We start from the raw sequence: 72,089 nt of genomic DNA, 5'->3' as shown, positions 1-72,089 counted from the left end.
AAGACAGATAATAATGGTTTTCTAGTGCATATTTGAATGTACTTGATATGCTATGTTAATGGCATTAGAAAATCTGAAATGATAAGCCAAGAAATAGGAAAGGAATGTCTGAATATTTAAATGTTAAAATAAAATAAGATACACAAAGAACTATTTTATATTATTATTTTTGTGGGGTTTTCTAATTTTTTTTCAATTAAATGAAGAAACAATTTTGGACATTTCTAAATTCAGATTTTCTCCCTCCCTACCCTTTGCTTGACCCTAGGTGGCGAATGGTCTGATATAGATTATATCTATGTTTTCATGTAATACATATTTCCATATTGTTCATGTCATGATAGAAGACACATATCACACATATAATAGAAATGTCTTGAAGGGAATATAGTGGAAGATGGCAAGCTTTGAGCTCCACTCAGATTCTCCCAATTCCCTTCTTTACCTATGGATAGCATTTTTATCAGGTGTCCCTTGTGGCTATCTTGAGACTTGCTTTGCTGGTAATAGATTAGTCCTTCAAGGTTGATCATTCTGTAATACTTCTGTTACCATATATATTGTTCTCCTGATTCTGCTCACTTCACTTTGCATCAGTGTTTATGTCTTTCCAGATTTTTCTGAACTCATCCTGTTCATCATTTTTTATGCTGCAAAAGTACTCCATTACAACCATATAACTCAACTTGTTCATCTGTTCTCCAAGTGATGGACAATCACTCAATTTCCAATTTTTTGCCACTAAAAAAAGAGCTGATAGAAAAACATCAGAGAAGTCCTTTTCCCGTTAAATTTGATTTCTTTGGGAAATAAATCCAGTAGTGCAGGGATTGGTAACGTATGGCTCTCAAGCTATATCTGGCTCTTTTGAGGGCCAGATATGGCTCTTTCTGCAGGAGCCATAAAGTCAATTTTTTTTTCAGGCACTGTTACAGAAGCGGTACTGTGAGCACTGTACGGCTCTCACGAAATTACATTTTTAAAAATGTGGCATTTATGGCTCTCACAGCCAAAAAGGTTGCTGACCCCTGCAGTAGTGGAATTGCTAGATCAAAGGGTATGCATAGTTTTGTGGCCCTTTGAGCCTTGTTCCATATTGTTTTCCAGAATGGTTGTATCAATTCACAGTTCCACCAACAGTGCATTAGTGTCCCAATCTTCCAAATATCCCCTCCAAAATTTATCATTTTCCTTTCTGATCACTTTAGCCAATCTGCTAAGGGTGACTTAGTATCTCAGAGTTGTTTTAATTTGCATTTCTCTAATCAATAGTGATTTGGAGCATTTTTATGACTATGAATAGTTTTAATTTCTTCCTCTGAAAACTCTCTGTTCATATCATTTGACCATTTTCAAACTGGGAATACTTTGCATTCTTATAAATTTGACTCAGTACTCTACATATTTGAGAAATGAGGCTTTTTTTTTAAGGACACTTACTATAAAACCTTTTTCCAAAATGTTGTTTGTCTTCTAATCTTGGTTGCACTGACAATTTGTACAAAACCTTTTTAATTTAATGTAAATCAAATGATCCATTTCATTTTTCATGTTTTGTCTTGTTTAGTCATACATTCTTTCCTTTTCATAAATCTGATAGGTAAACTTTTCCATGTTCCCCTAATTTGTTTATGGTATCATCCTTTATTTCTAGATCAAGTATTCCTTTTGACTTTATCCTGGTATATGCTGTGAGATATTGGTCCGTGCCTAATCTCTACCATAACTGCTTTCTAGTTTTCCCAGCAGTTTTTGTCAAATAGTGAGTTCTTCCCTTCAAAAGCTTGGATCTTTGGGTTTATCAAACATTAAACTGCTATGGACATTAACTGCCATGTGTTGATTACCTAATCTATTCTATCAATCCTCCACTCTATTTATTAGCCAGTAAATAATTGTTTGGATGATTACTGCTTCATAGTGCAGTTTGAGATCTAGTATAGCCAAGCTTTCTTCCTTCATATTTATTTTTTCATTAATTTCCTTGATATTCTTAGTCTTTTGTTTTTCCAAATAAATTTTGTTATTTTTCTAATTCTATGAAATAATTTTTGGGTAGTTTGATTGGTATGGCACTAAATAGGTAAATTAATTCAGCTAAGGGTTGTCATTTAACTATATTGGTTTGGCCTGTCCTTGAGCAATTAATGGGGTTTTTTCTAATTGTTTAGGTCTGGCTTTATTTGTATGAAGGGTTTTATGCGTTCATATAGTTGCTGGGTTTGTTTTGGTAGATATACCCCAAGTATTTTATATTGTCTACAGTTATTTTTAATGTAATTTACTTTTCTATCTCTTGCTGTTGGATTTTGTTGGTGGCAAGTTGAAATATCGATGATTTATGTGAGTTTGTTTTGTATCCTGTGACTTTGCTAAAGTTAATTATTTCTATTGGCTTTTTTTTTTTAACGATTACCTCAGATTTCTCTATGAATACCATCATATCATCTGCAAACACTGATAACTTTGGTTTTTTTCATTGCCTATTCTAATTCCTTCAATTTTTTTTCTGCTCTCATTGCTATAGTGAGCCTTTCTAGTATAATATTAATAATAGTAGTGATATTGGGCATCCTTGCTTTATACTTGATCTTCTTGAAAAGGCTTTTAGTTTATTCCCTTATGGATAATAATATTTGTCAGGGGTTTTAGATAGATACTATTTATCACTTTGAAGAAGGTTCCATTTATTTCAATAATTTCTAGTGTTTTTATAAGGAATAAGTGTTATATTTTGTCAACTGCTTTTTCCACACCTAGTGAAATAATCATGTGGTTTCTGTTTGTTATTGATATAGTCAAGTATGATAATGGTTTTTCTAATATTGAACCATCTCCATATTCCTGGTATAAAACCTACCTGATCATGGTGAATAATTCTTATGATATAATGTTGTAATCTCCTTGCTAGTATTTAAAATTTTTCTACCAATATTCATTAGGGAGATTGGTTTAAAGTTTTCTTTCCCTGTTTTACTTCTTCCTGGTTTAGGTATTGTTAAGAGAGTTTTTATTAATTTCTCCTTTTTTATATTTAAGAGGAAAAGGAGCAATAATATTTTTCAATAAGAGACTCCCTGCTGTGCAGTTTGGCAGTTAGAAACCCCCTGCTATGCCCCTTGGCAGTTGGTGCCAGTTAAAAGGGTGTGGCTGGATGTCATTTGTAAGTTGAAGACTGTTGGAGGAGGATTTTTGTCTCTGGGTCTCCTGGGGAGAGGTTGTACTGCTAGCAACTGCTAGCAACTCTGGCTGGAGACAGAGAACTGAATTAAGACCTTAATAGCCTTAATGATTATCAATTAACTTGGGTGGATAAGATAGAAAGATAGTGGTTATATTATCAGATAGAGAGAGTAGTGAGAGTAGGCAAGGGATTTGGCCTAGCAGAAGACACTGCACTTTGAAGCAAAGAGATGTAAGATTTTCTGGAAAATTTTAGTTAGGATTTGGGTCTTGGGTATAGTTATAATCTATTATAAGATTACTTTCACTTTCCTCCTTTCAATTTCCTATCCATATTTCCCAATAATAAACTAAGTGTTTTGCATTTAATAAACTGTGCACTGACTTTTGATAAAACTCCTGCCCCCCAAAATTTCACAGCCTGGCAAGCCAGCTAAGAGTTTGATTAATCTATTGATCTTCTGTTCTTTCCAATATTAGGGAAAGGATAAGAGTGTAATCATGGTGTTCAATATCATGGTATGGAATGTGAAGGAGGTAGTGCCTCATTACTTCAGAGAATTCCCAATATCTAGAACTTTCACTGAGATTTTACATCTCACAGTTTTGGATGGTCTCTGATTAATACCATTTATGGGGGTATTTGTTCTGTCAGGATTGTTTCTAAGATACTCTCTGTATCAAGTATTTAGTTTAATCCTTACTAAGAAAAGGAAACAACTGAAAGAGAGCTTAATGGAGACTAAAGTTGCATATATTAAGGATTGTATCTCTAAATTGACTAACACTGTTGCCCACCAAACTGAAACTATCTCCAAAGTTGAAGATAGTATCTCTCAATTGACTAAAACTATAAAGCAACAAAATAAAACTGTCTCTGAACAAAAAGAAATTATTGCTCAGCCTACTAAACCTACCTCTCCTGCTATTTCTAATTCTCCAACCAAAGCACCTAAAATTAAAAGCCAAAAGAAAGAAAATACAAACCCTAGCCTATTCCCTTTAAGGGAAGTACCAACTTTTAATCCTAAGAGACAGTAACTATTAGGCACTACAAACCATTTACCCCTCAGGATATGGAGGGATTTAAGTGCAGTGTTCCTTCTTTTGAGGATGAGCCCATAGTCATTATTAAAAAAAGCTTGAAACAATATGCAGGCTATTTGATCCAACCTGGATTGATGTTGAATATCTTCTAGATGAGTTACTAACTAAAAGGGAAAAGGATAAAATTTAATCTTTCCAATGAGGAGGAGGGTGCAACTCTCTGACCAGAGGTTGACCCTCATTGGGACTTTAATGATCCCCATGACTATGCAATATTACATTGAGCTAGGGAGGCAATACTTAATGCAATGGGACAATATTCAGATAGACCTGGTACCTGGACAAAGTTTGAAAAGCTTAAGCAAGAAATAAGAGAAAATCCTTAACAGTTCATGGACACACTTGGAAGGAAAATACATAGACATTGACTTTACAAGAGAAAGAGACATTAGACAATTAAGAAGGCAGTTTGTAATGAACTATTGCAGAGTAGTCAAGGACTATTTCAAAACCAGTTGCCCTAACTGGATGAATATGGACCTTGATGAATTAAGGAGAGTGGCAGTTTATGTTTATAATGGGCATGAAATGAAAGATGTCAATGAGAGTGATTTAGTGGATGCATTAAGAAAAGAGATAAAAAGCACTAAAGGGAAAAATTGAAAGGTTTGAAAAAGGTGATACTAATTTTTGGGTTAGCTATTGATCCTGTGCGAGAATATATAACCCAAAGAGAATATACAAACCAGAGGTCAATTTGGAAAAAATGGACACCTGATGATAAATTGTAGATGCTAGAATCAAATATTCACCAATTTTAGAAATAATGATGGGAACTTTAAGAATAATTATTCTAGAAACAATAGCTATTCTAGAAATAATAAGAAGAAGAGAAACATCTTCTGAAATAGCAATTTCAGAAATTATGGGAATAATAGAAACAGTACCCAAACTGAGGCAAATGATTTGTTACAATATAACCTCAATGGGGCATGTCCACATCTCCTCCTCTCTGAGAGGAATCTTAGAGAGTTGCACATGGTCCTTTATGAAGGTTTGCCAGAGGAGAAAGGACTCTGGAATCAAATAGTGAAACACTTGATTTTTCCAGACCAATATAAAATGTCACCAGTTATCCCAATCCATTCTTCCCTAGACAGCTATTAACCACATTGTAACATGGTTCTTTGCTCCAAATGATATCAAAAATGTTAACATTATTTATGTTTGTATTTAATAGTAATTTTGAGAGTTTTATTTCATGGTCTAGGAACTATAGGTGAAATGTAAAGACTCTTACAGGTGATACTGTTTATATAAAAAACTTTCAGTGGACAGAAGCAACTCAGCTGGTACAGGAAGGTCTATTCTAGATATGTGCCATTGAAAATGATTAGCTGCATACATCAAGGACAAGACTACAGATACAAATGGACACTGTTTTTAAGGACATTGAAATTCAAGAAGAAGACTACAAATGGACAATTGGACAATATTTACAAAAACATTGGATTACCACAAGGACTACTACAAATGGACATTATTTTAAGGATACTGAACTTTACAGGTAGGTTTCTCATACATAAAGGTTTGAAATGGAATGCAATGGGTAAGTGTATAATTTATGTTATATTATTATGTTATTTGCTATATATTATGTTATAGGATTTATTATTTCTATTTAGAAATAATTATAATAATAATACTTTTATGGGATTATAAAAAAGTTATAGATATAATACACTTTTATAGGAAAAAGTTCAAAGTAACTAAATGATAAGTAAATGGTAAAGTGTTACAACTGTTGATCGAGATCCGCCTTGGAGGGGGAATATATTAGATGTATGATATTAGAATATATATTTGTTGTATAAATGTATATATTGAGATTAGATCCACATCAGGGGGGAATATAGTAGATATATAAACTGCATATATAAGGTAAATATTAGATGTATATTAATTACATATATAAGGTTCTTTTTTATTTTTAGAGGTATATAATATGTATATAAGGTTCTTGTTTATTTTCTTGTTTAATTTTTTGTGTGTATAGTAATTGTAAAGTGTATAATAAGAATAGGTTTTATTTATGTGGAGTATAGTATGAATTTTGTGATTGTAATTTCTATAACTGTAAATATTTGGAATTGTATATTATTTGAGACTTGCATGATGCAAGAATTGTTTTGCTTTTTTCCTTTCTCTCTTTACTTCTCCCTATATAATATAGAGTATAAGATAGTTTTATTTGAAAGATCCATTGTGGAGACAGGTCTCCCATCGAATCTCAGGAAGATATGTTAAGAGAAGTTTTATTAATTTCTCCTTTTTCATATTTAAGAGGAAAAGGAGCAATAACATTTTTTTCAATAAGAGACTCCCTTGCTATGCCACTTGGGAGTTGGTGACAGAATGGTGTGGCCGAGTGTGGTTTGTAAGTTGAAGACTGTTGGAGGAGGATTTTTGTCTTTGAGTCTCCTGGGGAGATATTATACTGCTAGCAATCTCTCTAGCTGGAGACAGAGAACTGAATTAAGGTCTTAATAGTCTTATTATCAATTAACTTGGGTAGATAAGGTAGATAAATAGTGGTTATATTATCAGATAGAGTAGTGAGAGTAGGCGAGGGCTTCAGTCTAGCAGAAGATACTGTGCTCTGAGGCAGAGAGATGTAGGGTTTTCTAGAAAAATGTAGTTAGGACTGGGATCTTGGATATAGTTATAATCTATTATAAGATTACTTTCACTTTCCTCCTTCATATTTTCTATCCGTATTTCCTAATAATAAACTAAGTGTTTTGCATTTAATAAACTGCGCACTGGCTTTTGATGAACTTCTGCCCCCCCCAAATTTAATCCCTCACAGTATGCATACCATATTTATGTCATAAAAAGTTTGGAAGAATTCCCTCTTCCCCTATTCTTCTAAGTAGTTTATAGAGTATTGGAGGTAGTTGTTCTTTGAATGTTCATTAGAATTCATTTGATTCCATCTGGACCTGTGGCCTTTTTCATAGGGAGTTCTTTAATGGTTTATTCAATTTCTTTTTGTGTGATGGGGTTGTTTAAGTATTCTATTTAATCATTTGTTAAACTGGATAGTTTATATTTTTGTAAGTATTCATCTATTTTGTTGGCATATAGTTGGACAAAATAACTTCCAATAGGTGCTTTATTTCCTTCTTCACTGATTGTGATTATGACTATTTCATTTTTGATACTAGTAATTTGGTTTTCTTTTTTTAATCTTTTTTTAAATCTTTTTTTTCTTTTTTTAATCTTTTAATTAAACAAATCATTGGTTTTAAGCAAACCAATGATTTGTTTAATTTTTTAAAACCACCTTATCTCATTTATTAATTTAATGATTCTCCAACTTTCAATTTTAACCTCTCCCTTGATTTTCAGGATTTCCAATTTGACATTTAATTAAGGATTTTTAATTCATTTTTTCTAGACTTTTTAGTCGAGTGCCCAATTCATTGATCTGCTCTTTCTCTATTTTATTAATATAAGCATTTAGAGATATGAATTTCCCCCTATCACAGCTTTGGTTACATCTCATAATTTGTGATGTTGTCTCTTCATTGTCCTTTTCTTTAATGAAAGTGTTGATTCTTTCTATGATTTGTTCTTTGACTCATTTATTCTTTAGGATAAGATTTTAGTTCTCAATTAAGTTCTAGTCTTTCTTTCTACTACCTTTTGTTGAGTGTAGTTTTTCTAACGTAATGGTCTGAAAATTATGCATTTAATATTTCTACTTTTCTACATTTTTATGCTCTATTATGTGGTCAATTTTTGTGAAGGTGCCATATACTGCTGATATAAAGGTATAATTCCTTTCTATTCCCATTCAGTTTTCTTTAGAGGTTTATCATATCCAATTTTTCTAAAGTTCTATTTACCTTCTTAACTTCTTTTTGTTTATTTCTTGGTTAGATTTATCTACTTTTGAGAAGGGATGTTGAGGTCTCCCATAAGTAATATTTTACTATTTCTTCCTATAACTCATGTAACTTTTCTTTCTTGAATCTGAATGATATACCACTTAGTGCATATGTTTGATATTAATATTGTTTCATTGTCTATGGTGTCTTTTATCATTATCATAATTTCCTTCCTTTTCTCTTTTGATTAGATCAATTTTTACTCTTGCTCTATCTGAGATTGCTATTCCTGCTTTTTTTACTTTAACTAAAGCATAGTTATTTCTGTTCAAAATTCTCATTTTCACTCTGTGGGTGTGTATGTGTCCCCGTTTTAACTGTTTCTTGTCAAGAGCATATTGTGTGATTCTGGTTTTTAATCAACTCTGCTATCCTTTTCCATTTTGTGGGTAAATTCACCACATTCACAGTTATGATTAGTAATTGTGTTTCCCTCTATCTCATTTTCATCCTATTGACTCTTCACTCTCTCCTTTTAGCCATTCCCTGTTCACAGATGTTTTGTTTTCAATGACAACCTCCCCCAATCAACCCTCCTTTTTGTTCATCTCCATCACCTGCCCCCACCACCTTATTCTTCCTATCTTCCTACTTCTTTATAGAGTAATGTAGATTTCTATAGCTAATTGAGTATGGGTATTATTCAACTTTGAGTTAATTCTGAAGAGACTAGGGCTAAAGCATAGCCATATTCCCATCTTCTCTTCCGTAGTATTTGCCATTTATATACCTCTTAATGAGATATAGTTTATCCCTTCTGTCTTTCCTTTTCTCTTCCCCGCATGTGTTCCTCTTTCCCAGCCTCCCTTTTTTTTGGATATCAACCCATTATATTTAGCTTCTTTCCTTCTATGTATACACCTCATTGCTCTAATAATGATAAAGTTCTTGTTTAGGTATCTTCCATACCTTAAGAACCTTACCTTTCTCAAGTATCATAGATACCTTAATTATTTCAATTATTACCTTTTCAAGTATAAAAGTACACAATTCAATCTTATCAAAACCCTTAAGTTTTCACTTTACCTTTTTGTGTTTCTCTTGAGGATCAAATTTGCTCATCAAATTTTTTCAGCTCTGGTTTTTTGGTCAAGAAAGCCTGAAATTCCTTTTTTATTAAATGTCAAATTTTCCCTCCAGATTATGCTCAGATTTGCTGTAATTCTAGGTTATAGTCCTAGATACTTTACCTTTCAGAATATCATATTCTATGCCTCCTGGTCCTTTAATGGAGAAATGGCTAGGTTCTATGTAATCCTAACTGTGGCTCCTCAATATTTGAATTGTTTCCTTCTGGCAACTTGTAGTACTTTTCCTTTGTCCTGAAGTTTCTGGAATTTAGCTACAATGGTCCTGGGGTATTTTATTTTGGAGTCTTTCAAGTAGTGATCATTGGATTCTCTCAATTTCTACTTGTGCTGCTTGTTCAAGGATAGCAGGACAATTTTGTCTAATGATTTTTTGGTGTCCAGGATATTTTTTGAATTGTGACTTCCAAGTATTCTGATATTATAGAAAAATTATTAGTCAGGTGCAGGAAACTCAAACAGTACTTGGAATGAGGAAGGAAAGATCTTTATTACACACAGATCCAAAGGGTCTCCAACCCTGGGCCCCCAGCATTGAGGGAACAGGCACTTTATACTCTATATCTGGCCTTGCATCAGGATGGCTGGAACAGGGAGGAAGCTGGAAAGGGGTGATGGTGGGGGATGGCTATCTGTCATTCAGGCTGAGGAGAAGAGACTGACCTTGCACCTGGCTATCTGGAACAAGTAGGGAGTTGGAAAGGGGGGGGGGTGGCTATCTGTCCTTCAAGCTGAATTTCCTCATCATTCCCCCCTTTTGATGCTCCTTAAAACTTCAAGGTGCATCATCCTCAGTATTCAGTACTTTTATTCTTTTAAAGAGAAAAGGGTGGCCATAGTCTTCCAGGTGACTGTAATTTCTATGAACCATGTCAGGGTGCTGAAAATGCAAGGTCCAAGGAGGGCAAGGAGAAACAGGACAGTAATTGGAACCACGAGAGGCAGGAACCATACAACAAGGCTGCCCAGTTCCCAAAGCCCATTCCCAGGTGACTGGGCCTCTTGCTTTCTAGTGATATGATCCCTTAGCTCCTTAACCTTACCCTCTACTACACCAGCCTAATTGACATAATAGCAACCTTCCTCTCCTAGGATGAGACATGTGCTGCCCTTCTTGGTGGTGAAGACGTCTAAAGCCCTTCTATTTTGCAGGATTACTCTGGCCAGAGTTAACCTGACTTTGGAAGGTCAGAAGGGTATCATATGGAACCTATTCATATCTTGGGTGAGTTCCTGTGAAAGCTTGTGTAAGAAGTGGATGGAAGCAGAGATACCCCACATCCTTGTCCCCACTAAAATGGGGATGAGGAGGACTTGGTGGACCTGGTGAAGGGGTTCAATTTGTTGTTAGTATAATGTGGTGAGACCAGAATCTCAGTAGGCTGTCATATCAGGGAGGAGGAAGGAAATAGCACAAAGTCCTGTCCAATTAGATTCAAGGCATCAAAGCAGGATCACCACATAAATGACCCCTTCTAGGGTACAGGTCAAGTTCCCCTGCTTGTCCTTGGTGCTGTTGCAAACATCAGAGGAGACTGTGCCGAGAGAGAGAAAGAGATCCTGACCTATTAGAACTCAAGTCTCCCTCTCTCAACTACGAGGAAACCTCTCTAGCGACACCCCAGCAGGATTGGAGGCTCATAGGGAGGGTGAGGTTTCTCTCCCCTGGAAGGGAGTTAGCTCTCCAGGGACTAGATTCGTGATCCACTCATCAACTGACCAGGCTCTTTTCCTTCTAGAGTGGTGGACCCACAGGGTGACACCTGTAACTCTGAGAGAAATGGGAGGAACAAGAATAACAGTATGTGGACCCTATCCAAATAGATTGTAGTGGTTCACTTGTCCAATCTTTGAACCAGCCTTGGTCACCTGGCTGAAATGGGTGTACCGCATTCAGCAGGGGTCTGGGCTCTCACTCAAATGCTACCTGGTGGAAGCGGGCCATTGTCTTACTGAGTTGCACAAAGCAGGCTCATCCCTCATCCAAACACCTCCCCAAAAGGCTGTAATCCCTGGAGTGGGGTGCCCAGAGAGGAGCTCGTAAGGCGAATACCTCGAAGCCCTGAAGATGCAACAGACTCGGAGCACGGCTGCAGGCAGGAGATCTAGCCTGGCAGGTCCGTTTCCTGGCAGAATTTAGCGAGGGTGCCCTGAAGGGTCCCATTCGTACATTCTGCCTTTCCCGAACTCTAAAAAGTGTATAAACTGGGCATCGTTTCCACTCAATGCCTAGCCCTTTTGCTAGTCACTGCACCAGAGGCCATCATCACTCCCTATGGTGAGGGGCAGGCCGTAGCTAGGGAAAACTTCTCATAGCCATGCTCTGGTCACCTCTCCTGCCCTCTCAGTCCTAGTGAGAAACGCCTCCACCCAGCCAGTAAAGGCGCAGAGAAGGACTCCAAGGTAGGTTTTGACCTCAGTGAAGTCCACCATGGAGTCCTCAGGTGGGGCCATCCTGCAGGGCTGCACTCCTGCTGGGATTGTGGTCCCCATCCTGAGTTATTCTTGGCACGTCTGGCATTGCTGACTGGAGGCTGCGCAGAGAGCAGGTGGCCAGGCAACATGCCACTCCTGTAACACGGATTCCAAGGCAGTTCTTCCCAGATGAGTTGGAGTAGGTTGATTGTGGACAAGGGAGTCGACATCTGCCCTGGGCACAACCAGGAGTCCCTCCAGAAGGACCCAGAGACCGCAGTCATCTTTTTGTCCTCCCGCCTTCTCTGCCCAAGAATCCTCTTCCTTTGTATAGGTCAGCCCTCCTGGGGCTGAGTTCGGGGTCTGGCCAGCAACTGGGTCGCTGGTTTTTCTATTTTCTCTGCAGCAGCCCTAGCTGCCTCTTGGCCATGGAGTTTCCTTCGCTTCCTGAGTCTGTCCCCTTTTAGTGTCCCCGGCAATGCAGGGTGGCAACCTCTTTTGGTTTCCACACCACATACCCCGAAAACCTCATTCCCCTCTTTATGAAGCTGTTCTTGTCTGTAAAGAGAGTTCTGCCCAGGCTGCGGGCTGATCAGTTAGTTTGGAGTGGCTGGAGTAAACCTCCTCCATGACTTCCACAAAGTTGTGCTCAGGAGAACCAGGTTCTACTGGCAGGAAGGAGACTAGGTGGAGGCACCACCGAGTGAGGGATCTGACCAAGGGTCAGTTTATCGGCTTCCTTGACCAGGGTCACCTTGTGCTCCTGCCAAGTGACAGGTCTTTCCCTGGCAGAACTGTCTAGCTGTTGCCTGGGAACCAGCAGCCTTAATGATATTGCAGTCCTTCCAGTAAATAGGGCTCCTGGGATCATTACAACTGAAAATTCTGCCCCAGTGTCTACCATGAACATCACTGGTCAGCCCCCTACCTCCATCTCGAATGTGGGCTCCTGGGGGGCTGAGTTCCACAGAGCCTGGTCTGGCCAGGTCTGAGGACACTAGTGGGGAGTTCAAGCTGAAAGGCATTCCTCTGGGGCTGGACTGGTTTTCCTGGCCGCTGTGATTTCTTTTGATTCAGATATTCATTCTTCCACTGCTGTTTCCTTGAAGTAGGCACATTGATCCTTAGCTAGGGGCACCCTCTAGCTGCCACTGGAGTTATTCCCTATCTTCCAAGGGGACCCAGTGTGTGGGGCCATGTTGGGCTTCCAAGGGCTGCAGCCAGCAAGGATATCTGATGCTTCATGTGTTTCTGGGCCTCCTTTTCAGAAGCTTCCTTGTGGTTCATGAAAACTTTATTACCCCACCACCACAAAATCCCACCAAAATTCCACTTTTTATTGACAAAAAGTTTCATTTTATTTTTTAAATAAACTTGTATTGATATCTTTTGTTTTTACAACACCTACATTTTCCTGTAAGCCAGAGGATGCTTTAATTCATCAACCCTCTACATTGTGCTCACCAAGCAAGACTTTACAAAAATTCTCCAATAAACTTTATAGGTGTATATTATAAACTAAATCAAAATATTATCCAGCATATGACCTGAAATTTTAATCATGTGACTATGAGTTTTAATTATAAAATACAGGATCAAGAATCAATCCTCCCGCATTCTCTGCACTGCCCTTCCTACATGGCTGGAATGCTTATTCTCCTTATCACCATCTCACAGGGTCCTTCTTTTCCTTAAAGACAAAGCTTATATATCATCTTCTGCATGAAACCTTTCTTGATGCCCCTAATGCTTATCCCAACCTTCCAAATTATACAGTATTTAACTACTTTGTATATATTTATTTCCTTCATATTTATGGTGTACATATCTTCATATGTACTTGTTTTCATGCTCCCTCATTAGAATGTAAACTCCGTGCAAGTAAGGATTGTTTCATTCTTTGTACTTTTATACCCAGCACCTGGTACTACAGTGTCCGGTATATAGTAAGGCGCTCCTTAATAAATGCTTCTTGATGGGTAAATTGATTGATTAAAGACTTCTGACTGCTTTGCAAGTCTACTTGAGAAAATGTTTTTTTTCCTGTTAGTGGCAAAGGCAAGTGCCCTTAAAAATGCTGGGTTCTCAATAGTATTCAGAGGAAAATCAGGAAGGGAACAAGAGGACAACTAAATGGCTCAATGGATAGGCCTCTAGGTTCAAATTTTGCTTTAGACACCTCCTAACTTATGTGACCATGGGCAAGTCACTTAACTCCTATTGCCTAGCCTTTACCACTCTTCTGTCTTGGAAATGATACTTAGTAACAATTCTAAGACAGAAAGTAAGGTTTTTGTTGGTTTTTTAAGGGGGGTTGGAGAGCAGAAATAAGGCTGTTGGCAAAGGTTTGTCCAAGCCTTTGGACAGGAAGAGGTTAGAGGTCTTCATTCTTCATTTCTTTCTCTCCCTTTCCTGCATTGCCTTCACTTTTCTTCAAATTCACTCCCTACATTGAAGTAGATGGACCAACCTATAACCTCCTTTCTTTATTCCTTATTTATTAGCCTTAAACTCAGAAAATTGAGTGCCAATTTCAATACATTCAAGCTTTGTGTCTGAAACAAGAATTTGTGTCAGACATATATGTATTATACTTTCATTCATTCAACAAGAATTAATTCTCTCCTGTGTGCTAGGCACTGTGGTAGGCATTGACAATCTGGTTTCACAAAAATTCCAAATTGACCCTTGTCCCTGATAATCTGTCTTCAAGAAAGCCCCTGACTGACCCTAGTCCCAGGATAAACTATAAACTCTAAAGCACACCTCAATCACTTTTGATAGGACTGGCAGACATAATCAAGTTCTAAGTACCCTTTTGGTTTTCTTAGTTTCTCCTTTTATGTCTTGGCTACTCCCAAGTTCCTTAGCCTTTGACTATTTCATCTAGGCTTCTCCTAGTCATTTTAGACTACAACTAGTGCCAAGTAAGACAGGGTATAAACTCTCCCTTCTTTTCCAAAATCTCAATAAACACATTGCATTCTGCAGTTCAGTGAAAGTCCCAGGACTGAGGTACTATGCAACTTCCCAGATTAATCTTTCTACTTCAATTAAAGACCCTTATTATAACTGCTTGGTAGTTCTGTGTGGTTTTTTTTCAGTTTGACATATTTGGAGCTCATCTGGGTTTTTAAAGGATTAAAAAGACAAAAAATAAATAAATTGCTTCCTGCTGCCAAGGAGTTTTATATTCTACTATAAGCAGAGGGCATGTACAGATCTCAAAAAGGGAGTGTGCACTTCAGGAGAGAAACCGGAGATAGATATATAAGACCAAGTCATTGACAAGACTTCTGGGACATAGCAAGCAAGATGACCAAGAGAAAAAGGGCAGAAGAGAGAAAAGGGCCCAAGCCAAAGCTTTGGGGTATATTATATATATAAACACCCTCCTCGCATCCTCTAGTACAATCCCTTGCTCCCTTCTCAGCTCAACTCATTAATGTTACTAAGGTATCTAATTGCACACATCCAACCTAAGGCCTTTCACATAAAAGTAATTTGTTTGTACTTTATATTACTTTATCTCCTTATGTGTTATATGCCTTGAGTAGAATGTAAGCTCCTTGATAACAGGGACTTCATGTTTGCCTTTATATTCACCTAGCACAGTGGTTTGCACATAATAGATGCTTAATAAATACTCCATGAATTAAATTAATCTATTAATATTAATCTTCAAAAGTTAAACAGTTTCCTTTTTTGTACTTGTGACAATAACTGAATGTTTCAAGGATCTCAACTAAAAAGGCCTGTCAAAAGGTTCCTAGTTTGCTTGAATCAGTTAGCTATCAGTAAATATGCCAACATTAGAATTAGTACTATAAGAAATGGAGTTTGATATACAGGCAATCTTCTAACTCATAACATTTATGTACTCAGGCTTCAGTAAATGAAAATGTCAATGGGCCCATTTTAGAGGATGAATAAGGCCCAAAAAAACCAAATTTCAATCAAGGCGTAATTATCTATTCCAGTAGTTCTTAAATTCTTGGTCCCAAAACCCCTTTGCACTCTTAAAAATCACTCATATCCACCCAAAGAGCTTTGTTTATGTGGCTTATATCTATTATTACAATTAAAATTATCTTGAGAGACTGATTTTAGGTAAGAATATAAGTCTATTGATTATATCAGGTTTATTGGATAAACCCACATCTAAGTGATAAAAAGTGATATAGGTCTCTTAGCCTCTCTCTTGACCAGGGATGACCTGAGCTGGCTCAGGTAGCTTAATAAATGACATTTTTGGCCAGTCCTCCCTTCCCCTTGAACATCCCAAGATATCTTTAATTGATGATAACTAATTAAGAAGTTCATCAAATTTTTACCCCTCTCAATCCTCACAGGTAGAGAGAGGTCACAGATGCAGAAAAAGAACCTTTCTCCCCCTCATTTATTAGACATTCCTTGGGATTCCCAAGGACAAAGAAAATGTAAAAAGCAGCAGACCGGATAGTATCTCTAACCCAGATCCCAGACACAGGAATTCTCCTTAATATACAGGAATTAATGCAGTATATGAAAAATAAATTCTAATACTATCAATATTTACCATATTATAAGTTAAAACATCTTAGTATTATTATGAATAGTTCTGACCTTATAAATCTCCTAGTCTTAGGGATTCCCAGGGGTTCCTGTACCACACACTTTGATAACTACTGGTCTACACCAATAAAATATTATTTTGGAGTTCATATCTAAAATCCATAAATTTCCTAATAAATGTGATAGAAAGGAATTCTTTCTGTGAGACAGGATTCCCTATAGAATAATTTAAATCTGCATTGAGGTTTGAGGTTACATGGTACTTTTGCATAATAACAATACTGTATTATATTGTTATGAGGGAGATTATTAAGTTATCATTTAGGAGACCTAACAGGAAGGGCTGGAGAATTCCACATGGAATTCCACATGGAAAAGACCTCCAGGAGTTGATGCAGAGTGAAAGAAGCAGAGCCAGAAGAACATTGTACACAGAGACCAATACACTGTGGTAAAATCGAATGTAATGGACATCTGTACTAGCAGCAATGCAATGACCCAGGACAATTCTGAGGGATTTATGGTAAAGAACACTACCCACATTCAGAGGAAGAACTGCAGGAGTGGAAACACAGAAAAGGGGCAACTGCTTGAACACATGGGTTGGGGTGGGCATGATTGGGGATGTAGACTCAAAACTACCACACTAATGCAACTATCAACAATTTGGAAATAGGTCTTGATCAATGACACATGTTAAAACCAGTAGAAATGCGCATCGGCTTTGGGGGAGGGCGGGGGGGGGGAGCTCAGGGGGTGAAGGGAAAAGTAAGATCATGAATCATGTAACCATGTTAACTTTTCTAAAAAATAAAAATTATTAAATGGGGGGTGGGGGGGAATAAATAAATAAATGAGCAAATAGGTGAATAAATAAATGAATGAATGAATGGATTAAAGTTACAGATTAGATGGGAAACAGAGTCTAATGACAATGAATCTTTACACGACTTAAATAATACAAGGATTCTCTATAAAAGTACCAGTTAGTTTTCATTAAGAACATTTTATTAAAGTGCATAATTGTCTGGAACAACTCAACTCAGGCAAGTACAGCAATAAAGCATTTTGGATAAACAAAGAGCAAGCTATATGCAAGTATATGTCAAATAAATATTGGCAAATACATAGTGAAATATTTAATTTTAAAATTCAGTCATTTAATTTAAATACACAATTTGTGACCTACTTAATTTGTTCTGTCTACTAATTGTTATAGCTAAAATAGTTCACATAAACAGTTGCCTTGTTTAAAAACAGATAGCCTTTGCCCTCACTCTGCTCAGCAGTAGAACTATCCTTATGTGACCAGAGAGGCAGTTGGATAAGTAGCTCTAAGGTCAGGGATAAACTGTCTAGCCTCACAGTAAAGAAGACTGTTTTTAATATGTAAGTGCAGAATTCCATTTGAGCACAAAGGCAGCCTTCAAAAGTCAGATTTAATTAAGACTGATTTCCACAGCAAATGCTAAGGCCCCCAGACCATTTTCACCTTTTGTCCAACATGGGGATATTGGATGGGATATCCAAAGATTCCAAAGGCACTTGATCTTGTTTTTTCCACAAAATTTCACAATTGAACTCCCTGGTCTTCCCCAACTAGGCCTGCTGGGACCATAGAAAACGGTCACACTTTTCAAGCATGCTTTGGATCAATGCTCTGAAATTCCAAAGAAAAAAACAATAAAAATTAGTAAACCTGGTTCACTAGGCACAGGTAGGTTACAGATTATTAATGCTCATTAACTGACAAGAAGTGGCATAAAGAAAAGACCTTGTAAAAGAGAAGGAAGAACAAGAGAGCCAGAATGCTGTACTGATAGCCTAAAGTATCAAAAGAACCAAAGAAAGGCCTCTAGCACGAGTAAATCTCCCATGGTGAATTTATAGAATGAGGAAGAAAAGAATTGCACAAGATGAAGTGGCGAGGAGGCTCTAAAGTCTCTCCTACTGATAAGATCACGGATCAGGCCACAAATCTAAAGTCATCTCTGCAAACAACGTAAATGTGACTATAGTTGGGGGGAAAAGAGCTATCCAAAAAAACTTCTGAGTCAAGTCAAATCTTTGCACATCCAACCAAATCCAGATGTGTGTCAATTTGCAAATAATTTACAAATCAAATGTTAGTAAAAAGAGTTGCCTGAAGTGGACAATGAATGAAATATCATTATTACAAGCTTGTCACTAAAGCTTGACAGCTTTTACCTCTGCCTTTTCTCAGCAATCCTCAGAATGTTACAGGTTCTGGTAAATCTCTCAGACAATCCCAGCGTCAAGCCACACTCCTGAAGCAACACAGAGGCCCGATCTGGGCCCATGACTTTGGCTAACAGGAGAGCCACGTTCTCCACAGTGATGGGGGGAGGACTGGAAGAACTGTCAGCACTGACATTTCTGTCTGGTGTCTCCTGAGGGGCTGCCTCTTTACTGGATGCAAGATTCAAAAGAAGCTTCCATTCATCCATTGTCTCTGGGATCCAACCTAAACAGAAACAATTAACTGGTCATGACTATGCCAAAACCAGGGCTTCTCATAAAGCAGGAAGTCAAATATTTTGTGAATGAATAGTTTAAATGCCTTAAACAAATGCAACAAAATAAGCTTCAAAAATGTCTCTTTCATGTCAAGGTAATTGTTCTCTGGATTCAGAGAAAAAGTGATCATTCATTCTCTAAAAATGAGAATAAAAAACATTCCTGGTAGACAATCCATGTTGTCCATATCAATTATTTTTAAAAGTACAGCACCCAATGCCTATGCATTAGAATCCAAAACTAATTCAAACTAGGACCTTTTTCTGTCTGATTACCTTCCACCTAGTGGCTTTATGATCTGAATCGCCTGCAAGGGTGATTAGCTTTACATAGTCTAAACACTGCTCTACTCCAAAGTTTCTATAATTCCCTAATTTTTTTCTGTTAGTATCTCCCTCAAATATGGGTTCATGACCTAATAAATACATTTTTTAAAGTTTATATAGGCCCATAGGATACATAAATTAATGCCTAACAGAGTGATACATATTTGTCAGAATATCTTCCCCTCCAATCCATTCCAACAGTTTTCTCTTCCTTTGAAGAACCACTATGGCCTCTCCAGAGGTTATGTAAATATTGGCAAACTGAGGGTTACTTACCATTTTCTGCACCCACAATTCTCATATCATCCAGATAAACCATATTAGTAAAGGCTTCTTTTCTTCTATCGAGCTCCAAACAGAGAGTAAGGTAGCCAGGCCAGAAACTAAAGAAGAAAATTTAAGAATGGAAAAAAATGAAAAATTTCCCTAGACAATTCTTTTTTAAAGCCATTAATCCATGCACTGTCATCTTAAGTGCTTAGTACAGGGTCTAGTACATAGTAAGAGCTTAATAAATGTTTACTGATTGACTGACTATTTAAAGTTAAATGCTTATCCCAGAACATATATCCTGTCTATTTTCATATGACCCTGAGACCTATCACATTACTAACACCAAAGACCAGACTCCTCAAATAAGTAAACTCTGAGCTACAGCCTCTCCTTCAATTGCTGTATCCAGTATCACTAACTCCTTCTGATTCTTCCTTTGAAATATTTCTCAGATTTGTTCTTTCTTCTCTGAGCTTACTTAATACCTTATGACATATTATTTTAACAACTACAACAATTCAATACAACAATTATTTGTTATTTATGAGTGTCCAAGTCACTGGGCCTACAAACATGAAAACAAAACAGTTCTTAATAATGAAAGTATTTAAAGTCTACTGGTATGATAAAATAAAATACAAAGAAATTTGAGGAAGGAGAGAAGAATTCTAATATTGTTCATTAATACAGTGCTTTAAAATTTGCAAAACAATTTAAACATAATTTCATTTATGCCTCATAATAAGACTATTAAATAGGAACCCTAAATATTATTATCCCTACTTTACAGATGCAGAAACTGAGGATCTGAGAGATTAAGCACCTTGCTCATAAACAAACTATTAAATATTAAAGACAAAAGTTGAATCCAGTTATTCCTGACTCCAGGTCCAACACTTTACTCTCAGCCATACTGCTTCTAGTAAATGGAGAATTTAGAGAAGGCTTCATAAAAGAGATGGCAACTGCACTGAACCCAGAAGAAAAATAATTAGAGATGAATGATCACTGCAGAGAACTGGCCAGGGTTCTAGCTAGTAGAAAGATTCCTGCTGTAGCTCTAAGACTCCAAGCCTCATAGTAAAGTGGAGGGGACAAATTAGGTCCCCTATACACAGTGAGTTTATATTTCTCCTCAGAACCTCATGATTCTCTTCATTAATCCTTCACCCTAAAAGGAAACCTTAACTTTTTCACTTTCCCATGATAGATAAGGACAGAAGTGGCACTGGCCACTTCTAGGAAAAAATCTGCCATCCATTCAGATTTCTACAGTCTGCTTGGTAGATCTGGTCCAAAAACCCAATTCTTCATCTTTCTCTCTTCCTCCAAATTCCCTTACTACTTCTGTTACCTGTTCTCTCAGGAGGGTAATTAGTGCTGGGGAAGTTTTTCCCAGAGCTGCCATTACATCAATGGAAAGAGTGATACATTTGGAGTCAGAGGACCACCTCAGTCACAATAGGCAAAGGTACTAAACTTCTCTAGGTCTGTTTCCTCATCTGTAAAATAAGAAGATTAGACAGAATTGCCTCTAAAGTCCTTTGATCCTATAAAGATTCTAAAAGGCAGAAGTGAAAAAAAAGGGAAGAGCTCTAGGAATGAGGGATGGCTTTTACAAATTCTAAGGCAGGACACAGAGGTTAATGCCCTATGCCTGGATAAGAGTGTGAAAAGAAATATGTGAGATAGGCTGCAATGGTAGAGGAGCCAGATTGTAGAGGATCTTATAGGACAGCTCAGTAGTCTTTTTTGTTTTTTCTTATCCTGGGGCAGTAAGGAGATCCAAAATGTTTTAAGCAAGGGAGTGAAAGTGGCAGAATTATGACTTAGGAAGATTTTTTTTTTAGACCCTTAACTTCTGTGTATTGGCTCCTAGGTGGAAGAGTAGTAAGGGTGGGCAATGGGGGTCAAGTGACTTGCCCAGGGTCACACAGCTGGGAAGTGTCTGAGGCCAGATTTGAACTCAGGACCTCCCATCTCTAGGCCTGACTCTCAATCCACTGAGCTACCCAGTTGCCCCCTTGACTTAGGAAGATTATTGTGGCAGCTGTATGGAGGAAGAACTGTAGAGAAGACTAGAAACAGGGAAAACAACTGTAGGAAACCAAGGTGAGATACAATTAGGGCCTGTTGTGGGGCTAGAGAGAAGGATCAAAAACTGGGAAGGTTGTAGAAGAACTGGACAACTGATATAATATGGGGGCTGAAAAAGAAATAAAAGTTAGGAATAACTCCTAAGCAATAATATCCTAAGGTGGATGGGGGGCGGTGGGGAGGGGGGAGGTGACAAGACTAGAAGTAGCTAAGTTTGAAGAAGGAAAGTATATAGAGAAAAAGAGTGATGAGTTACATTTTAGTCATGGAATAAACTGACATGCTGAGCCACTATCAGTGTGACTTCTGAAAGATCTTGGAAAACAAGAAAGGACCTGGAGGTTTAGAGAAGAACAAGTATTGGCACAATTTTCAAAATAGGAAAGGGAATAGAATCTGGAAGTATAGACCAATGTGTTTTAACTTCAATTCTTGGCAAAATTCTAGAAAATATTACTAAACAGGATTTCATGATCACCAAGAGTTTGCTTAGTTTCATTAATTCAAATATGGTTTCATTAATTACAAGTCATTAGCTAACATCATTTCCTTATGAAATAGGGTTTGCAGATGAGAAGAATGCTACGCATATGATTTACATGAATTTTAGTAAGGCTTTATAAAAAATTTGTCATTGCTTCCCTTTTGGACAAGATAGGAAGGTGTAGCCTAGGCTGGTACTGTTCAACTCAAATAGAAATGGGAGCCACCAATTCATACATAATAATCCCTACAGGCTACATATTGACTTAGTTTTAAAATGTAATGTTATCAGTGTTTTATGGTATTTTTATTTATTTTATTAATTATTCCCTAATTACATCTTAATTTGGTTTGGGTTGCACTCAGGAGTGTTGTGAGCCACATATTTTGACACCTATGGCCTAGACAATAGTCAAATGAGGCCTAGTCACTAGTTAGGACTAGTCACTAATGGTTAGTTATCAATTTGGAAAGAAGTCCCTAGCGAAATCTCCTAAGGACTCTATCTTGAACTTTATACTGCTTAAAATTTTTATCAATGTGGCAAACTAACTCATTTGGTCTCCAAATTTTTCTGATCTTGCCTCAATCAATATAAGAAATTTGAGCAAGCACTTCCAATATATATACATTTACTTATTTACAAGCTATATACAAATGATGCTGTATGGATAATGATATCCTTTCAAAAACACACAATAAAAGTTTTTAAAGGATGAGAAAAAAAAGATATCCATATGCCTAGAAAACCATTAATTTAATGAGGGAACATTTTGGAGAATATTTGTGTGAGGACCAAAGAAGAGAGAAACAGCAACATGGTGACCACAATACATTAGAGACCATTTGGCAAAGAGAAGAATGATAAATTCTTGACATGGTTCCCCAAATTGACAATGAAGTAAGATTATATTTGTGAGGGGAGACTTCAACTACAAGAATGCCTCTGTTAAAAAGTAAAGCTATTTTTTAATTCCTAATTTGTTTTACCAATAGTCAAATCTTTAAAAGGTAGAAGATAAAGCAGGGATTATTGTTCTTGTATGTTCCTATTAACAGTCCATGTAATTTGGATTCTAATGCATTAATTTTGAGTGAAAGCTTTTCAAATTCATGTAATCCCCAAGTTATATATTTTAGCTTTTGTAAAGGCCTCTATCCCTTGTTTGGTTGTTCCACCCATGCAAGTGAAAAGTACATCATTTTTTCTAATTTTTTAAAATAATATGATCTATAATACTGAAGTTATACATCCATTTGGAATTTATTGTAAAATATGGTGTAAGATTTTTATCTGTCTAATTTCTGTCAAAATGATTTTCAGTTTTCTCAGTATCTACCTAATAAGGATCTATTTTCTAAGTCATTTAGTGAATAGATCGTTTTCAAAAGAGAAAACACAAATTGCTAAAAAGTACTTGAAAAGCATTCAATTTTACTACTAATCAAAGAAATGCAAATTAAAATAATTTTCAAGTTAAAGTAGTAACTTTAAAACTACTAAACAGGCAAACATAAATGAAAGAAGAAACTCAAAATGAGAAAGATTTTGGAGAAACAGACATTGCTGGTAGAACTGCAAAGATGTAGGATATTTTTAGAGAAGCAATCATTGGAACATATTAAGTGATACAAAATACTATGTGTCCAAGATTTCCATTGTGGAGAATGTATTCTAAAAGCTTTATCAAAGGATCCAAGTTGTGGCATATGATTGTGATGGAATACTATTATGCAGCAAGAAATGATGAATAGGTTATTTTGGAAAAAAGGAAACATGTACATGAAATCATGAAGAGTAAAATGAGTAGAACCAAGAGAACACTATATACAGCAACAGAAATGTTGTTTGAAGATTGACTTGTGTATATCCACCTCCAAAGAAAGATATAAATAAAAATAAATAAGAAAAAGTTTTATATATATAGTCAAATGATTCTATCTGTAAAGGGGGGAGGAGTAACCTGAGTATTTTAATATAACATAAATTGATTAATAAAAAAACAACAACAACAATTTTAGCAATAACTTGAAAAAGTATAGATGGAATCTTTGCCATATCCAAAGATGACATAAAGCAAGGGGAAATATCAAAAACTGGATAGAAACAGGAACCAAAAAAATCTTTACATACTAGAAAATGAAACTAAATCTAAGAAGATTAAATTTGTTAGAGATAAATGTAAATGTTTATGTTTAGGTTAAAAAACCAGGATGGCTACAAGAAATGGTTGATAGTACGTCATCTGAAATAAATCTATACTTTTATTGGAATACAAGCTGAATGAGTCAATAATGTAATATAATAGCTAAAGAAGTGATTTTTGGCTATAGTGAAAGATGGATATCCTACTGGCCTGATAAAACCAGAGTACTCTGCTCAGTTTTGGATACCAAAGTCTTCAAATGAAGATGGCAAATCAAATAATATCCAAAGAGGAGTTACCAAGACAATGAAAGTTTCAAAATTATAGCATATGGGAACTAATAGAAGGAACTATAGATGTTAGATATTTATAACAGCTTTTTGTGGTGGCAAAGAATTGTTAACTATGGATATCCATCAACTGGGGAATGGCTGAACAAGTTGTAGTATATGATTGTAATAGAATGCCACACTGTACCATAAGAAATGGTGAACAAGATGATCACAAAAAACCAGCAAAGACTTATATGAAGTGATACAAAGTGAGATGAGCAGAACCAGGAGAACATGCTATACAGTAACAGCAATAAGATTCAATGATCAACTGCAAATGACTTAACTATTACCAGCAGTTTAAGGATCTAAGACAACTCCAAAAGACTCATGTTGAAAAAAGCTATCCATGGAAGAAACTGATGAAGTCTAAATGAAGATTGAAGCATACTATTTTCCACTTTAATCTCTTTCATAATTTTTTTCTTACATATGCAATATGTGTCTTCTTTCACATAACAAACATGGAAATCTGTATAATCTAGATCATATTACCTCCCGTCTCAGGGAGGAGGGTGGTGAGGGAAGGATGGAGGGAAAGAGAGAACATAGATCACAAGATGTCAGAAAACTATTATTAAAAATTATAGCAGGTAATATGGAAAAAAAAACTTTTAATAAACTGAAAAGAAAAGATTGAGGGGGAGACACAATAACCATCTCCCAATATTTAAAGGGTTGTCCTGCAGAAGAGGGATGAAAATGAGCCTACTTGGCCTCCAGGACACAACTAGAAGCAATGAGTTGAGGCAGATTCAGACTTACCTTGCCACTACCCAACCTTGTAGAAGCTCAGGAACCATCTGGTCAAATAGATTCCTGAAGAGAAATTCTCCCTAAAATCTCCCTGACAATAATTATGCAACCTTTATTTTTTGAACTTTTATTTTTTTATATTTTTATACTTTTATTTAATTTATTTATTTTTATGTTTTTGTTTTATTATGATAAATAAATAATTATTTATTTTTTTGATGTTGAATATCTCTAATGAAGAAGGACTCACTCTCTCCTAAGGCAGCTCATTCTACTTTTGGATAGCTCCAATTATTAGGAAGTCTTTCTTCATCCTGAGCCAAAATCTTGCCCCGTGAAACCTCCCCTGATTGCTCTACGTTTTGTCCTATGCAGCCAAGCAGAACAATTCTAATCCCCCATCTACATGACGGTTAGTCAGTCAACAAGCATTTTCTGAGTATCTACTATGTGCAGGCACCATATACTAATTCCTGGGGATACGAAGAAAGGTAAAAAGTCCTTGTGATCAAAGAGATCACAGGGCAATAGAGGAGACAACATGCAAACAACTACATATATACACAATATAAAGCGCATCCAAAAGTCTTAAGTACAATTTTAAATTAATAAATTTAAAGCCATACTGATTTTGGGGATGGTATGTCTACAGTATAAATCAGAGTTTATCTCAATAGAAGTGTGATAATGAAATTAAGTCTACCCTGCCCATTCTTAGATTTAATCACCAAAGATGTAAACACCACCACTTAATTCACAAGTGGAGAAGTCTGTAACCCATGTGTGCAAAAGTGGGTGACGAAACAGAATTGACTGACTGCCTCCGGGGCAGTCCTAAGCAAAGCATCTGTTGTGATTGGACATATAAACTAGGAGGGAAGGCACAGGAAGTGATGAAAAAGAAGCGCTTTTAAAAGGGAGTGACAACTTCCTGTAGCTCTTCTTGTTTGTGTCTTGGACTTGGAGGAGCGCTGGCTGAAACCTTGGACTAGGTGAGACTGCTCTTAATCTCTCCCTTGGAATTACACATGGTGAGTGTAAAGACTAAATCTTTCTGGATTTCTCTGAAGGAACTCTCCTTTCAAGAGAGGCTTCATGACCAAAGCTTTTGCTTCATTCATCCCAGGCCTTCAGCCCTCGACCCTCGGCTCAAGAGCCCCTCGGCCCCCTTCTCTGACTGAGGACTAGTTAGATCTGCCTGGGTTGAACCAGGGACCGGAACAAATTATTTGGTGTGTTAGGTTAATTATCTTACCTTATCCTCTCTCTAATTTTCTTACTTTCTCTCTCTCTTCTCATTTACAAATAAACTACCATAAAAGTCATTTTGACTTGAAGTTTTCTCATTGGGGATTAATATTTATTCAATTCCCTGGTGACCACCCCTTTTTAATATTCACCCAACAAAAACCCCTTTTTACCCCTTAAAGAAGGAAGGCACTAAGAAAGACTTCTTCAAGAAGGTAGAATTTTAGCTAAGATTTGAAGGAAGCCAAAGAGAGAAGGCAATGTGCTAAGTATAAGGAATATAAATACAAAACTAAGAACATCTCTGTCTTCAAGTTTACATTAAGGCTTTTGTTTGTTTGCTTTCCTTTTTTTTAAACCTTTACTTTCTGTCTTAGAATTGATAAGTATCAATTGCAAGGCAGAAGAACGGTAAGGACAAGACAATGGGGGTTAAGTGACTAGTCCAGGGTCATATTGCTAGGAAGTATCTAAAGCCAAATTTGAACCAGAGACCTCGCATCTCTAGACCTGGATCTCTATTCATTAAGCCACCAAGCTGCCCCTACATTGAGATCTGAAAACTACTTTAGCAACATCTCAAATGATCTCACAACTCCACTGTGAAGTAGATGAGGACAGAGGCTAAATGACAGTCACACACAAGCATCAAAGGTAGAATGATAATTTAAGTGTTTCTTGACTTCAGACCAAGGGCCTTTCTGTAATACCATAGTGTTTCGCAAGTCTAAGGAAAAGTCAAATCCAAGCCCAAATTTGAAAAGTCACCAAGAGAAATTAATCTCTTTGAACTCATGTTCTGGTAAAATTTTCACTTATCTGTGTGACTTACGTTCATCTATTTGTTATATTACAAAGTCACTAGTTGTGATGACTCTATCTTTAAACTTAAATTCTGGTGAAATGTTTACTTACCCATGAGACTTACAAATTTCCATCATTTTTTCTTTGATTATAAAATTAGCTGGAAGCTTAATCAGAAGCAGAATCAGGTGACTGTAACCCCAGGTGAATAAATGTGAATGAGACCTGTTAAAAGAAAAGAAATACCAATAAATCTGATAAAACTAGGATTTTGAAAGTTTAATTTTTTTAAAACAATGAAATTCTGGAAATTGGGCAAAATGCAAACTGTTGTATACTTTATGTTTGATGCCAAGTAAACATTCTTAGGTCAAGAGGTCTCCAGCATCATTACTCTCCCCTCTTGCCCCATCTAAGCCCATTGAGAGGCCCACACTAAGGATCCAGAGATGAGAGCAGGCCACAGTATAAAACTTGGAATTTTTATCCACCCATAGTACAGCTTGAGAAAATACTGGATAATATGACCCATAAGGCTTCTTCTATTTGAAACTCTCTATATTCTAGAGTTAAAAGTTAAATCAAGGGTTCAAAATGGGAACTAAAAGAAAATATAAAAACCTAAGCTGAATTTCAGATAGCACATTTGGTCCTAGGCAGATCTCCCTGGGTGAAAAAGCAAGTAAAATTCAGGTATATGAAGTGATCCAGTGATCTGAAGCCCACTATCTGAAAGGAGGTAGAGAGAAGCTGTCCTCTTAGGACAAGATAAAAGCTGAGAAATGTTGTGCTTCATTTGAAAAATGAAGCTTCCAAAAGCTGGAATTCACCTACACTGGAAGGATGACAGAAACTGTCTCTTACCTAGGATGTCCATCATCATCCAGAGTGCAATTCCTTTCTGGGGCATCATGGGTCACTGCCAATAGCAGCCAATCCAATTTTAAAGACTCGGGCTGAAGGAGAGACTCAAGGAAGGACAATCTAGAAGAAATTCACGGCAAATGTCACTCATATCACAGCTGTCAGAGGAATAATTTAATTTGAATACTTGGTGGAAACTTAAGTATTGTCTGATCCAAAGTTTCTTAGGACTAATATGTAAATCATAGGCAGGTCATCAACCCTCCCCCTTCATCAAACAAAATAAGACTCCTTGGCAAATGTCTTTTTATCTGTGGGCCTCAATGTCCTCATTCCTTAAAAAAGAAAAAATAAATTAAATGATCTTCAGAGTTCTTTTCCAGCTCTGAATCATGTGATTCAGTCTTAAAAGCAAAGAGGGAAAAAATCTTATAATTACTCAACACCTACTCAGAAGAAAACTTTAACTCTAGGGACATCTGAATGTCCCTATATTCTCCCAAAAAGGCAATTTGAAACAGAGGCAAGCAAGGTTGTAGACTACAGAGGGTCTTAGATTTCCATACTGTGTACCTCACTTCTATGTGGCGCTTAGATTCCCCCACCTTGGACTTACTAGTTCATCAACAAAATGGAAAGCCTCCTGTCAATATATTGACAGATAACTGAATATCCATACTCAAAAAGCCACAGGGATATGTCCTCGTATATTTGCTCCCCCCTCCAATGGTACAGATTTCAACTCAGTTATAGCTGTTTCTTCTATGCCTATCTATATACTCTCCCATAAGTTTACAACAGGAGTCCACTCAATCTGCCAGAGGTCTTCCTCATTTTCTCCTGACATGGTAAGGATACTAGTGGAATACTCTTATCCATTTGTTATCCTTTCCCTTACCATGTGACCCACCCATCTGACTTTGCTATCTTACCTTTCTTTGACTGACTTTTATTCTTCTTCTTTAAAGTTCTTCATTGGTTATATGCTGCAGTCTATTTAAACCCACCATGAGTCTCTCTACTGACCACTATATAATATTTCTTTTCAATTCTTCAGAGACCACAGTATTCCATGTCCCACTGCTATATAGCAACATTAGTAAAACACTAGTATTTAAAAGATGGGCCTTTGGTGTTTAGGGGAAGCTTAGGGTCATTAAAGGTACATTTTAATTTCTCAAAAGCAATCTAGAATATTCTCCTTCTTCTCCTGATCTACTATAGATCAAATCCAAAAAACTCACTTTTCATCTATACTATCTATCCCATGGTTGTCCTTCCAAACAATGCCATAATCTGAGCAATAGATATTCTTTATCCACTTAAGTTTTTTAATTTGGCTAGTGCAACCAAAATCTCTTGAGGGATCACAGATATCCTTCACACAACTCTGTAATATTGCAAGGCTAGATACAACCAGTATAATATTAACTGTAAACAGGGCATTTGGAGGATTTTGCTTCATAGGAAATCCCTCTATACTGAATCCCCTCCATTTCAGTGCACATACCCTTTGATAAGCACACATACCTCATTATTTTATGCCTTACCTGATGTGTATTATCAGAGGGTCATTAAAAAGGATTATGTGTGTTGTTTTATATTTCAAGGAATACTAGATAATTTTAATAATGGGAGATGCCTTATCAAAAGAGAACCTTTAAGAAACTGTTTTACTCTATTGAATCAAATGCTGTTAAAAAATAATAAGCATTAGATAGTACAACATAAAAGGAAAAAACAACTACAAAACTAAAATCTACAAAAAAAACCTACAAAACTTGTTCCCAAAGAAGAGATATGAGAAAATACTTTCTCTTTCTCATTTGGAGAGGGAGTCAAAATTAATATACACATCATTCTCCCCTTTTAGGATACAGTCATCCCTCACTATATCACAGTTCACATATTGCAGCTTCAAAGTATCATGGGTTTTTAAAATATACATATATCTAATTCTTTATCACGAAGCTTTTGCTATATTGCAGGATTTTGTGATTGCACAAGTTTGCCAACTTGAGATTATACACAGCACACTACTGGCTGATGGAATGAAAGGCAACCAATCACAGCGCTGTGTTCTGTATCCTGGACACTGAACGGCTCAGTGACTATATAAAGCCTTAAATATATATATATATATATTTATGTATATATATATACACTAATATATATATATATATATATATATTTTCACTGTATTATTATTCTGTCCTACTGCCCATGCATGGGGTCTATAAATCCAACAAATATTTATCAGATGTCTACTACATGCAAGGCACTATTGAGAAAGATTAGGCTGATCTCCATGTAGGGTTGGCTTGGAGCACTATGTGATGCAGAGAAAGGCTTTGTCAAGGGGAAATAGAAGCACCAGGCATTGTCAACAAAAAGCCACAGCCTAACCACTGTCCTTAGGTATATGGGAAAACCGAATTAGTCTCTTTAGTGAGCAGATTCTAATCACCAGGCAAAAACTATCAACCTAGAATGGCTTAAGCAAAAACATGGAGGACCAGATCAAAATATAGGGTTTATTCAAATAGTTCTGCAGCTTCAGTGGTTAAGTTACATTTGGATTCCTAGCTGTCCAAATGCCACTTAGCTGTCCAACACTAAATGTCCCTATTCAGTTTGATGCAACAGATAAGACATTAAAGATAGGTCACATTTTTTGTTACAAGTTTAAGTTGGGACTACCATATCTCAGTTCACAGACCAGAATTAAATTCAGCCAAGTGTCCAAGCTTCTTCCTCAGTGCTGCTGGAGTTATAAAGGAATACTGGGAGGGAGGGAGGGAGAGTGGCAAAGAGATCCTCAAGGAGAAAGAAAAACATTTGTCACTCATCACTCACCTTTGATCTTCAGGCTTAGATTTCACAAGACTGTCCAAATACACTAAAAAATGGGCTGGATGATTCCTACAAAGCTGCATGATGTCTGACGGCATAACAGATGGAAAGAACTTGACCAAGCACCTAAGGGCTTTTTCTCCAAACTTTTCATAAAACCTGAAAAGAATCATAGATTTTTCAAGAGATGGTTCAAGACCCCAAAAGTCCCTGGACCAATTCAAAGTATGAATATCCTCTACTTCTTAGATAAGTAGTGATTCAGCCTTAATTTAAATACCTCCACTGACAGGTGGATCATCACCACTTCACCAAACAGCCCAATTGGTTTTTTAATAGGTCTAAGTTCTTCTTTATACTGAGCTGGAATATATCTCTCTAAATTACATTGGAGGGGGCAGCTGGGTAGCTCAGGGGACTGAGAGCCAGGCCTAGAGACAAGAGGTCCTAGGTTCAAAATCCGGCCTCAGACACTTCCCAGCTGTGTGATCCTGGGCAAGTCACTTGACCCCCATTGCCTAGCCCTTACCACTCTTCTGCCTTGGAGCCAATACACAGTATTGACTCCAAGATGGAAGGTAAGGGTTTTAAAAAAATAAAATAAAATAAATTACATTGGAGTCCTGGTTCAATTCTCTAGGGATATGAAGAACAAAGTTTGTGTTGGTTGGTTTTAATATACAAAACAAAAAACCCATTCCCCTCCTCAATTCCCATTCTTATTCTGATACCCCATCTGCCATGCCAACCTGTGTCCTCCTTATACTATCCCTTGGCCATCTGAGTTCTTCACCCAACATGAGCCCTTGCTCTCAGCAAGCACTAAACAAGCTAGATCTTTGATTTACATATAGACAAAAGTCAGATCCAGTTTCTCTAACATATAGTAACAAAAGAGCCACAATTTTAGCTTAGTGTCAGAACTACCATATTCCGTAAAAGGTTTTTTTAAGTCAAAGATTATTACCAATGGTGTGAAGTTAATATAAATTATATTCCTTTTTCCTTCTAAAAAAGGAAAGTTTTAAAAATCCATCTTGATCTCAGGTCCCAGTCCCACTTCTTTGATTGGGTATGCATATGTACCATGGGAAAATGCCAGAGGCCTTGTGGCTCTCTGGTGTCCTGGAAGGTGCTTGCCCCTTATACCCCATGACTCCTGGTGTCCAGAAAACTGGCCTCTGATCTGGACTGAAGTCAAGTTGTCTAAGCAGGAAGACTCAGAAACTGGGATTATAAGAAAGGGAACTAAGGAAGCAACAAGGTATTGTTTTTTTGGGGGGTGGCCCTTGGTATTTTGTCTGGGAATTTAGCAGGCATGAGCAGGCTTTGGCTATGAAGCAACCTGGAGCTCTTTTATTTTTTCCTGGCACAGTCATGTAAACTGCTTTTCTCTCTCTCCAACCCTCTTTTACTATTTAATAAATAATTGTAAATTATTTATTATTATTATATATTATATATTTATTTTATAATAGATAGCCTCCAGAGAATCTTAATCCTTACACAACTCATGATAAAGTTCTCAGCTATATAACTATATGGAAGTTTAGTGACTGAAGAAAATGCATGTATTGTAACATTCCAGAAAGAACCCTGAAAGACAACCTACCTGATAGCATAGGCCATAAACAGAGGGTTGTCAGAAGAGGCCAAGTCATCTAAGAACTTTAACACTGTTGGCATATCTCCAACTTCCATCTCTGGAGGCACAGGACTGGAAAAAGCCATTTCTGAAAAACAAAACATTTGTCTTCCCTGATCTAGTAGTGGGTGATTAATGCATTCAAACAATAAGCATTGACTAAGTTCCTGTTATATATAGGCACTATAGAAAGGATCAATTATCATATTGGTCCCTATTCTCTAGGAATTTAGTTGAAAAGAAAAGGCATGCACAAGGAAATTTTTAGAATCGATTATGAAAGGTAAAAAGTATAAGGGAATATGGCATTTTTAAACAAACCTACCAAACTAAATTTCCAAAGGAACACTGCCCACTACCAACTATCTCCCTGAGGAAGCCAGATTCTCATTACAAGGATGGTTGAAATTGCTCAAAGCATCTTAAGAATCACCATCAGGTATTAGTGTTTGATTAATTTCACTGTTGGTCATTCTTCCTTCCCTGAGAGATTAAGTCATTTGACAAGGAAAAAGAAGTAGGAATAAAGGAGGTGATGATACTATTTTGGGTAAAAAATATACAAAGTACAGGAAGCAAGATAGCTCAGTGGATATTCAGGTCTAGAGAACGGAGGTCTTGGTTTCAAATCTAGCCTCAGACATTCCCTAGCTATGTGACCCTGTGCAAGTCATTTAGCCCCCATTGCCTAACCCTTACTACTCTTCTGCCTTGGAGCCAATACACAGTATTGTTTCTAAGATGGAAGTTAAATTTTTAAAAATAAATAAGCCAAGTATATAGTTGAGAAAATAATTTTGAAAGTAGGTCTAAGTTGTTCCAAAAATGCTTTGTATAATGGAAGGATTGTCTTAAGTATAGAATTCTAATGCACATACAGAATAGTTGATTACTCAGTACTGGAAAGGTATTAATATATGACAACATAATTCCTGAGCAAAACCATTATTATAGTCTGCTATAGTTTATGTTTGCATAGCACTTCACATTTTATAAAGTGCTTAATATGAACTCTCACTAGTACTCAAAACAACTCTATTCAGTAAACAGCAGTAGAAAAGAAAAGGATTCCTCATCTACCACTCCTTGAAATACACCTCAGCTTCTTTTTTAAAAATAAAATTCAATTAAAATTCACTGTTGGTGGAACTGTGCTGCAGTCCAGCCATTCCGGAAAACAATCTGGATCCATGCCCCAAAAGCTATTAATCTGCATAATTTCTGACCCAGCAGTACCACCACTAGGTTTATACCCAAAGAGATTAAAGAGGAAAAGGATCCATATGCACAAAAATATTTATAGCACCTCTGTTAGTGGTGGCAAAGAACTGGAAACTGAGAGTGTCCATCAAACGGAGAATAGCTGATCAAGTTACAGTATATGAACAATATTACTGTTATTAAAAAAAAAAAAGGATAAAGGTAATGGTTAAACCTGGAAAGATTTATATAACTTCAATAAAGCTAGGAAGAACCCAGAAAATAATTTCTAAAATAACATCAATACTAATAACCAACTTTGAAAGATTTGGATATTCACAATAGCCAACTATTATTACAAAGGACTAATAATGAAACAAATTGGCTACCTCCTAAAAGAGTTAACATATTCAGAATGCAGCTTGAGACCTTTTTTTTGGACATGGCCCATATAGGAATTTGTATTGTTTAAGTATGCATATTTATAAAGGTTTACTGTTCCTTCTTTCTCAATTGTGTTAGGAGAGAAGAAGAGGAAGAGAAGACAGATCTTCATTTGAAAAAAAATTTTTTTAACTAAAAATAAGGAAAATTTTTTAGAAAAATTTAATTGAATTAAGAAGAAACAGAAGGTTGTTGGCAAGGTAAAAGGTACCACAAACTTCTTTCTCAATTATTTTTTGAAATCCTACAATCCAAGATGCCATATTGCCCTTTCCCTCAATCTCTCACTCTCCAAAGTTAAAAAATCATTTTTACCTTTCAGTCCTTCAACATAAGTATCCCAAACCCTGGGACTGTCAGAGTATCTAATCTTGGCACATTGCTTCACTCTTTCCAAGTCCAAGAGAAAAAAGTATTTTTTTATAAACTGACAAACAGGAATCCAGTGAATAGTCTGCTGTAAATCTTGATTCATGTCTACACATGTGGCATTAGAACTAAATACACATAACTCCAGACACAGAGTTGTCAGTTTAGCCAGATCCTTCTGAAAACTGTTTTCTATGAAATATGGAACATGTACTCGAAAAAAGTCATCTGATGATTCTCTCAAACAGTTTCCTAATTCGTGTGTTATTTTGCCTACAGAATTTTCATTATCTGAACAATTCCTTTGATCTTGTCCAATATTTGCTTCTAAAATTTCTTTTTTAGATTCACCAAGTAAACCAGGCATATCCTGGTCTGTCTTTGTATGTAAGCTAACATCCTCTGAAACACTGAGAAGATCTTTCATTGCAAATGTTTCTTCTAAGTGTAAAAGCCACTCCTGTAGAACTAGTCTCAGAGATGTAGGTTGAAACAGAACCAGAGGATCTTGAAGCTTGAATCTGCATGAGAAAGAAGAATATTTCAGCAGAATTTAGGTAGACTTAGTGGCCAAAATTCCCAAATATGGCCTTTTGTCTGATAGCAAAGAATAAGAAACAAGTAAATGCCCATCAACCTTGGAATAGCTACATATTGTGGTACATGAATGTAATGGAATATAAACTATGCTATAAAAAATGAGGAATGTGATGAATACAAAGAAGCCTGGAAAGATCTATATGAACTCGTGCAGAGTAAAATGGAGCCAAGAATGTAGAGCCAATATACACAATGCCTGCAACAATGTAAATGGAAAGAACCACACAAAAAAAAATCAAAAGGGAATATAAAAAAATTATAAAGAGTAGCATTTAAATCAAAAAATATGAGAATATACTCTCAACCAGCCCTTCTATGGAGGTAGATGGTCCACAGGTGTCACACTGCACAAGTTTTTACATTTTCACTGCATTGATCAATTGCGATCTTTTTTCCTCTTTTTCTGGCTCTATAAAATACTGTTTGTTATATGGTATGGCTCTAGGAAGGTATACTAGGGATAATTATGAATATGTTAAAAAAAACAGAAGTCATTAATAAAAACTTTTTTTTTAAATTCATTCCCACCTCCTCAAAAAAAAAAATTCAGGAAGACTTCAAAAAAATTTAGAAGTAAATAAAAAAACTAAAAAACTCCTACCCAATAAATAAACACTACTATTAGATTTCAATACTTGACTATTTTCCCAGCATGAAGATGCCCAATCATTCCCACTGAAAAACATAATACCAGGTTGTCTCTCTTCATCGCCCTTTAGGTAAAACCATCCCAGATCCTTGGTGCAGCAGCTGCTGCGGGTCTCACAAAGTCTTTCCTTTTATTTATAACTCAGTTCAATGAAATTATGGAAGTCTTTTCTTACACTGTCTCTGTAGTTGCTACCTTGAGCTCCTGTAGCTTATCTTCTTCTAAAGACTGGCTTTTCACATCTGTCCTGAAAAGAAATAGAAAAGATAAGCATGATGCCCACAAAAAGATGGAAATGTTAGTTTGGGGTATGTAATAATGACAGTGCCAAAGTCCTATCTGATTAGAGGTCCAAAGGCTTGGACCTAGTGCTTCAAAGGGAATATCTGCAGCACAGATTTTCTGAGCTACCCTGCTGCCTTCTCAGTACTTTTCAAAAAGTTTCCCCCAATATGATTGGAGATGTTGACTTTAAATGATCACTGTATTGCAAATATTAATAATATGGAAATGGGTTTTGAACAATGATACATGTATAGCCGAGTGGAATTGCTCATCAGCTCTGGGAGAGGGGAGAGAAGAGGGGTGAGAAATATCATGAGCCATGTAACTATGGAAAAATATTCTAAATTAATTAAAGTAATATTTTTTTACATTTTCCCCCAGTCTCAGCCCATGGCCCTGCACTAGGTTCCACAAGTCAAGGAAGAGTGAACCCACAGCCAAAGCTCCCAGGACAGTACTCTCCCTACAGCAGCACCACACTGCCTGCAGAGACACATAGATGGTGGGTCTGGGACCAAATGCAGTCAGGTCAGGTATCTCTAGTAGCTCCCTCTGCTGGAGAGAAGAAAGTTCTAGATACTGTCTTTACTTCCAAGCCAAATCCCTGGAAAGTGAGCTGTCCAGCCTATTAAAGATTCACAACTCCTGTAGTATTTTTCCTATCAAGCAGCCTGTGAATTACAAGCAAGCATTTAATTCCATCTGAATGTGTATTTTACTAAGGGTTCCTCAAAGACATCAGCCAGAATGTAAGAGGCCAACATAAAAACTAATATTCAATGTATTTCACAGCAGGTAACAAAAGAGGAAAAGGGAACCAGAATATGCCCTCTAGCCAATCAAGAGAGAAGAAACCTCCCTCAGTCTAGGAAATATTTTCCAAGTATCTCTGGTTTTATTTCTACTAGTTTTGCCTTCATTGGTATCCCCAATGCTTAATATAATCCCTGACACATACTAGGTGCTTAATAAATGCTTGTTGACCTGACTCCACTTATTCAAACTTATACAAAATTTTAAGATTAGAGTTTTATTACCTGCACTTTAGAGATGAGGACAATGACATTCAAATCAATTAGTGCTCTGACCAACAGCACATAGTACAAAGCTTAAGGTAGGGGATGAATAGAAAATCAATGCACTGATCTGAGTTTGAGTTCTAAATAGTTTCTGAAAATAAAAAACATCTGTCAGAAGCCTGACCAAAATGGCCTTTCATACCTCCCTTTACAGTGAGGACAGGACACTGAGGCCCTCAAATCCCTATCTTCAAATGGAAAGCACATATGCTTCCTGCTGCCAAGTTCCCATATAATATAATCCTATCTGACCAGCATGTAAGCAGAACACTGTGCTCAGAAATTAACAGAAGAACAGGGGGTTGCTGTGGTTTTTAAGACCACTACACTTGGAGTCAGAGGTTCTCAATTCAAATCCAGGCTCTAGTACTTATTTTCTATAAAATCTTGGGCAAGCCAAGTAATCTCTCTAGGCATCAGTTTCCTCATCTGAAAAATGATGGGTTGGATTTGAATACATCCACAGTCTCTTTCACATTTAAATTTGGGATCATATTATCTGTGTAACTGTCCTTAGGTAAGTGTCCCAAGCTCTGTAGATCTCACTATGACTTTTCAAGCCCTTCAAAACCTAGCCCATTCCTACCTTTCCAGTCTTCTTACTCTAGCATGTTCACTGACAACTCCAAAATAAGGAGGTTGGACTAGACTTCCTGTAAGCTCCCTAGCCATGCCAATAATGGCTAATAAATTTCCTAATCCAATCAAACTAGCCTGAAGGATGTTAAAGAGGGGCTCAAAAAAGGTAGCCGGCTGCGAAGAAACACCAGACAGCATTTCTGAGCCACTAATATACAATACTACATGCCAACAGGTAAAATCTCATCTGAACCTCACTGTACCATGACATGGGTTTTACAGAAACTATTTTATACTAGGAAATTGAAGATCAAAGAGATTAAATGACTTTTACATGAGTCACACAGTTATTAAGTGTCAGACTCGGGCCTGGAACTGTGGTCCTTCTGAGTCAAAGTTAGCACTCTCTCTGTCAGTGAAGGCACACCCGCACCCTGCTACTGTAGTTTTGTCTCAGTTCAGCAAGCCAGTTTTGCACTCTTATCGAGGCTAACTACAGCTAAGACTTACTCATTCTGATCTTCCTGGGAACAGGACATTATGTTAGCATCCTCCTCATGGGGCTGCTCATCAACTGTAACTTCAGGTCTCATTTTTAAATCAGGATTTGAATGAAGGGTGCCAATCTTTTCAGTAGTTTTTCGCACAAAACTAGAAACACTGGAAAGCAAATGTCAAAGAGTTTATATGAAATAATTTATGTGGGAATAAAAGATTTTATGTTTGAGGTATATACCACAGCAGCTCCTATCACTCAGGTTTGACTTCATTTATTTAAAAAAAAAATTGTTTAGCATAACTTCATCAACCACACACTTCATCTCTAACCCATTTAAAGATCATGTTACAATATTTTACTTCCTTTCTTACTACTCTGTAAGGTCTATGAAGGCTGAGCCATGTTTAAATCATCTTTTCAAACTCTCCCAATGTCATGCATATAGTAGGTCCTTAACAGAGGTTTGGTTATTTTAACTAAATTTATTAAATGATCCTAAGAAAAGACTGTTGTTGATAGTAAAAAAATTTTTTTTATTTTATTCGATATATGCTTCAACATTTGTTTCAAAACAATCAAAGTGGACTGTGTAGCCACCTGTTCCCTTCAAGACAAATTAGAACTGAAAATTGTTTTGGTGGACTTTGAATGGTTATTTTGGCAACCTGCTAGCATAGACATTTCAATGATTAGAATTTATATCTAGTTAGATCTAGATGGTCATTTAAGCAGTGGCATAAAGGCTTTTTATTAAGACAAATCTGTGTATGCCCCTTTCACAAAGTCTAAATACAAATACTAACCTATAGTTCAGCAAAAAGTAAGAATTAGGATTAATTTCTCAATTCTGAACTCATGCTAAAGCAAGATCAAGAGTCCAGCAAAAGCTTGAGAACTGTTTTCCCCATTACTGAATCCAATAACAGTTTATAATCTCTACAAGAGAAAAATCCCTACACATGCATTCTATGTTTGCAACAACCCACATATATTCATCTGCTCACACATTTCCTTAAGCCTAAGTAAAGATAACATCTTCCTGGTTAAGAAAGCTAGAATTTAGGGGCAGGTAGGTGGCTAAGTGAATTGAGAGCCAGGACTAGAGACATGAGGTCCTGAGTTCAAATCTGACCTCAAAATATTTCCTAGCTGTGTGACCCTGGACAAGTCACTTAAATCTCCAGTGCTAACCCTTGTGCTCTTTTGCCTTGGAACCAATACACAGTATTGATTCTATTTTTTTTTTTAACCCTTACCTTTCATCTTGGTAGAAGAAGGCAGAAGAGTGGTATGGGTAGGCAATGGGGGTCAAGTGACTTGCCCAGGGTCACACAGCTGGGAAGTGTCTGAGGCCAGATTTGAACCTAGGACCTCCTGTCTCTAGGCCTGACTCTCAATCCACTGAGTTACCCTGCTGCCCCATAGTATTGATTCTAAGATGGAAGGTAAGGGTTTAAAAAAAAGAAAAAGAAAGCTAGAACTTTTAACTTTCTCTATTTAATAATTTTTTCTAAACATAGTGAGATGTCAATGTGATGACAATGGGCATATTTTTTTAAGTGGTTTAGGAACAAGATACCTTTCCTTGACAGCCTGAAGAGAGGCGAGAGGAGATGAAGAACGAAATGATAATGGAATGCCAAATGGAAGAAAAGCTTCATTCCGATCTGACTCATCTGTCACTGAAGTATGAGATACAGTGTCTGACAAACAGAATTGGGGGAGGAAGGATCAGTATGAAAAACAAAATTTGATCACACTAGAGCTTCCTGTCTTTAAAAAATAAAATTTTAAATGATCAAAGGAAATGAAAACAAAAACACAAATCACAAGAGACCTAAATAGAAAAAGATAAAATGCAGGTTTATGGGATGGACCCATATTGCCCATTCATAAAAAGGTGAGACAATGAGCACTGAGAGATACCCCTTATTTTCCTAACAATTCAGGATCTTCCTCTATACCATCTGGTTGCCCTCTATGATGAAGTAATCAAGGGTACTTGTATCATATCCCCCTACTTGACTGTACAGTACATAAGGGCAGAAACTGTGATCAACCTAAATTTTTTATCTGTCCACCACCAGGCACAGGCTGTTGATCACACAGGAAATCCTTTGAAAACCCAGACTGAACTGTGCCCTCTATCACCAAGACTAAAAGGGCCTCAGAATCATAACTGAAATCATTTCTAATAGTTCATTAAACTTGAAATTTTTTGAACAGAGTAAATGAAATAGCCCCCACACTAATCACTTTCCAATCCCTAAAGAGGACTATGGTTCATGAGAAAAAATCTCCAAGACCACTGAGTTATCATGACCTGTCTCTGTGCTCCTATAACTTTCCTACCATCTAGATGGGTCAGAATTAGGGGGTTGGCTTAGCAGTATGAAGTTTTAGCTTAAAGGAAACAAGAGAATCTACTTACATATAAAACCTACTCTTCCTAATCTTATAAGGGCTTAGCTGCCATCTGTCAGCCAAAACAATAATGAATACAGTGGAAGACTATGGGATGCAGAATGATGCAGACATTACCAATCATAGGCACTGTGTCATTTGGTTTTGCTTAAATGTTTCTCTTTCCCAGACAAGGGAAGGTCCCAGGGATGTAAACCTATATCTAGAAATGCCACTATTATAAAAAACAAAAAGCATCATCAATAAATCTTTAAAAAGAAAATCCAGTGAACAGAGTTAGCAAAAAATACGAATAAAATTTTTTAAAAACCCATGGGATGTTGACTTTAAATGATCACTCTATCACAAATATTAATAATACGGAAATAAGTTTTGAACAATGATACATGTAAAACCCAGTGGAATTGCTCGTCAGAGGGGTACGGAGAGAGGGAAGGAAAGAGCACATAGATCATGTATCCATGGAAATATATTCTAAATTAATTAATTAAAGAATGAAAAAAAATTTTAATTTTTAAGAAATTAAAAAGAAACCCATGGTGGAAAATCATGTGTACCAGGCTAGCATACACTGACATCAGAATTCCAAAGCACTTCCATCAATAGGCAACAGGAGGTTCCATTGCCTTGGGAGCCATTACCCTGGTCTGGGCGGTCTTCTTCATGATGTACAATCAATTCCTTTAATCTCTCATCTTCTGAAAGTGTTTGACTGTGAAGGGAAGAAGAGTCTTCATCTGACTGGCTGCCTCTTCGACTAATGACACGATAAATGCCAGAGTCTAAGATACTGAAACTTTCCTAAAAACAAAAAAATTACATATAACCAAATCACCATTGGCTTAATTGTATTTTGCATTTTATTTTGTGTAGAAAAGCTTAAAAAGGAAGAAGACCTCCACTTTCCATTATTCACTGAGAATAATCTTTAGCTTATTTCCTCTGTGTCCAGTAGATGACACAGCTGAGCAGCAAACTGGTGAAGAAATGTTAGGATTTCTATTCCATTTCCAACTATAGGGAAAATCACTTTCAATCTCTAAAAGAATCACTTAAACCCACTCCACCTGATTTTTCCATAATGAAAATGGACACATATCCCTTATTCTCCAAAAGGTCTGGCAGTGATGATGCATATGAAATGAGAAAGTATACAGGAAGAATTTAAGCTTCATTGAAAATAATTAGATCAACTGAATTGATGGCTTAAATTCACTAAAGGATCTATACAGCCTCAAAGGAATAGAAATCAATAAATTCAAAACAGAAATACAGAACCAAGGCCACCAAATGGCAATCCCATTTAGCTGGTCTTCAACCAAAGTAAGTGACTGAAGAAAACTATCATGAGGAAGGAAATGTGTGTTTGGAATTCAGGGAGGTGCCATTTAAAAGTATCTTACAAACTTCCTGTGGACACGTGGGGACTTTGAGACTACATTCCCTGTGATCCAATGGGTTTCTGGTTTTTGGACATGGGGAGGTCCCCAAACGTATATGGCAGCTTAAATTCAGAGGGCGGCCTGGAGAAGGTCTCTTTGTTACCTGAGTGGGTTCTCTAGCGTGGGAGACTAGGAAGATGGGTGGAGATACAGATGGGCAGTAATTTTAAAGATAGTCAAGCGCGGTCATATATATTTTACCAACCATGGCAATTAAAATATTAATTTCTCTTATAATCCCAGTCTTTATCATTTTTAATCGTAACAGAAAAAAGGAAGACTCAAGAATGTGACTCTAACTATGCTCAATTTGATGTAAGCAAACCAGTCTATAGTCAAAAAGTGTATAAATACTAAGCACACTTACATGTGAGGAAATGGAGCTTCTCCTACTGCTACAGGCAGAATCTAAAGGTTCCAATTTTGAAATCAATTCTTCTAGTTGAGCAATTAGGTCACTTTGGGTTGTGATGTCCAGTTGTGATTTCAAGTGCTCCAACTTGTCAACAGGTAAAGTTTTTCTTGCCTAAGAAAAGTATAAGAAAGCATCCATTAATGTCTTTGCTAAGCTGCAAAGTAGGTTGGTTGTGGATCCCAGTGTTAGTCTGAGGATATGTATTCAAATAAATCATATGGTGGTTAAGCCTAACCCAAATATCTTCTAACAATGCCCAACAAGGAGAAAAATGACTGAACACACTTAAGACAACTATCTTGGGAATAGAGGATTTAAATCAGTCATAATAGACATAAAAATTATTTCCTAACTTTAAATCATTTCTGGTAAAAGAAGACCTAAAAGATAAGTCTGGACCAAACTTTAGTTAAATTTTGCTTTTAAATAAAATTTAAAGAACTATTCTACCCATCACCAGAAATGGTCCTGCCCAGAGGTTCTTATCCCTCAGTCTTGTTACCTCTCAGACAGATCATGCCAAGAGCCTACTGTTCTCCCTACTTAAAGTCTCTCCCCACATTTAGGACATCCTCCATAATGCTGGCAAAGGGATTTTCCTTCAGCAGAGAGATAATGACATCACTCCCCTAATAAATTCCTGCGGCTCCCTCTTGCCTCTGGGATAAAGTATGCATTCAACTCTTTAGCTTTTCAAATCTTTCATAATCTAATCGCAACATCTCTTTCTACCAACACATATGACCTCTTCTGTCCACATACTCAGCCATGCCCTGTTGTAGATTCTCACAGCTAGACTATTATAAGAGCTTTCTAATTCATTTCTCTTTCTCAAGTGTTTCTCTACTCCAATCCATCCTCCATGATCCTGCCGAACTGATTTTTCTAAAAGCACAAAATTGAGCTTGTCATCCCCCTATTCAATAATTTCCAGTGGCCCCGTTACATCCACAATAAGATATAAAATGCATTGGCCTTTAAAGTCCTTCATAAGAACTGTGGGAGAAGAAACACAGAAGAAAAACAACTGCTTGGACACATGGGCTGATAGAGATATTATTGGGGATGAAGACACTAAATGATAACTCTAGTCCAACTATCAATAATATGGAATTAGGTCTTGATCAATGATACATGTAAAACCCAGTGGAACTGTGCGTTGGCTAAGAGGGGTTAGGGGGGCTTGAGGGAGAGGGAAAGAACATGAAATATGTAACTAGGGGAAAATATTCAAAATTAAAATTAAAAAAAAAAAGTACTTCATAACCTGGTCCCCTCCTACCTCTCTAGTCTTGTTACCTTGTATTCCTGCTCCATGTACTTTACAATCCAGCAGCCTATGCCTCACTACTGTTCTTTGCACACAACATCCCATCTGACCCAATGCCTTAATATTGGCTCTCTCTCCTCTCTGTATCCTACCTGGTTTGCCAAATGAAATAATAAGTAAATAAATATTAGTAGTTGGTTAAGGGAGGTTAGATGATTTCTAGGTTCTTGATGTAATAGTCTTTGGGTCGGTTATTCAAAATCCTTTAGATCTGGGAAAGGATTCAGAGAGAGACTGACCAAGTTTCCTTCCAACATCAGATCAGGACCTCCCATATCTGCTCTCCTCTATCTGTCCCTCACTGGGGCCTTCCCTCTCAGATTATTATGGCCTCTGCTTTCTCTATATTTTACATGCACACAGTTGTTTCTGTGCTGTCTCTCCCAGTAGGATGTGAGCTCCCTGAATGCAGACTTCACTTTTGCCTTTCTTTTTTATCTCTAGCACTTAGCATGATGCTTGGCAATAGTCAGTGCTTAATAAATGTTTGTTGACTGACAATACTGGGCTTCAGTCATTAGGATACCAGCATGAATGGAAAGCACTAAGAAATAAATATTTAATAAAGTGGTAGAATCAAAGAGACAACCTAAAAGGCTAGAAATAGTGAACTTTTGATTCATAAAACTAGGTTGGTTCTCTAACTCACTCTGCTGAGGATGATAGAGTTCTGGAACAGACAGCAAGTATGGGTAGCCAAGGCCCACAAGCCTCTTCTAAGCAAACGATCCACACAGCGCTCCACAGACAATAGGGACAAATGTGAGACTTTTCCATTCATGTGTAGACAGAATAGCTCATTCCTGCAAACAGCCACATCCTGAATATCTTTAAAAAAAATTAAAAAGATTCATCACTCATGCTGCTATCTTATCATCCCAGGCAAAGTTTAAATGATGTATGTACTTCAAGATAAATTTAAGTACAAGGTGTCCTTGTACACAGAAAAATTCCTCCCAATAAAATATGACAAGAATAGAGGGAGGTCAAAGGATGGTTTAAGTGACCTTATATAAAAATAAACAGCACTGGCTTGGGGATGTAACACTGCCTCTGAAGCCAGAGGATAGAGTTCAAATGTTGTCTCTGGCATTTCCTATCTATCTGATGTTGGAAAAGTCAAATAATCTCTCCTGGGACACAATTTCCTCACTTGTAAAATAAAGAAACTAGACTAGAAGCCTTTTGAGGCAGCTAGGTGCCTGAATCTAAGTTCAAATCCAACCTCAGACACTAACTTGGCTGTGTAACCCTGGACAAATTACTTAACATCTGTCTGCCTATTTTCTCAATTGTAAAATGAAAATAACCAGCAGCATGGAGGATAGCTCCAAGGGTTGTTGTGAAGATTAATTGAGATATTTGTCAAGCACTTTAAAAAGTGAATGGAATTATAGGTGCTTAATTAATGCTTGTTCCTCTCTTTCATTCCTTCCTTCTATCTTAAGATCTATGATCCTATAATCTTTATTGTGATGGTTATTAGGCAATCAAATAAGATTAAAGCAGCAGCATATGTAAACATCATCAACTGTGTATCCCCTTACTTCAATATCAAGCAAATTATATGAGATTGTAAAAGAGAAGTAATGATAAACCACCTTTTATCTCACTATCTGACAGAGGAAATTTTGAGGGAAACATAATTCCTAGAATGACTTTTACCTTTCTCTCATTTCTTTTCCATAAGTCAGAAAATCAGAAAGTAACACAACCAAGGATTCTCTCAGTGATCAAGAAAACTAATTCCACTCATTCACTTACAGACTAGGCAAACTCACAGACTGGCAATTACATCTGAAAGGAAGCCCTTACCTGATGCCCAAGCTTCCCTGATGTCCCAAAGTAAAACTCAGAAGGGTTTTTAATTAAAGGTATAAAGATTCAGGGAGAATTTAAGTAAGTTATTTATACTCAAAATTAATGGGAAAACAGCAATATAAAATTGAAGGTTGAATGAGGAAAGTTAAGGATTGCTAAATGTGTCAAGAAACAATCTACTAAGTATCAGTCTTATGCCAAAAAAAAAAAAAAACCACTTCAGAAGTCCCTTTCTATAGGCGATATGGAGGAAACGACCATATATATGAATGAAAAACAAAGAGCAGGTGGCAAATATTATTATTTCCATCTCTGAAGAACTAAGGGCAGGGCAGTCTTGCTGGAGCAGCAGGGTCCCTGGGGAAGAGGCAGAAAGCTGCAGATAATAGGCAAACCAAACATCCCCACTGCCCTGACATCATCTCCCCTCAGACCTTGATGGAGACAGTCCAGGGCTTTCAGCTCAAAACTTTGGAAATATCCATGTTTCCAGCCCAGTGTCCTCAGCCTTCATCCTAGGCAGCAGCCCATTTTGAGATGTAACCTGGCAGATGCTTCCTGAGGGGCTATAGCCATAGCTACTCAAGGCATAGAAAAAGTTCTTGTCATCAAAGACTTTGACACTGGCAAGTTGTTCATCATCAGAAACTGATGTGATTTTATTGACACAAAGGAGGCATTGAATATCTGTTCTGAGGTTGCTCCCTCAGATCTAGCTAAAAAAAGTCATGATACCTACCAAACCTACCTAATGTCCACAGAACTTTCTCATCCATCCTAGAGCTGAAACCTTTCACCTAAATGTTTGTTCTACATTAGAAAGTCATGCTGTTCCATTTGTTCTCCTACAGCTCAGCGGTGATATGCACATAATTAGGGCTTAATAAGTGATTTTTTATTCATTCAAGAAAAATCTCTTTCTAGTACTAAACCTTTCACTGAATACAAGATTATCAAACTGAGAAATCCATGAAGACAGAGTAGGAACCAAATCTTGTTCATTTTTAGATCTCTCTCATTGCCAAACATAGGCAATTTAAAACATTTACTGAATGAACAATTTTAAAAGTATATAATAATAGCACAAAAGTAAAGGTTACCTTTGACTTCACTCCAAAGAAGAACTTGAACATTTTGGGGAATGAAAATATAAATGCCTCTTTCATTCCAAGTCAAGACATAATGTTCACTGCAAGAAAAAAACAAAGGAGCTAAAAGCTTTGGGCATCCATTTCTATGGCATTAGGATACACAAATACCCACGAATTCCCAAGAATTCAACCTCTCATATGACAAAACAAGGCAAAATCTACAGGTGCATCAGGTGATCTAGCTAAAAAAAGTCATGATACCTACCAAACCTACTAAAAATATTTATTCAATCAACAGCTGTGCTTTTTGCAGTGGCAAAGAATTAGAAACTAAAGGGACATCGCTCAATTGGGGAATGGCTGAATAAGCTGTGTATATGATGATGATAGAATACTATTGTGCTATAAGGAATGATGAACAGGATGATTTCAGAAAAAGCTGGAAAGACCTACATGAACTGATACAGAATGAAATAAGCACAACCAGGAGAACATCATACACAGTAACTGAAACACTGTGGGACAATTAATATAATTGACTTTGCTACTAAAAGCAATGCAATGATCTAGGACAATTCTGAGGTATTTATGAGAAACAATATCCACCTCTAGAGAAAGAACTGCTGGAGTATAAATGCAGATGAAAACATATGATTTATCATTTGTTTATTTGGATATATGATTTGGGATTTTGGTTTCACAAGATGATTCACTAACAAAAATGAATAATATGGAAATAGGTTTTGCATGATAATACATGTATAATCCAGACTGAATTGCTTCAACTTCGGGAGAGGGTAGGGAAGAAAGGAGGGAAACAATGTAAATCATACAACTTTGGAAAACTTATGTGGAAATTTGTTATTAAAATAAAAAGAAAGATAAAACATTAAAAATTAAAAAGAAAAAAACAGATTCACTGAAACTTAGCCAAACACAATGGAAATTATAAATTATAAGGAAAAATATGCCAACCCAAGAAATCTTTTTGAAAATAAAAAAATATCTTTGAGAAAAGGCTTGAAGAATGATCATAAAAGAAAAACAGATAATTTGAATTCCATACAATTAAAATTTTTACATGTGATTAGATCAAAAAGATTTCAGTAAGGGAAAACATATTGTGCATTCAAATATCTGTTTTAAGTCCACTATCCAAGATTTGTAAGGGAATTGACACAAATATGTAAGACCAAGAACCATTCTCTTTAACACTTTGCCAAAAGGTATTCAGTTTTCAATAGGAGAAATGCAAACAACCTATGAAATGAAAAATGAAAAAATGTTCCAAATCACTAATAAATGCAAATTAAAACAAATGAGGTTTCACCTCATATCCATCTAATTGGCAAACATTCAACAGGATGATAATAGCATGATAATCATCAATGCTGGAGACAAGGGCAAACTGAAAATTAATATTCTGTTGGGACAACTATAAAGTAGTCTGACCAGCCATTATGGAAAATAATTTGGAATTATGTGAAAAAAGTTCCAAACTTATTCATACCCTTTAAGCCATTAACTCCATTCCTGAGACCTACTGTTGAAGGAAATCAAAGACTCAAAAAAATGATCTTTTTTACACCAAAATATTGACAGAAGTACTTGCTGTGGTAGGGGGGAAAATGGAAACAAAGTGGGTATCCATCAACTGGGAAATAATGAAACAAATTATAGTATATAAATAGAGGGGTATCCACTGCCACAGAAGAAACTGATGGAGCCTGAATGCAGATCGAAGCAGACCATTTTTCACTTTATTTTCTTTATGAGTTTTTTTCTTACATGTGTGATATGTGTCTTCTTTTACAACATGATTAATATGAAAATATGTATTACATGATGGCATACATATAACTTATATCATGTTGCTTGCTGCCTCAGGATGGAGAGAAAGGAAAAAAAGGGAGAAAATTTGGATCACAAAATATCAGAAAATAAATGTTACAAATATATTTCTATGTGCAATTGGGGGAAAAAATACAATAAAACAGAATGGAATGTTACTGCATCAGAAGAAATATGAATAATTCAGAGAAACATGAGATAACTTATATGAAGTAAAGCAGAATAGAAAAAGGAGAAACAAAAGAACAAAATTCAGCACTTTGCTCATCTAGCACATAGTAGGCTGTTAATAAATGCTTATGGACTATTAACAATGATAGCAACAACATAAATGAAAACAGCACTAAAAAGGTGGTATTCTCTATTTATGTTAAAGATTCCATTATCCTTCCAGTCACCCTGCTGTAAAACTTCAAATCAACTAAGATTCTTAATAATAACTAGCATTATTATAGAGCTTAATGGTTTGCAAAACATTTTACAAATGTTATCTCATTTTATTCTTGCAACAACCCTCAGAAATAGATATGGTTATTATCCTCATTATAAAGTTAAGGAAACTGATGCAGAAATAAAAAACTTGCCCAAGATCACATAGTCCGTAAGTGTCTGGGGTAGAATTTGAACTCAGATCTTCCTGACTCAAGGCCCAGCACCCTTATCTCTGAACCAGTTGCCTTTTCCCTTGCCTTTCCCAGTTGCCACTTTCTACCTCCCCCAAAGCATTTTGCATACATGTTCTTTCCATTCACACAACAACCATCCTAGTTCAGGCTCACATCACCCCCACCAGAACTATTCCAACAGCCTACTCCTGGGGCTCTCAACTTTTAGATTCAAATGCACTCTCTACACAGCTGCTAAAATAATCTTCTGAAAGCAAAGGTCTGAACATGTTACCCTCCTGGTCAAGAATTTCGTAGTGGCTCCAACTGCTTCTAGAATAAAATATAAGTTTCACAATATGGCACTAGTCTTTCTTTCAGGCTTATTCCTTCTATTAATATCCATTATGTACACTTTTCTAGCCAAACCAACAAATTTGCTGTTTCTTAGCATCCCAACTAGCACCTCTGTGCCAGCTGATCCTCATCCCTGAAATGTACATCTTCCCCTCTACCTCCTAGACTCCCTCCTTTCCTTCAAGACACCCTAATGATAACCTCCCAGGAGAAACCTTTCCTAATCTTTCTGTCTACATTTACCCATTTCTCCACAAATTATCAATTAAATCTCCACAAGGATACTGTTTACATGTTGAATCTCTCCCACCCAGTAAGAACATTAGCCAAAAGCTCCTAAGAAGAGAGGCTGGTTTTTTTTAATTTTCCCTTTATATTCTTAGGGCCAAGGACAGTGCCTTTCACATAATAGGTACTTTAAAGTGCTTTTTGGACTGGAAAGATCAGAAAGAAGGCCAAAAGTAGACTAAGGGGCAAAAAACTGTTCAAATACAATGATAGATATTAGTGCCATATTGCCACACTAAAGAGCATATCTTTCCTTTCTGTCAACAACAAATAAATTATTTTGGGTAGAATGTAAGTTTTATTGGCAGTTTACAAGGTTGTTGGTAAGTGCCTTGGGCCTAAACAGATGTACTAATTGTTTTTTTTTTTTTGTACTAATTGTTTTTAAAACAATATAAGGTTACTTCTATGAAAGGAAATTGTTGGTTCTCTTTGTCTATTTTGAGTTTACACTTGTAAAAGGGAATCCTTTATTCTCTTTGCCTAGTAGGAGTTAAAACTTTGGTTAACAATAACTTAAATACCCCTACTTAGTACCTTACTAGATTGTAAGGACAGGATTAACTCAACTTTGTCTACTTTTGAATTAATCAACAAAAGCTGAATACACCCATACTTAACCCTGAAGTAAGAAAAATTCTTACTACAGGAGTTTATTCCTCCAAAAGGAAGACACCCCTACTTAACCTTAAGTAGGTGGAAATCTGCAATCCACCTGCTAACTGGGTAATAACTCAGAAAAGGAGGAGAGGTAACACCTTTTAAGGTGACAACTCAATCCCACAGACACTGCCCCCAGACAGGCTAGACAATTTGGAAACTGATTGGCCCCTGTAAAGAGGAGTAGGAAGAGGAAACCACCATAAAAGCCATAAAATCCTTGGGCTGAGTCAGTCTCGTGAACTTGAGTCTAGTGGAGAATGTCTCCTGGAGATAGTCTTAGAGGGAACTTCAATGGAGACTGCTTGGATTGTGGCTTCAACTATTCTGACTCCTGTACTACTTCATTGGGTGAATGAAAAGGGCTGACTCCTTTCCTAGTTTACTAAGAGACTAGCTTCCATCTTGGAAGAGGACTCATAATTACTCACTACCAGCCCTCCTGGTAGAGGATTAGTATAGGTATTTTCTCTAACCTCTCTTACTTTTCTCTACTTTATTGTTTTCCCTCTATTTTGTAAATAAACTTCTAACTTGAGATATAATAACTTCGGCCACTACGTTATTTCACATAATTTAAATCAAGCACTAAATTTAACCTTTATACTTCCCAGTGAATGCTAGGCAAAAACAATAACACAAACATCACTACAACTTACTTGGGGTATCAGAGAGGCAGAAAAGTAGAGTTCTCCTAAAGATATAAATATCAAACTCTTAAATAGTAAGCCCCCAACATGGATTTCTTTGAGAGATCCTTTTAATTGGGAAATGAAAAATTGCAGATCTAGAGTTATTTGAAAACTGAAATAGAGGTCTGCAAATGTCAAACAGTTCTAAGGCCTTTTGGTTACATAAACAATTCAAAGTTTTTTTTTAACTTTAACATAATTGTCCAAACATAAAGGATAAATCATTTTCTTATTGCCACTGGCTATCTTTTTTTTAAAACCCTTACCTTCTGTCCTGGTATCAATTCTCAGACAGAAGAGTAGCAAGAGCAAGGCAATTGGGGGTTACTTGCTCAGGGTCACACAGATAGGAAATTTCTGAGGCCAGATTTGAACTCAAGTCCTTCTGACTCCAAACCTGGCTCTCTACCACTGTGCTAGCTGCCCCCTCACTAGCTATTCTTAAAATAAATAAACTGAGGCATTAAAAACAACTTTAAAAGACAATCAATGAAATATGAAAAGTTTTTACAACTTTTTAAAAGAGCAAAGTACTAACAGAAGCTTACCTTAGATACAAGAGTTTGGGAAAGGTCAAAGACTGCGATGAGCCAACAGTAGTATTAAATTGAGGCTCTGATCTAGGAAATAAATAACATACTTTTTAATGACTTTGTGATAATGAGATTAAACCTACCCTGCCCATCCTTAATCTAATCACCAAAGGTGAGAACATCCCCACTTAATTCACAAATTGGGAGGTCTGTGACCCACGTGTGCTAGAGTGAGTGACAAATCAAAATTTACTGACTGCCTCCTGGACAATCCTAAGAAAAGGCATCTGTTGTGATTGGACATGTAAACTAAGAGGAAAGCACAGGAAGTGACGCAAAAGAAGCCCCTTTAAAGAAAGTGACAATTTCCTGGTAGTCAATTGCAGTTCAGTGAGTTCAGCTCTCTTCGACCTGGAACTGGACCCAAAGGAGCACTGGCTGGAACCTTGGACTCGTTCTTCGGCATGGAATTGGACCTGAAGATGCTCTGGCTAGGACCTTGAACTTGGTGAGACTGTTCTTAAATCTTTTCCTTAGAACTACACATGGAGAGTGAAGAAGGCTGACTACCTTAGTCTTCCTAAAGATACCAGTCTCTCAGAGGCTCCCTTGATTGGGAAAAGCCCTCGTGGCTAAAACTCCTTGTTAAGTGACTTTTAGGCTCTCTAGCTGGGACCTCTGAAGCCCTGCCAAAGTAAAGCCGGAAAATGAATATATAGTCTAGTTCCTTAAGTTAGATCTCTTACTCTACCCTCTTCTCACCTCTCTACTTCCACTCTGTCTTACGTTTTGTAAATAAATTACTAAAATCATTTTAGAATTGATACTTATTCAATTCTTGGTGACCACACCTTTAAATATTAATGTCCAACCAAAAACCCCTTTTCCCTCTTACAACTTAAAACATCTATTTTGTTTTTATTTCAGTAATTAAAAAAAATTTCTGAGCATTAAAAAACTTAAAACCATAACAGATAAGAAAATATATTCTTATCCAATGCACTCTGATTAGTCTGACTAAAGTCTTTTATGATTATTATCATACAACTTTTCAATGATAACAGTAATTGCATTATAGGTGCATTATAGTCTCTCATCCAGGAAGATAAGTGATCCTTGAATTGGGAAATGTAAGGGGTAAAAAGGAGTTTTGACTGGGTAGATATTAAAAGGTTGGTCGCCAGGGGATTGAACAATTATCAGTCCCCAATTAAAGAATAACCTCAAGTTAAAATGACTTTTATGGAAATTTATTTACAAATGAGAAGAGGAAGTAGAAATAAGGAAATAAGAGAGAGGATAAGTAATCTAACACAGTAGGTAATTTGCTCTGATCCCCTAGTTCAATCCAGGTAGATCTAATTAACCCTCAGCCGAGGGAAATCTAGCCTTGATTCCAACACCGGAAAGCCAGAGGCCCAAAGGGCCTCGAAGACAAATGAAGCAAAAGCTTCAGCCACAGAGTCTCTATTAAAAGGCAGTTCCTTAAGAGAAGTTCGGGAAGAGTCAGTCTTAACACTCACTATGTGGAACAGTCTCACCAGCTCCAGACCTCCTCCAAGGCTGGTCACGAACCAGAAGAGCTCCTTCAGGTCCCATTCACAAACCCAAAGAGAGGGCCCAGCTCACTGAACTCTTTTAAAGGGGCTTCTTTTGCATCATTTCTTGTGCCTTCCTCCTAGTTTATGTGTCCAATCACAACAGACACTTTTCTTAGAAAAGAACTGCCCAGGAGGCAGTCAGTAAATTCTCATGTTACTCACTCTAGAACATGTAGGTTACAGACCACCCAACTTGTGAGTTAAATGGAAATGTTTTCACCTTTGGTGATTAAATCTAAAGATGGGCTGGGTAGATTTAATCTTATTATCACAGAAATACACTTTGCATTCAAGAATATCAAGCCAAGCCCCTCCCAGAAAAGACCTAAAATGAGCAAAGAGCAGTCCTACAATCCCTACCTTAGATTAATCACTGGAAGAGGTGATGAGGAGAGAAGTTTCTTGAACTGGTGTGTGCTCAGAACTTCCCCTTCAAAGTTTACTTCCCACATCCTAGAACCAGGGCGGGCACAATATATTAGGGGCTGCTGAGTCCCAGAGCTTCTTCCTGGGAAAAAACAAGCTCCATATTCTCCATCTCTTTCCTTAGTACCAATTTTCCAAAACTTTTCCCTAATAATAAAAAAGGAGGAAAAAAAGTTATATATATTTATAATGAGACCAAAAGCAATGCTATGGCACTTCAATATTTGGTATCATCCTTATTTTTCATCCCCCTGATACTTGAATATATGTTAGTACCATATAATCGTACTTAGATCAATGGTCTGACAAAGCTCACCATTTCTAGCATTCTTTCTTGTTTCTTAAGTTATTTTCAGGCTGTCATACATTTTCTAGATGCTTCATAAAGGCAGAACACACAATTTAGAGACACAAATATAGAAAGAGCTAGTAATGACTAGATGACACTAAATTTCTGACATTTAAAAAATCATAACTTAATCAGCCCTCATTGTTCTCATGAATAAAATGTGAATTCTATCCTAGGCAAGAGTGAAAATAATGAGACTGGCCTTTAAGTTTATTAGAATTACTTGGATAGGTAAAAGATGAGAAAGAGATAGAGATTTAAAGTAGCCTTATCTAGCTCCCACGTGGGTGCTTCCAGCAGTGACCCCAGCAGCAAGTTCCTTTCCCAGGCACCAAAGACAGAGAGAGCCAGTACTTCCCTTTTCATCTGGTCCTGGCTTTGGCTTTTTTACAAGAAGAATAGGTGTATTATCTTCAGATTTGCATGAAGTTATATTATTCTTCACTCAATTAATGAATCCATCACTGGGGAAATTCCCTCAACTGTCTCTCTTGATAGGGGATACTGAGGGATGGAAGGAGGTGGGCTACCTTTTGTCCTAATCTGAACAAGAACAGCTAGCATTTAGTAGGCCTGCATGGGAAGATGTGGTCTAGAGAGACTCAACTATATCTGCTGGGATTTCTAAGGTGGGGGACTCCTTCACCTCTTGACTATCTTAGAGGAGAGCTGGAAACAAAGGTAAGGATTCCTCAGGCAATTCCAGCACCAAAGAGCCATCTGGGGAGCATGTTATTTTGGCTCTAAATTTGCATAAAAGATCTCTACCTAGCAAGTTTGATGGAGAATTGGGCATTAAAAGGAAAGCATGTACTACTGATAGGGGTTTCACAGATACCATTTGAGGAGTTTTAGGATGTTTTGGGGTGTTCCTGACATACCTACTACATATAAGGAACAAAAAGAATTACATTCAGAATCAGATTTCCTCACCAAGACTGATTTAAAAGCTCCAGTGTCTAGAAGGCAATCAAAACAATTGTTCCCAACTTTCAGGGTCATGTACAGCTGTTTATTTTGGGGATTGTGGTACTTTTTAGAATTTTATTAGCTGTTGTACTACTGTTTATAACAAGCTTTTACTTGGTGAAAAAATTATGTACACTTACACCATGGCCAAGTTAGAGAGGAAATAGAACTTGCTTTTGAGAGAAATCCTCTGTGTTATGCCTCTGACCGACCCATTGTCAAATGAGATGTGCAATATGGATTTCCAGGGTTTTTAAATCATTTTTCTCTACGTTTCCAACAGGAATTTTGATTTTTTTTTCTTCTCACCTTTTTTGTACTTGGGTATATGGAATCAGTATTAATGTTTCGATTTTGAAGGATAAGTTAACAATACCTTTCAGCCCTAATACCAATGCATACCCAAAAGCTATTTAGACTATGGAAACCTGCCACTGATTATTAAGCATTATGGGATTTTAACTAATACTTGTGTCTGATTTCAGAAGAAGGGATTACTAAGGAGCACAGTGCAAAGAAGCACAAGGTCAAGGAGACCAATAATCCCTGAGGGATTGATAAGGATCTATGCCAAGACAGAGGACTTGTTTGGGGGTTCAAGAAAGCAGCTATTTGGCAACTCCAGATGTTGGACTTCCCCATGCCCAGTTTCTACAAGTACCTTTGTTTGGCTTTCATTTTGGCTCCCTACTCCCTGAGATTGAAGATAAAATCAGACCAAGGAATTATACTTTCCTTTTTACCTCAGTCTTTTGTCCCAGCAATTTTCTGAAGTACTGGCTGCAAATGGGTAAGTGTGATATTGCTGCAATTGTCCTGCATGTTTATAGGATATAGTCTACTTCAATTGGGCCTTGCTGGTAATTCAAGGACCTGTTACGATTTTATTTTACTCATAATTTTATACTAATAAGATTTTGATATATTTTTTTATCTAGAATTTTTTTTTCTCTTCTATTTGGTTTTTGGGTTTGGGGGCTTTTTATTTTTTTGAGAATTGATTCATATACCTCATAGCTCAGCAATGTGTCTTGAGGTGATTCTGGTGTTGGTCAACACCCTCCTAAGGGGGAGATTATATAATTATTCTAAAATTCAAGGTTTAAGATCTTTTAAAGCAATTTTGGGAGAAGAAAAATTCACCAACACCCCAAATCAAGAAAGTGGATCTTCTGGATCATCTGAGAAGATGCCATAAGGATGCCTACAGTAATCATACACTACATCAACAGATCCAGAGTGAACATCCAGAGTGAATTAAACTAAAGGGAGCTGAACCTATTATTTATTCTGAATGTAAACTCTTATGCCAAAGGGGAGTGCCCCCAAATAGGTTTTTTTGTCAATGCATCTATCAATCATTTTTTCTTTTCTTCTTTCTTTCCCTCTTATTCCCCAAAATTGTTGTAATTCCCTTGATGTAAGGTGCAATAATTTAAGAGAATATTTATATGTATAGGCTACATATGTGGAATGATTCATTGGAGAAATCTGACATGTTAATCTCCTAGAGAACCCAAGCGAGGAGATTTAATATGTTGGTCTCCCAAAGGCTCAAAGGGGGAATTGTGTGAAGGGAATTTACACTCTTCTCCTGGGGTCATGCATGGGATGTTGCCCTGATAGCATCCCTGGGTCCCTATATCCCTACGTCCCAGGCATAGGCTCTATGATTCTAAACTTGAACCAGACATGACTCTGAACTTGAACCAGTTGTAAAAGAGAGGATAAAAGGAGCAAATGGGAAAGGGCTGGCTCTGTCTCTAGTGTCCAGGGAAAGAACTTGCTGCTGGGGTCGCTGCTAGAAGCACTCACATGGGAGCTAGATTAGGCTAGTTTAAATATCTCTCTTTCTATCAGAAAATCTATCAGAAAATTCTATCATCTTTTACCTATCCAAGTAATTATAATAAACTTTATTCAGTTAAGGCCAGTCTCATAATTTTCACTCTTATGATGATATGTACAGAGAGTTCTAGATTTAGAGATAGACATGCAAGTTCCCTAATTAGCTCCTCAAAGGCAGGGAGTGTTGCCTACTAATTTCATATCACTAATGAACAATTAAATGATTTTTATTTAGAAGTTCAGATTTCCTGTATTCAACACCTCGTGGACAGAGCATTGCAGGAAAACATAACCTAATAGGAGGAGCTTAGCCTCTTTTTTCTCTGGCCCAGGACTCTCTTCTCTCCTATTTATTAGCATTTCTTTTTTTTTTTTTTTAAACCCTTACTTTCCATTTTGGAGTCAATACTGTGTATTAGCTCCAAGGCAGAAGAGTGGTAAGGGCTAGGCATTGGGGGTCAAGTGACTTGCCCAGGGTCACACAGCTAGGGAGTGTCTGAGGCCAAATTTGAACCCAGGACCTCTCATCTCTGGGCCTGACTCTCAATCCACTAAGTCACCCAGCTGCCCCCCTATTTATTAACATTTCAAACAGAAGGTGGTGAGTGATAGGAACTTCAAAACTCAAATCATTTCATTTTGGTTACCTGTTTTTTCTAAGGTGATTTCACATTACTTCCCCTTACATGCTTCCCTCTTTGTACCAGCCTAACATTGTTCCTCAAATATAACATCCTACTAGGGGCAGCTGGGTAGCTCAGTGGATTGAGAGCCAGGCCTAGAGACGGGAGGTCCTGGGTTCAAATCTGGCCTCAGACACTTCCCAGCTGTGTGACCCTGGGCAAGTCACTTGACCCCCATTGCCTACCCTTACCACTCTTCCACCTATAAGTCAATACACAGAAGTTAAGGGTTTAAAATTTAAAAAAAAAAAAAAATATATATATATATATATATAACATCCTACTTCCTGCTCCTGCACCTTGGCATCAACTGCATCCCAAATCTAGAAGGCTGTCTCTCTTTGAACCTCTGCCTTAAAATCCCTCTCCCTTCAAGATTATGTTTAAATGCATCAAATGTGGCCTCAGACACTTCCTAGGTATGTGACCTTGGGCAAGTCACTTAACCCCCACTGCCTAGCCCTTACCATGTTGACTTGGAACTGAAACTCAGTAATGATTCTAAGATAAACAATAAGGGTTAAAAAAAAAAAAAAAGCTTGAGTAGAAACTCCAATATAAGGCATTCCCTGCTCTCCCTCAATAGTCCCTTAAAAATGTCTCTCTATATTTTTTGCACTAATTTATGAGAACATTATTCTTTTTAAGCAACTTAAGAATAGCAGTTATTTCTTTTTTGTCTAAATCTCCAGTGTTTAATAGGTATTTAAAATAAATGCTTACTGTATTATTCAGAAGTGGTAATAAACGGCCACTAGGGATAAATGATGGGGAGTAGACTACAACCTATAGCTAATTAAAAGTTAGCATAATCAATTATTTTAAATACTATGTTATACCAGTGTTTCCCATAGTTCTCTCTTCCATAAGCAAGGGGCATACAATATATACACAGAAAAGCATAGAAATAGTAAAGTTAACAGTCTGAGTCCACTTTGACTTTTCTCTCTCTGCCCTTCTCATAGTGAATTAGTTGTCAAATTCTATTGATTCTCTATCTACAGCACATTCATCTCCTTCTCTATACATAGCCAATACCCTTGTAAAAGTCTCTTAAGTGGTCTTCCTGTTTCCAGCCTCTTTTGCATTCTCCATAAAGTGGCGAAAATACTCTTCCTAAGGAACAAATCTGACCATTTTACTCCCCTGCTCAAGAAATGTATTAGCTTTTTTTTGTCTAACATAGATAATACAAAGTTCTGTCTAGTTTGTAAGGCCCTCCACAATCTAGTTTTAACCCACCTTTCCACCTTTGTTTCCATTATTCCCTTTTACATACTCTACATTCCATTTTTCTTCTATTAGGACTGATTACACTCAATTTTTGGAAGATAAGTTACATTTGTCCATAAGTCTTTTTCTTTTTTATTTTGTTATACCATATTTCAATTTTTCCTTTACTTTTAATAACTATTATATAATCTGTAATCCTGACTATGGTTCTTTGGTATTCTCTTTCTTCCTAAGTACTTGAAAATTGTTTTTTCTTTAAACTAGAAGCTCTAAGATTTGGCTATCCCATTTCTGGATGCATTAAATTTGTGATCTTTTTTGTTTTGCCCTTAGGTTTCAGCAGCCCTAGGATCTTTCTTTTATGGTTTCTTGAAATATGAAATCCAAGATTTTTGTTTGGTCATGAGTTGGGAGAAATCTATTTTTAAATTAATCAATCTCACTTCATCCTGTTTTCCAAGTCAACTGTTTTTGATGGCAGATCCTATATATCTCTTTGTTTTAATATTTCTTGTTGCATTGAACTCATCAGTTCTGTTTGCTCTATTCTGTTTTTCAGAATGTCTACTACCTGAGTAAGATTTTCCACCTTCATATCTAAACTTTCTGTTCCCCATTGAAGCAGTTCCAAAGGAGAATGGGCTACTTACAAAACGAGTTTCACAATACTCCAAGTCTTCAGGAAGAGGTCAAAGCCAAAGAACCACTTATCTAAATTTTACAAGAAGAGTTACTAGATAACCTCCAAGGTCCCTTCCACCCATAGGATTCTACATTTCAATGTTCCCTCTCATTGGTGTAGATAACTGAGAACATATTTTACTTAGCCTAATTTGTTGGTGAGTATGCAGAACTCCAAAACTATACACTATACAATGTAGTATAGAGAGAGGGGGTCATATAGTTTTTTCAAGCTTTGGCTGAATTCCAAAAAGCAGTTAGGGGTTTGGAATCTTGAGGAAATGGTAGTTGGTTTGAGTCTCCCGTGGAGAGAGGTTGTCTAACCAACTGAGCTGCTTCCTTACCTATCTGTACAATTGAAATTTAGCCTAGCTTTGATATATTTATTTAAGAAACTGTTATTTTGGATAAACCCTTTATATCTTCCTTCCCAATATTATTTCCTACCTTCCCTCCCTTGCCTTATATGTCTGTGGAGTTAATAAGGAGAGTAATTAGAGAGGAGTTCAAATCTGTGAAGGGTTAATTGTTATTTGACAGTATTAGATATAAAGAAACTAGTCAGTCATCATTTATTTTGTAAGTTGAGTTAAAGGCTGGTCCTTACTCAGACTCCATCTTTGCCTCCCTTCCCCCACCTGAGGTTCCTGAGACAACTGTTAGGGCTTTCCTTCAATCCACTTTCCTGACAAATCATCTTTTAAAGATAATAAACCCTTTTGTGTTTCAACAGACCTATTAGTATAATTTGACTGTTAGTTATTAAGAGAGGAAAGAAGAGGGAAAGAACCAACATACTCTGGGCTTGAAGGGAAGCTGAGTATCCATCTTGAAGGAAGGTATAACCTTCAAAACAAGTCCCTTCCTGTGAAATTAACTAAACCCTGTTTGTTAATTTCAGTTTAGTCTATTTCCCTCAGCCTGTGTTTGAGTCTAAGTCCCAGTCTGTAAAGCCTGCTGTTTTGTCTGTTTAGTTTAATTTCTCCTCTCCCTGAAGATCTCTGTTTCCCTTCTGTGTTATATTCCTGACTTCAGTCCTATTATATCCTGAATCTCCTTAATCCCAGCCTACCTGTAACCTAGATTACCCACTTAGCAAGTCTCTGACAACCTCCTTCCAAAATTCCTTTATCCCACACACCTTTCCTCAATTACCCCCATTACAACAAAAAGCATACATGAAGACAAATTCAACTGAAAGACAAACATCTATTTGTTCCCACTGAAAAACATAAAGACTGACAAATAGAAATACAGGCAAGTATTTGTTGATTCACTGAAATCACTATTTGGCTAATAAAAATTACAGGTTATGATGCAACCAAATTTACCTCTCAGTATCACATAAGAAGGATCGAGTGAGTGAAGATACAAGCAATCTTCCATCCAAATAATCTAACTGTACTATTCGAGAGTCAACTGTTGTTATTGTCTGAACTGGAAACATCACAAAGGTAGCAGCTGCCTAAATAGTTGGGAGGGAAAGAGGATTAGAAGAGAGGTGTAGAAAATAAGTTTACTTCATTACAGAATAATGAAATATTATAATTAAAACATTGTTCCCTTCTTGTTTCCAATTTCAAATATTCAGATATCAAAATACATAAGATAAACCAAAATTTGACTTTAAGTCACATATTTTGTGAGGATATGTCCCAATCAAAAGTTTCACAAAATAATTAACTTTATAAAGGACATATGTACCTCCTAGTCATACTCCATCCAAAAAATTAAAATTAGCTCTTACCTGTTTAAGATGTATAGTGGTTATCATATTCTCCTGTTACCTCAAAGATCTATAAAACCGTACCAAACTCCTTTGCTCAATGGAAAAAGAACAAAATTGTTTCTCACCTTTCCTTGTTTGGATGTATTGAGTTTTATAGCAGAAACTCTTCCCAAATGGTCTCCTACAAAAACTCTAAGAACAGCTGTATCCCAACAGAGAGCTGTAATTCTTCGGCCTTTGTGTTCTGAAGATACATAAATTCGTTCTGGTTTCCCACGACGCTCCTGATTTAGTTCCCAAACTACTACAAAACCTTGACTATGAGAATAAGAAGTCAAAAAGAAAAAATTATTAGCAATATGGAGAATTATGAAAATGACTATCAACTTATCTAAAAATAAGAGTTACTGAAAAGCATGACCACAACCCTAACCACCACCATCTTATGAAAAGACAAAAAGGGGGAAATCAAGCATGGATTGCTCTCTATCCTAACTCTGGAAAAGCAAATTTCAGAATTCAGAGGTTAAATCAAAATGATTTTGTGGCATAAACCTATGAAAAGGAGCTATACCAACAAGGATGAGAGGCTCCCAAGAATGAAATGTTAATGACACAACACAATTGATTTTGATAAAGAGATCAAGTAAGGAAGATGATTAAAAAGACTAATGTGAATAACCTGGGAACTCATCAACAAACTCAAATTGTAAAAGTCTAGGGTGAGATCTTCAAATATGAAAAATCTTAAAGTGGAGATAAAAATCTGATTTCTCCATTCCAAGTCCAAAAACTGAGAATTATATCTCTTGATTTTTTTTAAAGGCTATTTTATGTATTTGGAAAAGATAAGAGAATTTTTAAAACATTCTCTTACCTGGTAGCTACAGCAATATAGTCATCATCATGTAAACAACAGGCAACCTGAGAAACAGCACCTTCCTAAAGCAAAAAAAAAAAAAAACATGAAATATCTATTTGAAATGTAGTTTATCAAATTAAAGAATATTGCTGTTAGCCTTCAATTTAGGAGTAAGATTACATTTCTCTTCCATTCACTGTACATCTCTCCCCACCCAGTCCACCCCCATGGAAGAAATTATTTTTAATGAGAATCAAACGGGATAAAAGATAGAAAGCACTTTGCAAACCTCAAAGTGCTACAGAAATGCTAGTTATTATATGAAACACACCAAAAAGATTGAAATTTAAAAGGTCTTATTTACCAAAAGACTAAGAAAGTTTGTCCTGAAGAATGAGTTCTCTCACACTTTTCCTTCCAAATATGATCCACTTTCAAATCTCAAAAGCATGCCTAGTGAGCACTATCATCACTGAATTTCTGACTGCTTTGCTAAGACAAAAAAAAAATGGACTGATAACTCTCAAGAAGACCTCTAGGGCACTGTGTTTATTTTAAAAACTAACGTAAACTAAAAACAGCCCCTGACTACAAGGGTTTTACATTCTACCAGAACTATAAGAGAGGAAATACAACACGGGATAGAGTACTTCTAGGGAAAGGGAGCTGATGAAAGAGAGACATGCAAATCAAGACAGAGACAAAGGAGATAAATATATTCTAAACATAGGGGACAAATAACAACAATAATAAAGCTTTAAAGTCTCCTGTGTACTTTATATATGTTATCTCACTTGATCCTTACAACAATCCTAGGAAGTAGCTGCTAAATTATCATCCCCGTTAATAGATAAGGAAATTGAAATCTGTTATCAGTTAAGTGATTTGCCTAAGATCACACAGCAAGTAAGTCATGATTTGAACTCAAGTCTTCTAGATTCCAGGTACAGCTTTCTTCACTTTGCAGTTTAGCTGCATATGTGAATGCAAGAAGATGGGAGCTGGAACTCCAACTCCAGGGAAGAAGTTAATAGATCAATATAGCTGAGATAATATGAAATAAATCCAAAAAAGTAGGTTACAGCAAAATGTCCAGCTGAGGAATTTTATCCTAGATACAATAATACAATGAATATTTTTGAACAGGGGATAGATAAGGACAGACCTTTGTCTTGTTTGAATTATTTGGGCAGCTATGTATGTAGAGGACGGATTGTAGAGGGGAGAGAAAAGAAAAAGAGAAGCCAATTGGAAGATGATTGAAGTGGAGAAAATAGGAAGGCTGAGAAAGATCTTTTAGATAAAAATCAATTAAGACTTGACAACTTATTGGATATGAGGGATAAAGAAAAAAATTTTAAATGACCGAGGTTTCAAACCTGGGCAACAGAAAAGATAAAAGAAACAGGAACAAGGATAAGTAAGTTTCAGGAAGAAAATTAATTCTGTTTAAAACAGTGAATTTGAGATGATCATGAGGCATTCAGTTTCAGCAGAAATATGTAATAGCAAAATGGAGTTTAGGAAAAATTTTAGGACTTAGCATACAGATTTGGGACTAATTTGTAAAGAAATAATATGTGAACCTCAGAGAACTTTATGAATCAGACAAGATTGTCTGTTGAATCAGACAAGACAAGACAAGACAAGACAAGACAAAATACTCCAGGGCTCATAGGGGCTGGGAGATGAGATGAGGAATCCAGCAAATAAATATAAATTAAAGAGCATCATTGTTACAGATTCAAATAAATGTTAGGAGTAAAATATTCCAAATTCTCTTAGAACCAGTCATTTTGCCTACCAGTCAAAAACAACATACTGGATGTTAAGTTCCAACAAAGCACGTACCTCAGACCTTTTTGTACCTCAATAGCACCTAGGTTAGTGTCTTGTACCATTAACTACTCAATAAATACTTGTTGGGTTTGATTTAACATACTAAAAATCAAGACCACTTAATCATAGTCAATTAGAAGAATATGATTTCCTTCACCAAATAGGAAACATAGAACTGACACCATTTATTAAGCACTGAGTAACCCACAGGAAAAAAAAATTGTCTCAAAGCTTTCCTAAGCCAGGGATGTAGCAGTTTTTTGCATCTTACCCTGTGGGAAAGAAAAAGTCTCTGTTCCCAGATTTCTTTCTGAATGAGGTTGAGACCTCCTCCGGAGCTGCCCAGGGCCAGCCATTTCCGAGACACAGCTATACTTGTGCACTGAAAAGACAAATCAATCAACCAACAAACATTTCTTAAGCAAGCTCATTATGTGCCAGGATTGTGCTAACAGCTGAGAGTACACACTAAAAACAGTCCCCAACTTCAAAGAGATCACATTCCCACAAGGAAGACGAGATATCAATGACTAGGTACATACATACAAGATACACATAGAGTAGATGAGAAGTAGCCATAGAGGGAAAGGCATTCACAGCTGGAAGGAAAAGATCTCTTCTAAAAAGTGTTATATGAGCCACTTTTTATGTGCTAGGCACTGTGGTAGGTGCTAAAGGAAACAAATATTAAAATGTGATAGACCCCAACCTCAGGAAGAGTTTATGGTCTATTAAAGAGTTAAAATTAATATAACCAGAGCCATCTAAACAAACTAACCAATCAGGAATATGGTTAGTGCAGTTGGTTTTGCAATCTGTTGCCCATTTAATTTCTAAAACAAGCCTACTATATTAGTATTAATATCTACAATGTAATAAGATACATTCATTTTTTACTTAGAGTTAACCATGTTTCCTGTTTTCTGAAACAGTATGATGAGTTATTAAATTGATTCAATAAACTCTTTAAGCACCTTCTTTGTGCAAGGCACTAAGATATCTACATGAAAAGATGAAATTAAATTCTTCTCCTTGGAAAAGGAGCTAACAGCCCAGCGCAGGGGAATGTCAAACTGAGACATTGGCACAGATAAGTTGAAATGTGATCAGGGGAAAGGAAAAAAATCCAGAAAAAATGTTCTAAGAAAATCTAAGAAAACACTTTTAGCTGAAAGGAGAGTAAAGGTGGACCTAAGGGGAGGAAATGGAACCAGAACTACATCCCGAAGGAAGGGTACAGACAAGGTGGAAGTACATACCAAGCCTAAGGGGAAGTCCCTGCAAATTCAGGGCTGAGAGACAGCTGCTGAGCTGGAGAAATAGCTGGCAATTCAGCCTGGCTGAAACAGCACCCAAGAAGAGGGCAGCATGGTGAAATAAAGGTGAAAAGGCAGGTCAGAGCCAGACTGGGAAGGCCTAAAACACTGGACTAAGGAGTTTAATTTTACTCCACAGACAACCTAAATTTAAAATGAATTAACCATGATGTATTCAAATTCAAAGTCACAACACCTAACACTGCACCCCACTTCCCTTTGTTTGTGGAGAGTCTCACCATCCTGCCAGAGCCAAATTCACAATTTAGGAGATGTCCTCAATTCTTCATCCTCCCTCACTTGCCAATTCTACCTGCATAACATCTCCTTCATTCCCTTCTCTCCACTCACACAACTACCATCCTGTTTTTGGCTCTCAGGTTGGTTATTAGAAGAGTCTTCTAAATGTACTCTATATTTTCAATCTCCCTATACCCCAATCCATCCTCTACAACCACTAAAATAATCTTCTAAAATGCAACTGACCATGTCACTCACCTATTCAAAAATCCTCAGTCATTCCCTATTGCCTGTAAGATGAAATGGAAACTCAACTTGGCAGCTAAAACTTTTCAGTCTAGCTATAGTCTACATTTCCAGAGTTATCTCATTTTATATACTTTTCATTATACTCAAATTAGCCTGCTAGCTATTTCCTAAAACCAACATTCTCTATTTCCCTTCATTCACACAGGTTGTTTCCCATATTTAGAATATATTACATCTTCCCCTTTGTCTCTTAATATTAATTAAACTTCCTTCAAAGCTCAAGTGAGCAGCCACCTCTTGTAATGTTCCACCCAGCTTTAAATTATCTTCTACTTATTCGTCTATGTAAATTTTATAATACCTTCCTCCCACCCCAATCTTGGTAGACAGTAAGCCCTATCAGGGCAAGGGCTATTTCTCATTCTGCCTTTGGATTCCCAGTAAACTTTCAGAAGGCCTTGAGAATAAAAAAGGTTTTTACTGAATCCTTGTTGAATTGAACTTCTAAAGCAGAGGTCGGCAACATATGGCTCTTTCTTCAAGAGCCATAAAGTCAATTTTTTTTCAGGCGCTGTTACAGGAGTGCTCACTGTGAGCACTGTACGGCTCTCATGAAATTACATTTAAAAAATGTGGCGTTTATGGCTCTCATGGCCAAAAAGGTTGCCAACCCCTGCTCTAAAGAGAAAACCTATCTTTATCAAAGGATTATTCTTAAGAACAGAAACATCCTCAGTGTTCAGAAAGATATATAGCTTTTGAAAGACAGGTAAGAAAGACTACTTAAAAATAAACAATTGAAAGACAAATAATATATTTGTTCCAAGGTTCACCTATACAATTATGAATACTCAATATAAAATTATGATAAAGAAACTCACCTTCAGGCGACTGGAATCCAACCTGAGAGCAGAAAGCAATGGATCCAAAGATTCAAACTCTGCCAGAACATGGCTAGAGGATTCTGGTATTCCTGGCACAAAATTCATCTGGCTAGTAAGGGAAACTGATAGTGTATAATAGACACAGTATTCCTCACTCTGGAGCTCTACCTGAAAAGATATAACATGGGAGACATATTTGCTCAGAAATTATTCAGTCTAATACTTCAATTAAGAGGAATTTAAGACCTAGAGAAGTTAGATGCTTTTGTCCACAGTCACATAATGAATAATTAGAACTAAAATGTAAACTCAAGTGTTAAATTATTATGTCATTTTTTTAGACATATCCAACTCTTCATGACCACATTTGGGGTTTTCTTGGCAAAGATACTAGAGTGATCTGTAAATTCCTTCTTCGGCTCATTTTACAGATGAGAAAATAGAGTCAAACAAGGTTAAGTGACTTGCCCAGGGTCATACAAACTAGAGTCTGACGACAAATTAGAACTCCAGAAGATGATTCTTCCTGACTCTAAACTCAGCACTCTATCCACTGTGCCACCAAACCTGTGTGTGCTCTGCCTCCAAATTGAATTATTTGAAATATGTTTATTGAATACCTATAATAAAGAGTTGGGTAAATAGAAAGGAAAGAAAATCACTATCTTACAAATGTTTACTATCTAAATGAAGAAATAATATACTTGAATACATCAAGAATATATGATTAAATAATATACTTGAATACATCAAGAATATATGAGCAGGGGGACAGCTGGGTAGCTCAGTAGATTGAGAGTCAGGCCTAGAGACGGGAGGTCCTTGGTTCAAAGCCGGCCTCAGACACTTCCCAGCTGTGTGACCCTGGGCAAGTCACTTGACCCCCATGGCCCACCCTTACCACTCTTCCACCTATGAGGCAATGCACAGAAGTTAAAGGTTTAAAAAATATTTTTTTTAAATAGTGAAAAAGAATATATGAGCACTTTTTCCACCAAGTGTTATAAAGAAGGTATCTTTGTCTACTATTATAGTTATTATAGAGTACATTAATCAGGAAAGCTGTGTGAAAGCACTCGGGTGTCCCCTGTACCAGCTATGAAGGGAATCCAAGGCACAGCTTCCCTGATTAATATACCCTATACTAATATAATAATAGAGAAACATACCTTCTTTATAACAATACTCATAGACCATATTTACTGGAATTAGGTCTCATTTGACAAAAGCTATTGAGAAAACTAGAAAGCAGTTTGGCAAAAAAAGGGTATAAAGACAAACATCTTAAATAGGGGACATGGCTCAGAAACAAAAGGCGATATAAGCAAATTAGAGGACTACAGAAAAAATTACTTTTTGCTTTCAAAGTGATCTTCCTAAAGTTCAGGTCTGACTATGCCAACCCCCCCTTACACAGTAAATTCCAGTGCCTCCTTATTACTTCCAGGATCAAATATTAAATCCTCTGATTGACTTTCAAAGCCCTTTATAATCTTGCGTGCCCCCTTCCTCTTTTCTAATGTTTTCATGTCTTAACACTTCTCAACATACTTTTTGATCCACTGGTACTGACTTCCTTACTGTTCCATGAATAAGATCATCTCCTTACTCAAGGCATTTTCACTGACTGTCTTCCATGCCTGGAATTCTCTCCTTTCTCATTCTCACCTCCTGGATTCCCTGACTTCCATCAAGTTCTAACTAAAATCCCACCTTCTATAGGAGCCTTCCTCATCTTTTTTAATTCTAGTTTCGCCTGTTGATTATTTTCAATTTATCCTGTATATAGTTTGTTTGTACATGGTTATTTTAGCATATTGTCTTCCCCATTAGATCGTGAGTGCCTTGGGAAGAAGAACTTTTTCTTAGCATTCCAAGTTCTTAGTGCAGTGCCTAGCACATTGTAGATGCTTAATAGATGTTTATAGACTGCATATAAAAAGTTAATGACCATATAGTAAAGTAAAATTTAGAAAACAAAGTGAACAATTTACATTATTTAAGATTAAAGTTTCTGCATAAACTTAGTGCAGTTAAAATTAGAAAGGAAACAGATAAGTGGGAAAAATCTTTGCAATAAAATTTTCTGATAAAGGCGTTTTGCCCAATTTGTCAGAAATTAATTCAATTCTGTAAGACTAAAAGAGACATTCCCAAGAAGGTAAGTTGTCAAAGGATATGAATAAAAATCCAAGCTGTCAACAACTACATGGAAAAATGTGTCAAGATCTTTAATAATTAGAGAAATTCAAATGAAAGCAATTCAGAAGTTCCACATGATACCCAACAGATTAGCAGATGGTGGAAGAGCTTCAGGAAAGCAGGCATCATTGGTGGAACTATGAATTCGTCTTGCTGTTCTGGAAAGCAATTTGGAACCAAGCCTAAAATGTTACCAAACTGTTCCTGCACTTTGACTCAATTATTCAATACCAGGCTTATATTCCAAAGGAATCAAAGAAAGAGGAAGATCTATATGTATAACAATATGGAAACTACTATTCATGGTAGCTCCAAATGGGAAACTAAGGGAATCTATAGGTTTTGGAGAATGGCTCAATAAAATTATGGTAATTGAATGTACTGGAATATTGCTGTGCTACAGTAAATGATGACATGGACAGTTTCAGAGGAAACTGGTAAGGATTCTTAAGGTAAAAACTGGGGTTAACTTATATTTTATCTGGGTTCAGAAGGGTGAGTAGGAGACAGGAATGGACAGTAAGTTGGGACCTAACAAGCTGGAGAAATACAGTTCAATGAATGGTTTGGGCAACAGACAGGTGTGACAGCTGGGTCTTAACTGCCACACTGATCCACCTAGCCAGGGAATCTGTGAAACTAACAAGTGAGTAGACTGACGAAAGGTTTTATAAACAGGGGTTTTTATTAATAATTGAGGGTCAGGGATAATGGGGAGAGGTCACACTGAATCAAATCACTAAAGCCCACACAGGGGTTGGGAGAATGGGTTAATGCCTACACTGCACTAATCAGACTATTACAGACTAGAAGGGAAATGGGTCTCTCACAAAGTCATGTCCACTTCAACTCCTCTTGATGGCACAGGAAACATGTCCACAAGAAGGTAAATCCAGGAAATGCTAATCAACCACCCCAACTAGATCTTCTTGCTCACTTGATCTTCCCTGGCAGGTCTTCCTTCTCACTGTTAACTCCACACTCCTTGGGTTCCCCACTGGGCAGATAAAGGCATCCACACCCTCTCCCTTTCCCAGCTTGACCAGAGCTCAAGGGTATTATAAAAAAAGGTATCTTCATCTACTATTATAGTTATTATGGGGTATATTAATCAGGAAAGCTGTGCCTTGGATTCCCTTGATAGCTGGTGCAGTGACACCCAAGTCCTGTCACTCAGTTGGATGTTATAACTGCCCCTTCTCGATAACAGCACCTAGGCAGGATCCCTAAAGGTCAGGTGAATGGGTAACCCTTTCAGGTTCTACCTGGATTTTGGATTGATTATGATTTTTTTTTAATTTTAAACCCTTAACTTCTGTGTATTGACTTATAGGTGGAAGATTGGTAAGGGTAGGCAATAGGGGTCAAGTGACTTGCCAAGGGTCACACAGCTGGGAAGTGTCTAAGGCCTGATTTGATGGATTGATTATTAATATTAGGCTCTATTAGCCTTGGATAATGTTTTCATCTGACTGCATTGCTCCCTCCCCAAAAGTTGTGATGTAATAATCACTCAGGAAGTTACTTCATAAACTTCATCTATAGATATTAATAAGGGAAAGAAATAATCAGGAACGGATTGGGGATAGGAGACCCTGTCACTAATGGCTATGATCACTAATCCCTCAGGACTGTAGGCTGTTTCAGTAATGCTGGAGCTCTTGTTCTTCACCTCCTCTGGCTCAGCTTGGCCACGGCCAAACCAGAGAAAGCAATCTGCTTGGTTGATACAGATATCGATGATCCCTCTCAGCTTCTTATTGCCAGTTATCTCAGTCCTACAGCCTGTCAGGAAATACCTCCCTTACCTCCTTCTGCTTCTTCTCCTTCCCTCTTCCCAGTTCCCACCTGGGACCAGATACCTAAATATCTAATGATGGTTCAGATGTCTAAATATCTAGGGGGAATTCAGAGAGAATCAGAGGAAACACAGTCAGAGATCCACAGGTCAATGCTCCATGATCAGAGATCAATGTCCAAGGCCAAGGGTCCCAGGCCAAAGGTCAAAGCCAAGGGTCCCTGTCAGATGGCTGTCAGGGTATTTATATCCTCTGGCCAACTGCCTATCCTCTTGTCCTCACAGCATCTGGGAACATTCTGATGTCTCCAACTGTCTTCACCTGTCAATCAAGGTGAGACTCACAACTCCCAGAGTTTGAATATGACATGAATGCTGTTTTGTTTTTAGAAATTTCAACCTGTAAATTTCCAGCTAATCTTGTCCGTGGATGATCTCTACTCTGTGCTTTTCTTAACTATGTGTTTCTGTCCCACTAACTACCCTTCCCAAAATAATAAATCCTATCTTATCTAATGCCTTATCTATCTATCTAGAACTTCAAATAACATTCCTAATTCACAATAAATTCTAACATCTCTTCTATTCCCTATTCTATGGTTAGGAAGATTAGTTTTTCAGTAATCCTTAAACTATAGTTAATGTGTTAGTCAATTAGTTTCATTCCTAACTAACCTATACTATACAATGTTTGTCTAACATTCCTATTAACAGTTCTATTTGAACATTTTATAACTATTTTACACTGACCCTATGCTAGCTAGAATTGAACTTCCCTGCAGCTACTCTTTCCCTACGGGTTAGTACACTATGCATTATTTGTTAGTAACAATATATTACATATGTACAAGGTTTTCATGTGATGTTCCTATGAAATGAATACTTTTGACCTTACAAGGAATCTGAGTTCTCTTGTTTATTATGGCCACTGTGCTTTGTTTTCAAACTATTTACATTTATTTACGTTATATATATATATATTTGTGATGTGACTTTATTGTGACTATGTGTTGGTCTCATGACCTAACATTTACTGATTAGTTTTATGCTCACCTTCTTCAGAATCTCCTTCAATCAGCTTACATTCTGTTGTATGCATTCTAGTTTTGTGCATTTCCCTTGTGATTAGTGTCTGAATGTGAAAATCTTGCACCTGTTCAAACCTAATCCTGATTTGCTGATCTTCTCTCCTTGTGATTCTTCTGGTGATGATGTCCAAGTCACATAGATATTGTCACAGTTCAGGTCCTTGTACAGTCTGTTGTGCAATGTCTCTTGTTGTCCTCGTGCTGGTCCTGATGTCTTGATGTTTCTGGAACTCTGTAATCTTTGGGATCTCATCTCTCTTCTCCTTTGCTGGA

At 36.8% G+C, this 72,089-nt stretch overlaps 1 protein-coding gene across 1 annotated transcript; it reads right to left on the bottom strand.

Moving 5' to 3' along the window:
* Positions 1 to 17,235: 17,235 nt before the first annotated feature.
* Positions 17,236 to 66,833, bottom strand: HPS5 (HPS5 biogenesis of lysosomal organelles complex 2 subunit 2). The gene is made up of 22 exons (XM_044680740.1): positions 66,726 to 66,833; positions 64,311 to 64,421; positions 62,216 to 62,280; positions 61,464 to 61,656; positions 60,941 to 61,074; positions 53,781 to 53,993; positions 51,835 to 51,906; positions 46,843 to 46,931; positions 44,571 to 44,749; positions 42,544 to 42,702; positions 41,356 to 41,535; positions 39,890 to 40,017; positions 38,322 to 38,471; positions 36,044 to 36,115; positions 34,566 to 35,140; positions 32,574 to 32,694; positions 30,965 to 31,120; positions 28,109 to 28,228; positions 27,356 to 27,469; positions 19,381 to 19,487; positions 18,449 to 18,725; positions 17,236 to 17,900 (listed from the first exon to the last, which is right to left on the bottom strand). The coding sequence occupies exons 1-22, from the start codon at positions 66,831 to 66,833 to the stop codon at positions 17,840 to 17,842; spliced, it is 3,384 nt and encodes a 1,127-aa protein (XP_044536675.1). The 3' UTR covers positions 17,236 to 17,839.
* Positions 66,834 to 72,089: the final 5,256 nt, after the last annotated feature.

Source organism: Gracilinanus agilis, chromosome 6 (assembly GCF_016433145.1).
Source record: "Gracilinanus agilis isolate LMUSP501 chromosome 6, AgileGrace, whole genome shotgun sequence".
NCBI classification, from domain to species: domain Eukaryota; kingdom Metazoa; phylum Chordata; class Mammalia; order Didelphimorphia; family Didelphidae; genus Gracilinanus; species Gracilinanus agilis.
The sequence above is the reverse complement of the archived record's forward strand: the minus strand, read 5'-3'. Positions and strand labels throughout refer to the sequence as shown.

Coding starts and splice junctions, on each gene's coding strand:
- HPS5 (XM_044680740.1), bottom strand. CDS start 66,833: ATGAATTTTGTGCCAGGAATACCAGAATCCTCTAGCCATGTTCTGGCA. Junction 40,018..41,355: donor GTAATGGCTCCCAAGGCAAT/GGAACCTCCTGT, acceptor CAATTCTGTTTG/TCAGACACTGTATCTCATAC. Junction 17,901..18,448: donor ATTGCTGAGAAAAGGCAGAG/GTAAAAGCTGTC, acceptor TTGGAATTTCAG/AGCATTGATCCAAAGCATGC.